Source organism: Myotis nattereri (assembly GCF_964212035.1).
Source record: "Myotis nattereri genome assembly, chromosome: 5".
In the NCBI taxonomy this organism is placed as follows: domain Eukaryota; kingdom Metazoa; phylum Chordata; class Mammalia; order Chiroptera; family Vespertilionidae; genus Myotis; species Myotis nattereri.
Window position 1 is genome coordinate 21414652 of NC_138080.1, and position 72089 is coordinate 21486740.

Sequence of the window (72089 nt, forward strand, 5' to 3'; positions counted from 1 at the left end):
AGAAAACGGTGGTACATCTACACGATGGAATACTATGCTGCTGTAAAAAAAGAAGGAACTCTTACCATTTGCAACAGCATGGATGGAACTGGAGAGCATTAAGCTAAGTGAAATAAGCCAGTCAATGAAGGAAAAATACCACATGATCTCACTCATTCAAGGATATTAAAGACGATTATAAACTTTTGAACATTAATAGATACAGGGGCAGAGCTGCCTCAGACAGATTGTCAAACTGCAGCGGGAAGGCTGCGGAGGATTGGGTGCAGGGGGTAGGGGGGTAAGAGATCAACCGAAGTACTTGTATGCATGCATATACGCATAACCAATGGACATAAGACACTGGGAGGTAGGAAAGGCCAGGGGATTGTCAAGGGCGGGGGGAAAAAAAAGGACACATATGTAATACCCTTTCTAATACTTTAAGCAATAAAAAAAATAAAATTAAATTTAAATATATATATAAATAAATAAATAAAATGTGAATAGCCAAGGTGAGAGAACATACTATGAAATGTATGTCTCATGCACTGTGATTGCAAAGGTGTATTTGCTGCCTATCTGGGTTTGGATATTTCTCATCCATATGGAAACATAGTCTAATATGCCCCATCATACAATTTAAAAAATGCCCTCACATCACAGAGTATTCCTCCACAGTTAATAACCTATTTGTCTATTCCTTTTAATAAAGTCCTTGAACTTATGTTCTACTTCTACTGGAAGGACTTTACACCTTGAATGCCCTTTCTTTTTGTTTCTTTTTTTTTAAACAATGATGGCTGTTTTTTAAAAATATATATCTTTATTGATTTCAGAGGGGAAGGGAGAGGGAGAGGGAAATAGAAACATCAATGATGAGTGAGAATCATTGATTGGCTGCCTCCTGCATGCACCCCACTGGTGATCGAGCCCGTAATCCCAGCATATGCCCATGACCGAAATCAAACATAGGGCCCTTAAGTGCTTAGGCCGCTCTATCCATTGAGGAAAACCAGCTACAGCTCTAATGCCATTTCTTAATTTGCCTTCCGTTAGTAACATTTAAATATCAACATTGGAATTCACATTTCTGAGTGCAGTGTTCACTTTCCTTTGAGCACCATGAATAACACATTAGTGTATTGTAAAGCCAGCCAACAATCACAGTGATCACTGGTACCTGGGCTATGTTCTCATGGGTACTAAGGTAACTTCAGGTACAATTTTTTGGTTTACAATCTCTCTGATCCTCACCTGCCATGTCTGTTGGGCTCTGGGACTCACCTGCATGGGAACTCTGAGAGGAAGGTTTCCCTGTGCAGGTCCAAATTCTTGCCTGGATGGTTGGTGATGCAGACCAGAGCTCTGTCTCAGACAAGACAACAAGGAGTCAAGCCTTGGTCTCCCAGATGGATTTAGGACTTTAAAACCAATGACCACGTTCCTTCCAACCAAAGGTTGCACATGCTGAGTGTCTGCAGTAGAGCTGCGATTTACATGCTCTGTGTCTGCTCATTAGGAACATCTACTTGTTGTTACTCTAACCTCTAAGCACAGGATTCCCCTGGGGGACACTAGTGTGGACAGAATGGAGACTCTTCCTGCTGATTCTCTGTTCCCAGGAGTCTATGTAATAAGCCAGGTGAGTGCAGCTGTGAGTAGTCCTTCATTAAATGCCCTGCTTGCTGACATCTACATCAGTGGGTCCTTCAGCCTGGCCTGAGCCCCCTCGCAATCCACGAGCCCTCGAGGGATGTTGGAGATCCGGTTTTGGGCAGATTCCTGCAGGCCAGGCTGAGGGACCCCACTGATTCTAGTCTATACTAATAAAAGAGTAATATGTTAATTAGACCGGGCATCTTCCGGATGTTCTTCTGGACATCCTTCTGAACAAATTCGCAGTGGCTGCAAGGGCTGCAATGTTCACCACGCACAGAGCACCCAAGAGCACTGAGGGCCAAGGGCAGTTCGCTGCAATGAGAGAGGCTGCGAGGCAGGCTATTGCTGCTGCGGCAGCAAGGGCTGAGGGCAGGCCACCACAGAGGCCAGCAGTGGCAGCAGAAGTGGGGTGATGGGGCTGCACCTTCCCGTGATAGGCCCAGTTGCCTCCCACAGAGGGAGGTCAGAGGCAGCATCAGTGACTGGGTGATGGGGTGGCACCTTCCCCTGATTGGCCCAGTCGACTCTTGCAGAGGGAGGCCAGAGGCAGCAGCAGTTGTGGGGTGATTGGGGCGGCGCATTCCCCTGATCAGTAATGCACCTCCTGTAGAGGGAAATCATCAGTAGGACATCCCCTGAGGGCTCCTGGACTGTGGGAGGGGACAGTCCAGGCTGAGGGACCCCCCACCAGATCCCAGGTGCCTGCGGCCAACCAGAGGGAGGAAAGCCTGGGTCTCAGTTGCCCGCGGCTGGCCAGAGGAGGGAAGCCTGGGTTCGGGTACAGGAGCCAAGGCAGAGGCGGTTAGGGGTGATCAGGCAGGCAGGTGAGCAGTTAGGGGCGATCAGGTAGGCAGGCAGGTGAGCGGTTAGAAGCCAGCAGTCCCAGATTGTTCGAGTGATGTCTGACTGCTGGTTTAGGCCTGATCCCTGTAGGGTCAGGCCTATACTGGAGGTCAGACATTCTCTTAGGGGTCCCGGATTGGAGAGGGTGCAGGTTGAGATGAGGGACCCCCTGCCATGCATGAATTTCATGCACTGGGCCTGTAGTATGCATATAAGAACTTTGGTTAATCTCTTCCTGCACTCCTCATTTCCCCCTTCCTTCTGAGATTCATTAGTCTGTTCCATGTTTCCATGCCTGTGGTTTCCACTCCTGCATTGAGCATCAGCCCCTTGGAGGTCGGTGCGCATCGTAGCTATCAGCCAGTCGGCCAATCACTTAGGATTATATATATATAGATATGAAATATCTATAGAGCACATATTAGTGTATATCATCAATAGATGATAGCGATATAGTTCATTTCCTAACCCTTTATTGGTTAAGACAATATTTACAGTAGGAGGACATGCTTTATCCTAATGTATAAAAATCCAGGGCCCGTCCGTCATGGCTGAAAAAACCAGATGGATGACCGAGCAGCAGGCTGCATGGGGTGACCAGGCCGGTGGGGGGAGGGGGGGAGAGGAGGAAGTTGGGGGAAACCACGCCAGTAGTGGGTGCAATAAGGGGCAACCAGGCAGGCAGGGGGGACAGTTAGGGGTGACCAGGCCAGCAGAGGGGAGCAATAAGGGGTGATAAGTCCTGCAGGCAGAAGCATTAGGGACGATAAGACAGGCAGGCAGCCAGGTGAGCAGTTAGGAGCCAGCGGTGCTGGATTGTGAGAAGGAAGTCCAACTGATCCCTTGGTATCGGGCCTAAAATGGCAGTCAGACATCCCCCAAGGGGTCCTGGATTGGAGAGGGTGCAGGCTGAGCTTGGGGGGGGACTTCTCCTCGACACCCATGCATGAATTTCGTGCATTGGGGCTCTAGTTTAGAATAACAGAGGGAATCCTATATGCAGGCAGCAATGAAAGTTTTCAAGTGGAAGCAGGAAGATAGCTCAGTAGGAAACATCATTACACCAAACAAAGCAACACAGTGATAAATCCTTTTGCACATGGACACCGATCTTACATACAACAATGATTAAACTTATACCATGAAAAAAAATAGTATGCATAGCAATAAATGTGTGCCTTAAAATGTTGCTTCCTTATACTTAAGATCATCTCTGTCTCTAAGGGCATATTATGTCAAAAAATTAGGACCAGAATTGGAGATATGGACTTGATTATCAGTTTAATAATGACTATGATAAGAATGTGGACACCAAGCGAAATAAGATACAGGATCCTAATGAGGGAACACAGCCAGATGACCTCTTATAACACGCACTATATGTTAAAGTCTACATTTTCAGAAAGAGCAGTTATGGTAGTGATACAGGAAGAAATGATGTATAAAGAGGGTTAAACTGTGCTCTTATATTTTTATCTCCTATGAAATGATATAAAGGCTTTGGTTACTAAATGCAGTTTATTTACATAGGAGTAGTCCAACTCATGATTTTTCTTTCAGTACAATGAAAGAAAAATTACTCAGTATGATAGATTTCATTTCAAAAGAAATTGTTCTTTAGAAATCCATGTAGACTCATGAGATAAATGGGAATTTCCAAATATTTCATTCAAGGTTGGGAATCAACTTGGCAGAGGAGGAAAATGACATAGGAAAAGCTGTTAGATATCAGAAAGTTAAAAAATTCATAAAGTGATTCAATTAAATTGTATAGAAATCATAGAAACAGAAACTCCAGGAATAAACAAAGAGAGTAAATTCTACATCCACAACATCTGGCTCTGAGGCTTTGAGTCCAGCTGTCATGTGCATTTCTTCAGCCCTAGAACAATTGGTACTTTTATAGCTACCATCCCAACAAGTCTTTTCAGAGCCCGTTTTATGTCTTTGTTTCTGAGACTGTAGATGAAGGGGTTCAGCAGGGGTGTGAGAACTGTGTACATCACTGAGGCTGTTGCACTTGAGCTGGGGGCAGCAGCAGAGCTGAGGTACTCACTTATGCTTGTTCCATAAAACAAGGAGACAACCAAGAGGTGAGACGCACACGTAGAAAAGGCTTTATACTTCCCCTGAGCTGATGGGATTCCACAGATGGAGGCCACTATCTTAGAGTAAGAGTAAAGGATACCAACAAGGGGACCACCAGCCAAGAGCACAACTACAAAATACATCACCATGTTATTAAGAGAGGTGTCAGAACAGGCGAGTTGCACCATCTGTTTGATTTCACAAAAAAAGTGGGGGATTTCCAAGTCTGTACAGAAGGTTAGTTGCAACACCACTAAGCATTGTAATAGGGAATGCAATACACTCATGATCCAGGACACCAGAACCAGCAGCCCACAGAGCCGGGGGTTCATGATGACCATGTAGTGCAGGGGATGACAGATGGCCACAAACCGGTCATAGGCCATCACAGTCAGGAGGAAGTTGTCCAGTCCTACAAATAGTAGGAAAAAATACATCTGGGTGATGCAGCCTTCATAGGTGATGACTTTGCTCTGTGTCTGGATGTTCACCAGCATCTTTGGGACAGTGGTGGAGGTGAAACAGATGTCTACCAAGGACAGGTTGAAGAGGAAGAAGTACATGGGTGTGTGTAGGTGGGAGTCAGAGCTGACAGCCAGGATGATGAGCAGGTTTCCCAACACAGTGATCAGGTACATGGAGAGGAAAAGCCCAAATATGAGGGGCTGAAGTTCTGGTTCCTCTGATAATCCCAGAAGAAGAAATTCTGAAAATCCTGTGAGGTTCCCTAGTTCCATGTGGTGGAGGTGACTACAAGGATATAGGAAAAATAACATTTCCCAAAACTAGCATTAGTAACGAAGCATGAAGACTACATCTATATTGTAGAATTAAGTAATTAATTTCTGCTTTTGGTGTATAGCCTAGTCTCCTTTAGGACAGCCCTAGTGTCATTTCACCTTAGAATTTCCTTTTCCATGTGAAGGCACATGAAGAATTCTTGGGTCTTATTTGATTCTTGCAGTACAAAAAAGAAAAGTAAAAAAGCAATACATGAGCTGTCAACTCAGCATGTTGACTATAGTTAATAGTGTATTGTGTATTTGAATGTGGCCAGAGTGCAGATTTTAATTGTCCTTATCACAAGAAAAAAATTGTAACTTTGTGTGGTGACAGATGTGAATTGAACATTGTGGAGGACATATTGCAATATGTGCAAATAGAGAATCATTGTGTTGTTCTCCTGAAACTAAAATAATGTTTTATGTCAATTATACTTTAATTAAAACTTTTCTAAAGCAAAAGGAAAGAATCCAGTAGGACTGACTTACAGATTGGACCACATGAAATTTATGAACTTTATTCATTTTCCACAGTCATTATTAAACTGATAATAAAGTCCATATCTCCATTTCTTTGTTAGGAAGAATCCAAGAAAAAATAGAATAAGAAAATATAGTAAACAATATTTTGATAGTCTGAAACATGACAGATGATTACTAGACTTGGTGTAGCAATCACATTTCTATGTATATAAATGTTGAATCACTATAGTGTACACCTGAAACTAATATAATATTACAAACTATACTTAAAATCAGAATAAAAACACTTTGATAACACTATCAAAAACAAAGAACATTCAAATGTATACTATAGCGAGAGTTATATTGGATGTCAACTATATTTTAATTTAAAATAAATTAATTAATAATCAAGTAAAGCCCAAAACTTACACAGACAAATTTTAATAATACTCCAAATGGCTTCTGAACCCACAAATTTCATTACTCATTCTTATAGGTAATGAAATAATTACAAAGTGAATCTCATTACCTTACTCTTTTTCATCTACCAAGTAAATTTCTGAAATGTGAATAGCTAAGGTGAGGGAACATACTGTGAAGTATATATCTCATGCACTGTGATTGCAAAGGTGTATTTGCAGCCTTCCTGGGTCTGGATCTCTCTCTCCCATATGGAAACATAGTCTAATATGCCCCATCATACAAATTTTAAAAGGCTCTCACATCATTGTATATTCCTCCAGAATTCATAACCTATTTGTCTATTCCTGTTAGTTGATAAAGTCCTTGAACTTATGATCTAGCTCTACTGGAAGGACTTTACACCTCCAATGCCCTTTCTTAAGTTGTCTTCTATTAGTAACATTTGGTTGTCAACATTCACCTGCATTTCTGAGTGCAGTGTTCACTTTCCTTTGAGCATCATGAATAAATACATTAATGTATTAGTAAAGCCAGCCTACAACCACAGTGATCACTGGTCCTGGGGCTATGTTCCTAGGTGAGTTTAGGTACAAGTTCTTGGCTTCCAGTGTCTCTGATCCTCTCCTGCCATGTCTGTTGGGTTCTGGGACTCACCTGCATGAGAACTCTGAGAGGAAGGTTTCCCTGTGGAAGTCCAAATTCTTGCGTGGATGGTTGATGATGCAGACCAGAGCTCTGTCTCAGACAAGACAACAAGGAGTCACGCCTTGGTCTCCCAGACAGATTTAGAACTTCAAAAGCAACAACCATGTTCCTTCCAACCAAAGGTTGCACATGCTGATGGTCTGCAGTAGAGCTGTGATTTACATTTTCTGTGTCTGCTCATTAGGCACATTTACTTCTTGTTACTCTAACCTCTAAGCACAGGATTCCCCTGGGGGACACTGGTCTGAACAGAATGGAGACTCTTCCTGCTGATTCTCTGTTCCCAGGAGACTATGTAATAAGCCAGGTGAGTGCAGCTGTGAGTAGTCCTTCATTAAATGCCCTGCTTCCTGACATCTACATCTTCCATTGCCTCAACTCTGAGTCAAACTTTCTGAATAAATGGACCTCGAGGGTATTATGCTCAGTGACAGACAAATACCATGTAATTTCACATATACGTTGAATCCAAAAAGAAAAAAATAAAATTGAAACACACTCATAGACATAGAGAGAGGACTGGTAGTTGCCAGATGAGAATGGGCTTGGGAGACTAGGAGAAGAAGGGATTCAGAAGTAAAATTGGTAGTTACAAAATAGTCATAGTCTGTATAGTACAGCATAGAGAATCCTATTTAATAAAAGAGTAATATGCAAATTGACCATTACTCCAACACACAAGATGGCCACCCTCATGTGGTCAAAGATGGCCGCCCCATGTGGACACAAGATGGCTGCCACAAGATGGCCAGCAGGGGTGGGCAGTTGTGGGCTGTCAGGCCAGCAGAGAAGGGCAGTTGGGAGGGACAAGGCCTGCAGGGGAGGGCAGTTGGGGGGTCCAGCTCTGCAGGGGAGGGCAGTTGGGGGGTCCAGCCCTGCAGGGGAGGGCTGTTGGGGGCAACTGGGCCAGCAAGGGAGGGCAGTTAGGGGTGACCAGGCCGGCAGGGGAGGGCATTTATGGGCAACTGGGCCAGGAGGGGAGGGCAGTTAGGGGTGATCAGGCCGGCAGGGGAGGACAGTTAGGGGCAACTGGGCTGCAGGTGTGTAGTTAGGTGTCAATCTGGCTGGCAGTGAAGTGGTTAGGGGCAATCAGGCAGGTAGGCAGGCAAGCGGTTGGGAGTCAGCAGCCCTGGATTGTGAGAGGGGTACCAGATTGGAGAGGGGTAGGATGGGCTGAGGGACATACCCCCCTCCCCGTGCACAAATTTTGTGCACCGGGACTCTAGTATAGTCAGTAATATTGGAATGACTATGTATATGGCCAGTTGGATATTGAAAATATCAGGGGAACACTGTAAAGTACATGCTAGTCTAAGCACTATGTTGTGCTCCTGCAACTAATAAAAATTATTGAAAGTAAACAGTATTTGAAAAAAGTCTAATACTGAGAAATTTGTCTGACTGGGTTTTGGGTCTTCAGAGCACAGATTTATGGTGGGGACACAACCCCTGATATCTCTAGAAAAACTCAGACATATGCCAAAGCAATTTCTTCACTGATACTGCTCCTAGGGCAATGGAAACTAAAGAGAAAATAAACAAATGGGACTACATCGAAATAAAAAGCTTTTGCACACAGACAACGGGGCATGAGGGCATGAATGTGGGGGTTGGGGGTAATGTGAGGATAAGAAAACAAATGTGATAACTTAATCAATAAAATATAAATTAATTAATTAAATAAATTAAAGAGATTTATCTAGGTAGGACAGGTTCTACGTGGACACATAACTCTAAACTCGAGATTTTCTGAAAACGGCGCTGACACAATGGCCTATGTCAGCTATTACCAGCCATCCAATGCCAAAGATATAGCCTCGAAAAGCCTTGAAAAACCTGAAGGAGGCACTGTGATGGGAGAGAGAACATAGTTTTCACAGTCAGGAGGACCTGAGGTCAAATTCTGTTTACCTGCTTGGGAACCTGAGACAAGTCCTGTACCTTTTCCGAACTGTGGCTTCTTCACATGTAAAATAGAGCTCTTTGCAGGTTGTTGGAGACAGTGAATAGAATGAAAGCCTGAATATTAATACTAACTGCTAACTAAATGTTAACACCTAGTCTCCTTTTCTCTCCTTTCCTTTCTTGTCCTACCATATGAGGAAGTTCCATAACATGGAAGATATCTTTAAAAATAGACCATGATATTGTAGAAGTTCATGAATTGGTGAAGAGGTTGAATTGCTTTGGGATGGCAATTCAGTTTTCGTTCATGTGTCCACGTCAGTTAGCTGATGTGGTTCCCAGAACTGCATTGAGAAGGATTCTGTGGCCATGTTTAGACTCAAGGGGAAAAATACTATGATGAATTACCAATGCCTGACATGGGTATGGAATGGGGGAGTGTTGATATGTATGCCAAATATTTGGCATAGCGAAACTAGATAGCTTTGGCAGTCTTTTCCAGCGCTACATGCTGATATTCAAATGAATGGAATGCTGCTTAACAGGCGTGTGTCCCTGTGTCGGAGGGAGCCAGGGGCAGCCATTGACAATTATAAAAGCCTGTCTGAATCACGTTCAATAAAGTTTGATGCATTTTGATTTAAAAGAAAAAATTTTTTGCACAGCAAAAGAAACCATCAACAAAACAACAAGAAACCCCACTGCATGGGAGAACATATTTGCCAATGCTATCAGCAATAAGGGTTTAATCTCCAACATTTACAGGGAATTCATACAACTTAACAAAAGGAAGATAAACAACCCAATCAAACAATGGGCAACGGACCTTAATAGATACTTTTTGAAGAAGACAGAAGGAAGGCCAAGAGACACATGAAAACATGCTCAAAGTCACTAATCATCTGAGAGATGCAAACCAAAATGACAATGCAGTACCATCTCATACATGTCAGAATGGCTATCATCAACAAATCAACAAACAACAAGTGCTGCCTAGGACATGGAGAAAAAGAAACCCTCGTGCAATGCTGATAGGAATGCAGACTGGTGCAGCCACTGTGGAGAACAGTATGGAGTTTCCTTAAAAAACAAAAAATGGAACTCTAATTTGACCCAGTAATCCCACTTCTAGGAATATATCCCAAGAAACTAGAAACATAACTCGGAAAGGATATTTGCACCTCTATGTTCATAGCAGCACAATTCAGCATAGCTAAGATTTGGAAACACCCTAAGTGTCCATCAGCAGATGAGTGGATTAAAAACTGTGGTACATCATCAGCAGACGATTGGATTAAAAAACTATGGTACATCTACACAGTGGAATACTACGCTGCAGTAAGAAAAGGAGTTCTTACCATTTGCAACAGCATGGCTGGAACTGGAGAGCATTATGCTAAGTGAAATAATCCTGTCAGAGAAAGATAAATGTCACATGATCTCACTCATTTATGGAATATAATGAACAACAAACTGATGAACAAAAACAGATCCAGAGACAGAGAATCATCAATCAGAACCTCAAACCTCAGAGGGAGGGTGGGGGTAAGGGAGAGAGGTCAACCAAAAGACTTGTATGCATGCCTATAAGCCTAACCAATGGACACAGACAAGGGTGGGGGGAGGCCATGAGTGTGGAGGGTAATGTGGGGACAAGGACATTACCTTAATCAATAAAGATTTTAAAATAAAATAAAAAGAAATGGGGGATATTTGTTCCTTTGGTATAAAACCTTGGGCCTATACTTCTTGGACTCATGACAAAACAATTAGGAATTTCATAGATACAGCACAAGTTAAGAACTGCCATTTAGTCCCTCACTATAAAATGTTTATTAAATATAAGAGATGCATTTAGATTTTATGCACCATTAATGAGCTTAGCACATTATTACAATTAGCAAATGCATGTTTTACAAAAATGCATTTTATGAAGTGATGCATCTATAAACTACCTTCTCCAATACAGAAATGAGGCACAGAAGGATTTAATGTTGTGCTCAAAGGTATAAGCCAAGAAAGGGAAGGGATTTTGATTGAAATTAGTCAGGACACTTCCAGATCTGATATTCTGGGGCAGTGGTTCTCCAACAGAGATGACTTTGCCCTTGGGGATATTGTAATGTCTGAAGGGAGCCTGGTAAACACCTACAAAGCACAGGACAGCACCCAGCAGGAATAGTTATGTAGCTCCAAGGGTCAATAGTGAAAAGGTGAGAACACTGATTCAAGACCAGCACCTCTGCATTTCAGAGGCTATCAGACCACGGATGTTTGTAGCTCAAATGCAAATTCTGATGGATCAAGTCTCCTGGGGGTCCAGAGACTGCATTTATGACAAGCTCCCAAGTGATGTTGATGCTGTAGGTCCTCCTGGTCTGTGGACTGCACGTTGGGTAGATGGGCTGTGGCTCTGTGTCACAGTCTGGTGTAGGTAGTTTTAGGTCTTCTCCACCAGGAATTTTCTGAGTATGTAATTTTGAAAGATACATTTCTCTTACTCTAAATAGGAGGATAAATTCTGTGTTTGATTCTTTTATATTAGGGCTCCACAGTGACATCAAATAAGTTATACCTGAAAAGAGCTTTGTAGTTGGCAGAATAAGGGCCTCAAAGGATGTCAACATCCTAATTCTGAGAACCTTGGAATGTTAGCTCACAGAGCAGGGTGACTGAGATAGGTGAAATAAAATTATTAACTAAGGAGCTTAGGTCAGATTACCCAGGTTGAACTAATGTCATCACAAGGGTCCTCTAAATGTGGTAAAAGTAGAAGAAGAATTGCAGTCAGAGAGACATTTGGAGATGCCATGTTGCTGGTATTGAAGATGGAGGAAGGGCCATGGGCCAAGGAATGCATGTGAACTGTAGAATGTGGAATAGGAATTGAGAATAGGAAAGGATTTGGAATGGGATTGGAAAGGGATTTCCAGCGGGGCTGAGGGGACTGGGTGCTGCCATCTTCTGGTTGTGGGCACTGCCATCTTTGAGGCCATGGCAGTCAATTAGCATATTCCCTCCTTAATTGCTGTGGGTGCTGCCATCTTTGAGGGTGTGGTAGTCAATTAACATATTTCCTCCTTATTGGCTGTGGGCACCGCCATCTTTGAGGGTGGGGCAGTGATTATCATATTCCCTCTTTATTAGCTGTGGGCGCTGCCAACTTTGCGACAGCATGAGGGTCAATTAGCATATTCCCTCTTTATTAGATAGAATTCTTCAAATTTCTCTCAAGGTATCTTTCATAATAATCATAGATGGGATTATGAATGAGCATGTGTGCATGTACATATATATGTGTTGGTGTGTACATGAAATATATATACAAGTGAACACACTTACACACAATGTTCATGCTTGAACATTTTCTTTGGACTCAACAAAGCATATTTAACATTTTATTTGTCCCTTGCAGCATCCGTTTGAAGTAAGGTTTATCATTCTACATTATCTTCAGAAAGAAGAAAACTGAAGACATGCGGAGTACATTATGGACAGGAACATAATGCAGTTAACACTTATTGTGCATCATTTCACATATTAATGGACCTACACACTATATACTCTTAATTTATATATGGCTTCTTTTTTAATATATGGCTTCTTTAATTCAGCAAGCTGTATATTTAAAATGTTTGTAGTTTGCTTTATGCAATTATACTTCAATAAATTAGTTAGAAATAAAAATTCCAGTGAATGATAACTCATGTCAGATCAAGAGCAAAAGTAGCTGCATCACACAGGAAAGTGGTGGTGAATATATCGTATAACTAGGAAGGGAGCAAGGTTTCATATATAAATATGGGAACTGTGATATTAAATTAAGGCAATTCACATTTGATAAACTATTTTTACATCAACTGTAAGATCAACACAAACACACACACATATATGTATTAAACATCAAATATTGATTGCAGAAAGAAGTGCAATACAGATGCACAAAACATCATGAAAGAAGTTTAGAAACATAACGAAGTGACTTATGATGAGCCCAGAATAAATCAGAACAATGTCCCACCATACAATGCCATTTGATTATTAAGGCATTATAGTCAAACAAGTCCTTTTAGGATGGCTTGTTATATGGCAATAGCTATCTGATCTATACTAATAAAAGGGTAGTATGCTAATTAGACAGGATATCTTCCAGACATCCTCTGGACAAATACATGGTGGCAGCAGCCGAGGCAAAGGAGTTAGGGATGGTCAGGCCAGCAGGGGAGAGCAGTTAGGGGGCCATCAGGCCAGCAGGCAGAGGCAGTTAGGGGTGATCAGGCAGGCAGGCAGGCAGGCAAGGGGTTAGGAGTCAGCAGTCCCAGATTGCAGGAGGGATGTATGACTGCCAGTTTAGGCCCAAACCCAAGAATTGGGCCTAAACTGGCAGTAAGACATATTGGGCCTAAACCAGTAGTTAGACATTCCCTGAGGTGTCCCGGATGGAGAGGGAGCAGGCTGGGCTGAAGGACACCCTCCCCTGCCCCCATGCATGAATTTTGTGAACCAGACCTCTAGTACAATAATAAAAGCAAACAAAACTGAGATCAAATATAATCATATGCTTTTCCCCATTCTAGGCATTTGTAGAGATATTTTAAGATAACAGTCATTATTACTCTGTGATTGAATTTTATTTCAGATAACTGCATTAAAAAGCATCTCCATTGAGGTTCCCTTGTAGGTAACCAGAAAAGGTTGAAAGAATATGCATAAGAATACTTATGACATAATCACAGAACTGGACAGGAATCCAAGCTCTCTAGTGTGTCATCCTTTGGTCACTCATGTACATGTATAGCATATCTATAGCTCACACTTTAGTATACAAATGAGTGACATGGGTAATTTGCTAACCTTTTAGTGGTTATGACTAGAGTAGGGTGAGATGCTTCATTTAGAACTAAAGAGGAATCATAGTGGAAGCAGAAGATAGTTCAATAGAAAACATCATTATGCCAAGCAAAGCATCAAATTGACAAATCCCTTTACATATGAACACTGATCTTACATACATCAATCAGTAAACATACACCATGAAAAAAAGTTTGGATGGAAATAAATATGTGACTTAAAGTTTTGCTTCCTCATACTTAAAGTCATCTCAGACCCTAAGGGCACATTATGTCAAACAATTTATAGAATTTGTGTTCTAACATTGACTAAAATTGGAGACATGTATTTGTTTGTCAGTTTGTCAGTGACTATGGTAAGAATATTGTCATCAAGCTAAATAAATACAGGGTCCTAATGAGGGAAGAGAAGCCAATGACCTTTTATAACACACACTGTATGTTAAAGTCTGCATTTTCAGGAAGAGCAGTTATGGTAGTGATATATGAAGAAATGAAGTATGAACAGGGTTAACCTGAGCTCTTATATTTTCCTCTCCTATGAAATGATATAAATGGCTTTGGTTACCAAGTGCACTTGATTTCAATAGAAGTGGTACAACTCCTGTTTGTTATTTAATAAAGTGAAAGAAAAATTACTCAGTATGATAAATTTCATTTAAAAAAATTGCTCTTAAGAAATCTATGTAGTCTCATGAGATAAATACGTATTACCAAATATTTCATCCAAGGTTGACAATCCTTTGGGAGAAGAGAAAAACAGCAATGGAAAAGCTGTCAGATCTCACAACATCAAGAAATTAATAAAGCGATACAATTAAATAATATAGAAATCATAGACAAAGAAAATCATAAAATGAGCAGAGAGAGAACATACTACTTCCACAACCTGATCTAAAAATCATGTCATCTGGCTCTGAGGCTTTGAGTCCAGTTGTCATGTGCATTTCTTCAGCCCTAGGACAAGTGGTCCTTTCATAACTGCCATCCCAAAAAATCTTTTCAGGACCCTCTTTAGGTCTTTGTTCCTGAGACTGTAGATGAAGGGGTTCAGCATGGGTGTGACCACGGTGTACATCACTGAGGCTGCTGCACTTGAGTGTGAGCTTTGGGTAACAGCTGAGCTGAGGTACACTACTAGGCTTGTTCCATAAAAAAGGGAGACAACCAAGAGGTGAGACGCACAGGCAGAAAATGCCTTATACTTCCCCTGAGCTGATGGGATTCCCCAGATGGAGGACACTATCTTAGAGTAAGAGTAAAGGATACAAGCAAAGGAACCACCACCCAGGAGCACAGCTCCAAAATACATCACCATGTTATTAAGAAAGGTGTTGGAATAGGCGAGTTGGACCATCTGATTGAGTTCACAGAAAAAGTGTGGGATTTCCAAGTCTGGACAGAAAGACAGTCTCAACACCATTAAGCTTTGTAACAAGGAATGCAGGGCACTCATGATCCAGGACAGCAGAACCAGCAGTCCACAGAGCCGGGGGTTCATGATGACCATATAGTGCAGGGGTTGGCAGATGGCCACATACCTGTCATAGGCCATCACGGTGAGCAGGGAGGTCTCCAGTCCTGCAAATAACGCAAAAAAATGCAACTGGGTGATGCAACCTCCGTAGGTTATGGCTTTGCTCTGTGTCTGGATGTTCCATAGCATCTTTGGGATGCTGGTGGTGGTGAAACAGATGTCTACCAAAGACAGGTTGGAGATGAAGAAGTACATGGGTGTGTGGAGGTGGGAGTCTGAGCTGATGGCCAGGGTGATGAGAAGGTTTCCAAAAAGTGTGATCAGGTACATGGAGAGGAACAGTCCAAATATGAGGGGTTGCAATTCTGGTTCCTCTGATAATCCCAGAAGAAGAAATTCTGAAAATCCTGTGAGGTTCCCTAGTTCCATGTGGTGGAGGTGACTACCAGGATATAGGAAAAGTGACATGAATAATAGTCCCACAAGCAAGCGTTAGTAACCTAGCATAAATGCGACCTTCTATTAGATATACTTAAAAATCAATGAACTAATTTCCATATTTGATGTATGTCTGGTCTCATTTAGAATATCTCTAGTCCGATTTCTCATTATAATTTTTTTCCATGTGAAGACACATAAACAATTCTGTGTCTTACTCAATTCTCTCATTAAGAAAAATAAAAAAAGAATCATTGGGGTCTAAAGCACAGTACGGTGACTCTACCTAATAATACTGTTTTGTGTAATTGGAACTCCCTGGAGTGTATATTTTAATTGTTCTTATGACAAGAAAAAAATGTAACTATTGTTGTGACAGATGTCAACTAGACATACTGTGGAGGTCATAATGCAATATAAGCAAATATAGAATCATTATGTGGTAGTCCTGAAACTAATATAATGTGTTATGTCAATTTTTCTTCAATTTAAAAAATTATTAAAGCAATGGAGGGAACACTGTAGGACTGACAGTTTGGACCACACAAAACTAATGAACATTATTCATTCTTCACAAACCTTTTATAATACATATAAGAACTAAATGAAAAACAGTCAGTTTGTATAAAAATCTCTAATTCTTTTTTTGAAAGAGTCCAATAAAAAAATTATTAAGAGAATATAGCCAACAATCTTGTGATAAGTCTGCACAGTCACTGATGATTTCTAGACTTGGTGCGGCAATCACATTGTAATGTATATAAATGTTGAATCAATATGTTTTATACCTGAAACTAGCTTAATATTGTATACAAATTATACTTACATAAAAATAAATGAAAACACCTTGATTACACTATTCAAAAGCAACAAACTTTCAGGGTACAACACAGTGAACGTTATATTGGTTGCCATCTATACCTTAATTTAAAATAAATTAATAAACAAGTAAATAAAATAACTTGCACAAACAAATTTTAACACAGACTTTAAATGCCTTACAAACCAACTAATTTCATTGCTCATTCTTATAGGTATTGAAATATTTACAATGTGAATCTCATTATCTTACTCATTTTCACCTACCTAATAAATTTTTTTAATGTGAATAGCCAAGGTGAGAGAACATACTGTGAAATGTATGTCTCAGGCACTGTGATAGCAAAAGTGTATTTGCAGCCTTCCTGGGTCTGGATCTTTCTAATCCATATGGAAACATTGTCTAATATGCCTCATGATAAAATTTAAGAAATGCTCTCACAACAGTATATATTACTCCATAGCTAATAACCTATTTGTCTATTCCTATTAATTGATAAAATCCTTGAACTTGTGGTCTACTTTTACTGGAAGGTCTTTACACTACCAATGCCCTTTCTTAGTTTGTCTGCTATTAATACCATTTAATTGTCTACATTGGCACTTGCATTTCTGAGTGCAGAATGCACTTTCCTTTGAGCATCATGAATAAATACATGAATATATTATTAAAGCCAGCTGACAAGCACAGTGATCACTGGTACCTGGGGTATGTGTCAATGGTTCTGTTGTGACTTTATGTACAAGATCTTGGCTTTCAGTATCTCTGATCCTCTCCTGCCATGTCTGTTGGGTTCTCGCACTCACCTATATGGAAATTCTTAGAGGAAGGTTTCCCTGTGGCAGTCTGAATAATTCCTGGATGGTTGATGATGAAGACCAGAGCTCTGTCCCAGACAAGACAACAAGGAGACATGCATTGGTCTCCCAGACAGATTTAGGACTTCAAAAAAAAAAAGACCAAGTTCCTTCCAACCAAAGGTTGCTTGGGTGATGGTCTTTGGTAGAGCTGCTATTTACATTCTCTGTGTCTGCTCATTAGGCACATTTACTAGTTGTCACTCTAACCTCTGCACAGAGGATTCCCCTGAGGGACACTGGTCTGGACAGATGGAGATCTCTTCCTGCTGTTTCTCTGTTCCCAGGAGACTATGTAATAAGCCAGGTGAGTTCAGTTGTGATTAGTGCTTCATTAAATGACCTGCTTCCTGACATCTACATGTTCCCGCGCCTCATCTCAACTCTGAGTTAAGTTTCTGAATGGATGGAACTAGAGGGAATTATGCTCACTGAAATAAATCAGTCAGAGAAAGACAAATGCCATATGATTTCACGTATTTATCAAATCTAAAGAGCAAAACAAAGAAAAAACTACAAAATTCCAACTAATAGACACAGTAGAGTCTGATGGTTGCCAAAGGGGAGAGCAGATTGGGGAACTGGGAGTAAATGGTGAAGGGATTAGGAAGTGCAAATTGGTAGTTACTAAATAGTCACAGGGCCCTGGTTGGTTTGGCTCACTGGATAGATCTTCAGATCAAAGATTGAAAGTCTCGAGTTTGATTCCTGGTCAATAGCACGTGACTTATTTGCAGGTTTGATCCCAGGCTCTGGCCAGCATGGGTGCAGGAGGCAAACTATAGATGTGTCTCTCTCACATGGATGTTTCTTTTTCTCCATCTCTCCCCCTCCCTTTCACTCACTCTAAAAATCAATGGGAAAATAGCCTCAGGATTATCAACAAAATGGTCTCAGGGATGTAAAGTACAACATAGGGAATACAGTCAATAATATTTCAATAACTATGGATGAGGTCAGTTTGGTATTGAAAATACCAGAGGGGGACACAGTATGCAAAGTATATGACATTCTAACCTCTATGTTGTACACCCAAACCCAATACAACATAATATTGAAAGTAAACTGTATTTGAAAAAGAAATCTAACACTGACAAATTTGTCTGGCCGGTCTTTGGATCTTCAAAGCATTGATTTATGGTGGGGACACAACCACTGATATATCTAGAAAATTATTTTTTCCCTCTTTAAGAAAGCGAAGGTATTTGTTTCTCTAGTATAAAATGTTGGACTCTATACTACTTGGCTTCATGATGATTTAGCCAAAATAATTAGAAATTTCATAGTTAAAGCAAAAGTTAAGAGCTGCCATTTAGTCCCCCCTATAAATGTATATTAAATATAAGAGATACATTTAGATTTTATGCACCATATTCCAGGTTAGCACATTATAACAATTGCCAAATGTATGTTTTGCAAAAATACGTTTTGTGGGGTAGTACATTTATAAACTACCTTCTCCAATAAGAAATGGGGCACAGAGAGATTTATATATATATATTCTACAAGCCTGGTGCACGAATCCATGCATGGTTGGGGTCCCTCTGGGTTGCCTGCAGGGATCAGGCCAAAACCCACATTTCAATGCCTCCTGCAGCTCCTACCTGCCACTGCTGCTCATCCCAGCCCCACTGTGCCTGTTGAGGGCTCGTGCCCAATCAGTCCTGATGATGAGAGGCTTGTGCTGCTGCATCAGTGCTCGCCAGCCATGAGCCCTGTGTCTGGTGCCTTCCCAAGGGGAGTGGTCTGCGGGATTGGGCTGAAACAAGCTCTCGGACATCGCCCGAAGGGTCCTGGATTGGAGAGGGTGAAGGCCAGACTGACGAACCCCACTGATGCACGATCGGGCCAAGTGGGTCCATGGTAGGGTTCCAGAACGTTTCCGGACCATCTCACTCATTCCTGGACCCCAGCAGCAAGCTAACCTACCATTTGGAGCATCTGCCCCCTGGTGGTCAGTGCACATCATAGTGAGCGATTGAACAGCCTTAGCATATCATTAGCATGTTACTCTTTGATTGGTTGTTCAGTTGTTCTGCCATTCAGTCTTTTTGCATATTACCCTTTTATTATATAGGATCTATGTAAATGTATGTATGTATTCATTTATATATATTTATATTTATTATTATTATTTATTCCAGAGAGACGAAGGGAGAGGAAGAGAGAGATAGAAATAGCAATGATGATGCTCTACGTGCATCTTCTACATGCCTCCTCCAGGGATTCTCCTTTTCACCCACGACCAGGGATTGAGACTGCACACTAGGCATGTGCCTTCGGTGAAAATTGAACCGTGACCTCCTGGGTCAACATAGGCAGGCAACAGAGGGATTTAATGTTGTGCTCAAAGGTATAAGCCAAAAAAGTGATGGAGTTTTGGAAGGCAGCTATGCTCACCACTATACCACCAACGCCAAAAAAGTGATGGAGTTTTGATGTGGCTGAACAGAGACCCTGAGCAATGGATGAATGTTTACTCTAACATACTACTGCTGTGAAAGAGAAGGTTAAGGGACTGCCTGGCTATAGAAACCAGAAAGCCTCACTCTCCTGCCTCTTCAGGCTTTTATTGTAACAGCAGTTTGGGATAAAGTTTAATTTTTAGATACAATCAGTAAGGTAAGTATTCTTGGGAGGACATGTGTCCGCAGTGTCCTTTAAGCAAGGACACCTAAAGATTAAGAATAAATATTCCAGTAAACAAAACAATCCCATCAAAAAATGGGCAAAGATCCTAAATAGACACTTTTTGAAAGAGGACATACAGAAGGCCAAGAGACATCTGAAAACATGCTCAAAGTCACTAATGATCTGAGATATAGAAATCAAAACAACAATGAGGTACCATCTCACACCTATCAGAATGGCTATCATCAACAAATCAACAAACCACAAGTGCTGGCTAGGATGTGGAGAAAACAAACCCTCGTGCACTGCTGGTGGGAATGCAGACTGGTGCAGCCTCTGTGGAAAACAGTATGGAGTTTCCTCAGAAAGTTAAAAATGGAACTCCCATTTGACCCAATAATCCCACTTGTATGAATATATCCCAAGAAACTAGAAATATGACTCAGAAAGGATATATGCACCCCTATGTTCATAGCAGCATAATTTACAAGAGCTAAGATTTGGAAACAGCCTAAGTGCCCATCAGTAGATGAGTGCATTAGAAAACTGGTACATCTACACAATGGAATACTACACTGCAGTAAAAAAGAAGGAACTCTTACCAGTTGCAACAGCATGGATGGACCTGGAAAGCATTATGCTAAGTGAAATAAGCCAGTCAGCGAAAGATAAATATCACATGATCTCACTCATATGTGGAATATAAAGAACAACATAAACTGTTCAACAAAAATAGATCAAGAGACAAAGACACACTGAACAAACCATCCAACCTCAAAGGGAAGTCAGGGGAATAGATGGGGAGGGTAAGAGAGGGAGCAGTAAGAGATCAACCAAAGGACTTGTATGCATGCATATTAGCATAACCAATGGACACAGACACTGGGGCAGTGGGGGCTAGTCCTGGGGGGTAGGAGTGGCTGGGGGAAGGGGTCGATAGGGGAGAAAGAAGACATATGTAATACTTTAAATAATAAAAAAGATTCCAGTAAACACCCAAGGGTCTGCATATACACAGACTTGTTTGGAAAAGTCAAGGAACAGTTATGGACTGTCACCTTCAGCCAACTTCCCTAGGTCAGAATTTCCTCCTTAGAAACTTTCAGCCAAGTCTTCCACCCTCCCCCACAGAATTTTTTTGGAATCAGTAAGGACACTTCAAGTTCTGAGATCAGGGGTAGTGGTTCTCAAACATGGATGACTTTGCCCCAGGGGATATTGAAATGTCTGAAAGAGTCCTAGCCAGTCTGGCTCTGTGGATAGAGCGCTGGCCTGAGGACTAAAGGGTTCTGGGTTTGCTTCTGGTCAAGGGCACATGCGTGGGTTGTGGGCTGGATCCCTAGTCCGGTGCGTGCAGCAGGCAGCCAATCAATGATTCTCTAATCATTGATGTTTCCACCTCTCTCTCCCTCTCCCTTCCTCTCTGAAATTAATAAAAATATATTTAAAAATAAATAAAATGTCTGAAAAGAGGCTGCTAAACACCTATAATGCACAGGACAGCTCCCAGCTCAAACAGTTGTTATCCACCTCCCAGTGTCAACTGAGAAAAGGAGGGAACACCATCTGTAGAACAACACGTCTCCATTTCATAGGCGTACAAATCACTGAAATGCAAATTATGATTCATCAGGTCTCCAATGGGCCCAGGGACTGCATTTCTGACAAAGCCCAAGGTGATGTAGATGCTGCAGGTCCTCCTGGTCTGTGGACCACACTCTGAGTAGGTGGGTCATGGCTCTGGGTCAGAGTCTGGTGTAGGTACTTTTAGGTCTTTTCCACTAGAAATCTTCTGTGTATGTAATTTTGAAAGACAAGTTTTCTCTCACTCTAAAGGGAGGATAAATTCTTTGTTTGATTCTTTTATATTAGGGATCCTGGTGACATCAAATAATTTATACCTGAGAAGGGCTTTGTCATAGGCAGAATAAGCACCTCAAAAGATGTCAACGTCCTGATTATGAGAACTTTGGAATATGTTAGCTCACAGAGCAGGGTTACTGAGATAGATGAAATAAAATTATTAGCTAAGGAGCTTAGCTCGGATTACCCAGGTTGGACTAATGTCATCACAAGGGTCCTCTGAATGTGGAAGAGAGTAGAAGAAGGATTGGAGTCAGAGAGACATTTGGAGATGCTATGTGGCTGGTTTTGATGATGGAGGAAGGGCCATGGGCCAAGGAATGCAGGTGGACTGTAGAATGTGGAATAGGAATTGAGAATAGGAAAGGATTTGGAATGAGTTTGGAAAGGGATTTTATTCTACTCTGGATCACCCAGAAAATCCAAACCCAACAGTCATTTTGTTCTAAGCCCTTTATTAGCCATTTCAGGCATCTGCTCTCTAGAACTTAAGATAGAAAATGTTTTGTTTTAAGCTACTAGTGTGGTAATTTTCTACAATAGCAATGGGAAACTGATATAAACATTTATCCAGTAAGCTATTGTTAGAGGGAACTGAGGTTAAGCCTTGCAAATCATTCAGCTAGCTTCCCTTGGGCAAAGATATTTTGGGTTGAAATCTCACATTATATAGAAAAAATTAGAGCTAGTTTAAAGCTATTGGCCCCATACATGGTATAAAAATTTCCCATCACGTAAAGGTAAATGTGGTTCTGATCTCGTGGCCTTTCAGGCATTAAGATAGAAAAAATAATTTATTAAAATTGAGGTCACACATTTCACTTTAAATCTGTGTCAAATTTTTTATATTTCTCTATTTCATGTAAATTCAGACATTTCTTTTTTATTTATATATTCTTCAAATTTCTCTCAAGGTGTCTTTCATAATAATAGATGGGATTATAAATGAGCATAAGTGCATGCACATATACATGTGTATATGTGTACATGAATTATATATACAAGTGAATACACTTACACACACTGCTCATGCTTGAACATTTTCTTTGGACTCAACAAAGTATGTTTAACATTTTATGTATCCTTTGCACTATCAGTTTGAAGTAAGGTTTATTATTCCACATTATCTTCAGAAAGAAGAAAACTGAAGTGGAGTACATTTTTGACAGGAACATAATGCAGTTAAAACTTATTGTGCATCATCTCAACTTACATATAAATGGACCTACCCACTATATAATCTTAATTTATATATGGCTTCTTTTTAAATATATGGCTTCTTTAATTCAGCAAGTTGTATATTTAAAATGTTTGCAGTTTGTTTTATGCAATTATACTTCAATAAATTAGTTAGAATTAAAAATTCTAGTAATTGATAACTAATGTTAGATCAAGAGCACAGGTAACAGCATCACACAGGACAGTGGTGGTGAATATATCGTATAACTAGGAAGAAGGCAAAGTTTCATATATAAATATGGGAACTGTGATGTTAAATTAAGGCAATTCACATTTGATAAACTATTTTTACATCAACTGTAAGATCAACACAAACACACATATATATGCATTAAACATCACATATTGATTGAAGAAAGAAGTGCAACAAAGATGCACAAAACATCATGGAAGAGGTTTAGAAACATAATGAAGCGACTCATGATGAGCCCAGAATAGATCAGAAAAATGTCCCACCATACAATCCCATTTGATTACGAAGGCATTTTAGTCAAACAAGTCCTTTTAGGATGGCTTGTTAAATAGCAATAGCTATCTGATAGAATAATAAAAGCAAACACAACAGATGAATTATAATCATATGCTTTTCCCTATTCTAGGCATTTGTACAGATATTTGAAGGTAACATTAATGATTACTCTGTCATTGAAGTTTATTTCAGATAAGTGCATTAAAAAGTATCCCCATTGAGGTTCCCTTGTAGGTAACCAGAAAAGGTTGAAAGAATATGCATGTTTGTGCAAAACTTATTACATAATCACAGACCTGGACAGAAATCCAAACTAGCTAGTGTGTCATCCTTTGGCCCTACATATATGACATATCTATAGATCACATATTAGTATACATAATGAATGATATGGTTAATTCCCTAATCCTTTTTGGTAATGACAATAGTTAGTGTAGGGTGAGATGCTTCATTTAGAACAATAGAGGGTATCATAGTGGAAGCAGGAAGATAGTTCAATGGAAACATGATTATGCCAAGCAAAGCATAAAATGGTAAGTCCCTTTACATATGAACACTACTCTTACATACATGAATAAGTAAACATACACCACGAAAAAAACAGTTTGCATAGTAGTAAATGTGGAACTTAAAGTTTTGCTTACTCACACTTAAAGTCATCTCTGACTTTAAGGGACTATTATGTCAAACAATTTATAGAAATTTGCGTTCCAACATCGACAAGAATTGGAGACATGTATTTGATTGTCAGTTGGTCAGTGACTGTGGTAAGAATATGGACACCAAGCTAAATAAGATACAGGGTCCTAAGGAGGGGAGAGAACCCAATGACCTCTTATAACACACACTGTATGTTAAAGTCTACATTTTCAGAAAGAGCAGTTATGGTAGTGATATATGAAGAAATGAAGTACGGACAGGGTTAAACTGAGCTCTTATATTTTCCTCTCCTATGAAATGATATAAATGGCTTTGGTTACCAACTGCAGTTTATTTCAACAGAAGTAGTACAACTCGTGATTGTTCTTTAGTAAAATGAAAGAAAAATTATGCAGAATGATAAATTTCATTTCAAAATAATTGTTCTTAAGAAATACATGTAGACTCATGAGAAAAATGGGAATTTAAAAATATTTCATCCAAGGTTGGGAAAACTTTGGGAGAAGAGAAAACAACAAAGGAAAAGCTGTCAGATCTCACAACATCAAAAAATTAATAAAGTGATACAATTAAATTATATATAAAACATAGAAAAAGAAAATTCATAAAATGAGCAGAGACAGTACATTCTTCTTCCACAATCTAATCTAAAAATCACGACATCTAGCTCTGAGGCTTTGAGTCCCCCTGTCATGTGCATTTCTTCAGCCCTAGCACAAGTGGTCCTTTCATAACTGCCATCTCAAGCAATCTTTTTAGGGCCCTCTTTAGGTCTTTGTTCCTGAGACTGTAGATGAAGGGGTTCAGCATGGGTGTGACCACGGTGTACATCACTGAGGCTGCTGCACTTGAGTGTGAGCTGTGGGTCACAGCAGAGCTGAGGTACACTCCTAGGCTGGTTCCATAAAAAAGGGAGACAACCAAGAGGTGAGACGCACAGGCAGAAAATGCCTTATACTTCCCCTGAGCTGATGGGATTCCCCAGATGGAGGCCACTATCTTAGAGTAAGAGTAAAGGATACAAGCAAAGGGACCACCACCCAGGAAAACAGCTCCAAAATACATCACCATGTTATTAAGAAAGGTGTTGGAATAGGCAAGTTGGACTATCTGATTGAGTTCACAGAAAAAGTGTGGAATTTCTAAATCTGAATAGAAAGACAGTCGCAACACCAGTAAGCATTGTAACAATGAATACAGGACACTTGTGATCCAGGAAAGCAGAACCAGCAGTCCACAGAGCCGGGGGTTCATGATGACCATGTAGTGCAGGGGGTGGCAGATGGCCACAAACCGGTCATAGGCCATCACAGTCAGAAGGAAGTTGTCCAGTGCCCCAAACAATACGAAAAAATACATTTGGGTGATACATCCTTTATACGTTATGACTTTGCTCTGTGTCTGAATGTTCGACAGCATCTTTGGGACGGTGGTGGAGGTGAAACAGATGTCTACCAAGGACAGGTTGGAGAGGAAGAAGTACATGGGCGTGTGGAGGTGGGAGTCTGAGCTGACAGCCAAGATCATGAGCAGGTTTCCAAACACAGTGACCAGGTACATGGAGAGGAAAAGCCCAAATATGAGGGGCTGCAGTTCTGGTTCCTCTGATAATCCCAGAAGAAGAAATTCTGAAAATCCTGTGAGGTTCCCTAGTTCCATGTGGTGGAGGTGACTACCAGGATATAGGAAAAGTATCATGACTAATTTTCCCACAAGAAACCATTTGTAACCTAGCATAAATGCTACCTTCTATATTTTAGAATCAAGATACTAATTTCTGTATTTCATGTATGTCTGGTCTCCTTTAGAATATCTGTAGTCCCAATTCTCATCAAATTTTTCTTTTCCATGTGAAGACACATAAAAAATTCTGTGTCTTACTCAATTCTTTCATTAATAAAAATAAAAACAAAAAAGGGAATGGTTGGGGTATAAAGCACAGTACGGTGACTATAGATAATAATACTGTTTTGTGTTCTTGGAAGTAGCTAGAGTGTATATTTTAATTGTTCCTATGACAAGAAAAAAATGTAACTATTATTGTGACAGATGTTAACCAGACATACTGTGGAGGTCATAATGCAATATATACAAATAAAGAGTCATTATGTGGTAGTCCTGAAATTAATATAATGTGTTATGTCAATTATTCTTCAATTTGAAAAATTATTAAAGCAATGGAGGGAACACTGTAGAACTGACAGTTTGGACCACACAAAACTAATGAACATTATTCATTCTCCACAAACCTTTTATAATACATGTAAGAATAAATGGAAAACAGTCATTTTGTAAAAAAAATCTCTAATTCTTTTTAGAAAGGGTCCAATAAAAAAAATTGAATAAGAGAATATAGCCAACAATATTGTCGTAAGTCTGCATGGTGACAGTTGATTACTACACTTGGTGTGGCAATCACATTGTAATGTATGTAAAATTTGAATTAATATGTTTTATATCTGAAACTAGCTTAATATTGTATACAAACTATACTTACATAAAAAGAAATGAAAACACTTTGATTACACTATTAAAAAGCCACAAACTTTCAGGTGCAACACAGTGAACGTTATATTGGTTGCCATCTACACTTTAATTTAAAATAAATTAATAAACAAGTAAGGAAAATAACTTGCACAAACAAATTTTAACACAGACTTAAAATGCCTTACAAACCAACAAATTTCATTTCTCACTCTTAGAGGTAATGAAATATTTACAACATGAATCTCATTATCTTACTCATTTTCAACTACCTAATAATTTTTTTTTAATGTGAATAGCCAGGGTGAGAGAACATACTGTGAAATGTATGTGCCATGCACTGTGATAGCAAAAGTGTATTTGCAGCCTTCCTGGGTGTGGATCTTTCCCATACATATGGAAACATAGTCTAATATGCCTCATCATAAAATTTATAATATGCTCTCATATCAATATATATTACTCCATAGCTAGTAACCTATTTGTCTATTCCTATTAATTGATAAATTCCTTGAACTTATGGTCTACTTCTACTGGAAGGACTTTACACCTCCAATGCCCTTTCTTAATTTGTCTGCTATTAATACCATTTAATTGTCAACATTGGCACTTGCATTTATTTCAGAGTGCAGTGTTCACTTTCCTTTGAGCATCATGAATAAATACATTAATGTATTAGTAAAGCCAGCTGACAACCACAGTGATCACTGGTACCTGGGGTATGTTTGGATGGTTCTGTAGTGACTTTATGTACAAGTTCTTGGCTTTCAGTCTCTCTGATCCTCTCCTGCCATGTCTGTTGGGCTGTCTGACTCACCTGGATGGAAATTCTTAGAGGAAGGTTTCCCTGTGCAGGTCCAAATCCTTGCCTGGATGGTTGATGATGCAGACCAGAGCTCTGTCCCAGACAAGACAACAAGGAGACATGCATTGGTCTCCCAGACGGATTTAGGACTTCAAAAGTAACAACTACGTTCTTCCAACCAAAGGTTGCACATGCTGAGGGTCTGCAGTAGAGCTGCTATTTACGTGCTCTGTGTCTGCTCATTAGCACATTTACTTCTTGTTACTCTAACCTCTAAGCAGAGGATTCCCCTGGGGGACACAACTCTGGACAGCATGGAAATTTTTCCTGCTCATCCTTGATTCCTAGGAGACTATGTAATAAGCCAGGTGAGTGCATTTGTGATTATTCTTTCATTAAATGTCCTGCTTCCTGAAGTCTATGCCTTCCAGCAGCTCGTCTTAACTCTGAGTTAAAGTTTCCGAATGGATGGAACTAGAGGGAATTATGCTCAGTGAAATAAATCAGCCAGAGAAAGACAAATGCCATATGATTTCGCATATTTATCAAACCTAAAGGGCAAAAAATAAAATTCCAAGAGACTCATAGACAAAGAGAACAGTCTGGTAGTTGCCAGAGGAGAGCAGGTTGGGGAACTGGGATTGAATGGTAAATGGATTAAGAAGAGAAAATTGGTAGTTACTAAATATCACGGGGGCCCTGGCCGGCTTGACTCAGTGGACAGATCCTAGGTCCAAGGATTTAAAGGACCTGAGTTCGATGTCTGGTCAACAGCATGTGACCTGTTTGCAGGCTTGATCCCAGGCCCTGGCCAGCATGCGTGTTGGAGGCTACCAATCGATACGTCTTTCTCACATGGATGTTTCTCTTTCTCTGTCTCTCCCCCTACCTTTCACTCACTCTAAAAATCGATGGGAAAATCACCTGAGGATTAACAACAACAACAAAATAGTCTCAGGGATATAAAGTACAACATAGGGAATAAAGTCAGTAATATTGCAATAACTATGGATGAGGTCAGTTTGGTACTGACAATATCAGAGGGGGACACACTAGGTAAAGTATATGACATTCCAAACACTATGTTGTACACCTGAACTCAAAACAAAATAATACTGAAAGTAAACTGTATTTGAAAAAAGTCTAATACTGACAAATCTGTCTGACTGGTCTTTGGATCTTCACAGCATTGATTTATGGTGGGGACAAAACTGCTGATATAGCTAGAAAATTACTCTTTCCCTCTATAAGAAAAGGGAGATATTTGTTTCTTTAGTATAAAACCTTGGGCTCTATACTACTTGGCTTCATGATAGTTAGGCCAAAACCATTAGAAATTTCATAGTTAAAGCACAAACTGCCATTTAGTTCCCCACTATAAAATGTATATTAAATATAAGAGAGACATTTAAATTTTATGTGTCATAACCTAGGTTAGCACATTATAATAATTGCCAAATGAATGTTTTGTAAAAATGCATTTTGTGGGGTAGTATATTTATAAACTACCTTCTCCAATACAGAAATGGGGCACAGCGAGATTTCCTTGTATATATATATACTAGAGTCCCGGTGCATGGATTTGGGCAATGGTGGGGTCCCTTGGTCTGGCCTGCGCCCTCTTGCAATCAAGGACCCGCAGGAGGATGTTGGAGGCCTGGTGCACGGATTTGGCCATATCCAAAAAGGCCAGGCTGATGGACCCTACCAGTGCATGAACCCATGCACCAGGCCTCTAGTATGCATATAAGATCTTTGGTTAATCTCTTCCTGCCCTCCACATCCCCTCTTCCCTGTGAGATTCATCAGTCTGTTCCATGTTTCCATGCCTGTGCACTGAGTGTCTGTCCCCTGGTTGTCAGTGCACTTCATAGCTACTGGTTCAACAGTCAAACGGTCACTTAGGCTTTTAGATATATAGATTTTTTATTTATTTCTGAGAAGAAAGGAGGGAAGAGAGAGATAAAAATATCAATAATGATTCTCTACAGGGATCTTCTACACACCTGGTCTGGGGGTTCTCCTATACTTCCACTACCAGGGATTGAGACTACAAAGTGGGCATGTGCCTTTACTGGAAATTGAACCATGACATCCTGGGTCAACATAGGCAGGCAGCAGAGGGATTTAATGTGCTCAAAGGTATAAGCCAAAAAAGAGATGGAGTTTTGCAGTGGCTGAACAGCAGACCCTGAGCAATGGATGAATGGTTACTCTGACACACAATTGCCGTGAGAGAGAAGGCTAAGGGACTGCCTGGCTATAGGAACCAGATGGCCTCGCTCACCTGCCTCTAAAGCAGTGATTCTCAACCTCCCTAATACCGCTCCCCTTTAATACAGTTCCTCCTGTTTTGGTGACCCCCAACCATAAAATTATTTTCGTTGCTACTTCATAATTGTAATTTTACTACTGTTATGAATCTATTGTAAATATCTGATATGCAGGACATATTTTTATTGTTACAAATTGAACATAATTAAAGCATAGTGATTAGTCACAAAAACAACATGTAATTATATATGTGTTTTACGAATGTCTTAGGCTACCCTTGTGAAAGGGTCATTCGACCCTCAAAGGGGTTGCAACCCACAGGTTGAGAACCGCTGCTCTACAGACTTTTATTGTAATAGCAGTTTCGGATAAAGTTTAACTTTTAGATACAACCAGTAAGGTAAGTATTCTTGGGAGGACATGTGTCTGCAGTGTCCTTTAAGCAAGGACACCTAAAGATTTAGAATAAATATTCCTGTAAACAAAACAATCCAATAAAAAAATGGGCAAAGGACCTAAATAGACACTTATTGAAAGAGGGCATACAGAAGGCCAAGAGACATATGAAAACATGCTCAAAGTCACTAATCATCTGAGAGGTGCAAATCAAAACAACAATGGGGGTACAACCTCACACCTGTCAGAATGGCTATCATCAACAAATCAACAAATGACAAGTGCTGGAGAAAAGGGAACCCTCATGAACTGCTGGTAGGAATGCAGAGTGGTTCAACCACTGTAGAAAACAGTATGGAGTTTCCTCTAAAAGTTAAAAATGGAACTCCCATTTGACCCAGTGATCCCACTTCTAAGAGTATATCTAAAGAAATCAGAAACACCAATCAGAAGGGATATATGCACCCCTATGTTCATAGCAGCACAATTTACAATAGCTAAGATTTGGAAACAGCCAAAGTGCCCATGAGCAGATGAGTGGATTAGAAAACTGTGGTACATCCACCCAGTGGAATACTATGCTGCTATAAAAAAGAAGGAATTCTTACCATTTGCAACAGCGTGGATTGACCTGGAGAGCATTTTGCTAAGGGAAATAAGCCAGTCAGAGAAAGATAAATATCACATGATCTCACTCACATCTATATATATAAAAGGTTAATATGTAAAGTGTTCCTTTGAGAGTTTGACTGGGAGACAGGAATTCAATTGGCCGCTGTGAGATATGCTGACCACCAGTGGGTGGTGAAGAATGAAGGAAGGCCCCAGTCGGCAGCTGGGGATGGAAGGCCCTGGCCAGCAGATGGAAAGCCCTGATTAGCCTTGACCGCCTGCCAGGTCTAAGGACCCTACCCATGTACAAATTTCGTACACCGGGCCTCTAGTGTGGGATACAATGAACAACATAAACTGATGAACAAAAATAGATCCAGAGTCAAAGAAACACTAAACAAACTGTCCAACCTCAGCGGAAAGGCAGGGAGCAGGGGTAAGAGATCAACCAAAGGACTTGTATGCATAACCAATGGACACAGACACTGGGGAAGTGGGGGCTTGTCCTGGGGGGTAAGAGTGGCCAGTGGAGGGGCCGATAGGAGAAAAAGAAGACAAATATAATACTTTAAACAATTAAAAATATTCCAGTAAACACCCAAAGGTCTGAACTTACACAGACTTGTTTGGAAAGGTCAAGGAACAATTAGGGGCAGTCACCTTCAGCCAACTTCCCTAGGTTGGAATTTCCTCCTTACAAACTTTCAACCAAGTCTTCCGCACTCCCCCACAGAGTTTTGATTGAAATCAGTCAGGACAATTCCAGTTCTGATATCTAGGGCGGTGGTTCTCAAACATGAATGACTTTGCCCCAGGGGATATTGAAATGTCTGAAAGAGCCCTAGCATGTTTGGCTCTGTGGATAGAGCGCTGGCCTGAGGACTGAAGGGTTCTGGGTTTGATTCTGGTCAAGGACACATGCCTGGATTTTGGGCTGGATCCCCAGTGTGGGGCGTGCAGGAGGCAGCCAATCAATGATTCTCTCTAATTATTGATGTTTCTATCTCTCTCTCCCTCTCCCTTTCTCTCTGAAATCAATAAAAATATATTTTAAAAATAAATAAAATGGCTGAAAAGAAGCTGTGAAACACCTATGATGCACAGGACAGCTCCGAGCACATACAGTTGATATACAGCTCCCAGTGTCAACTATGAAAAGGAGGGAACACCTATTCTAGAACAATACCTCTCCATTTCATAGGCATACAAATCACCAAAGTTTGTAGCTGAAATGCAAATTCTGATTGATCAGGTCTCCAGTGGGCCCAGGGACTGCATTTCTACAAAACCCCAGGTGATGTTGATGCTGCAGGTCCTCCTGGTCTGTGGACCACACTTTGAGTAGGTGGGTCATGGTTCTGGGTCAGCGCCTGGTGTAGGTAATTTTAGGTTTTCACCACCAGGATTCTTTTGTGTATGTAATTTTGAAAGACAAATTTTCTCTCACTCTGAAGGGGAGGATAATTATGTGTTTGATTCTTTTATTTTAGGTCTCCACAGTGACATCAAAATAATTTATACCTGAAAAGGGACTTTGTCATAGGCAGAATAAGGGCCTCAAAAGATGTCAACGTCCTGATTGTGAGAATTTTGGAATATGTTAGCTCACAGAGCAGGGTAACTAAGATAGATGAAATAAAATTATTAGCTAAGGAGCTTAGCTCAGATTACCCAGGTTGGACTAATGTCATCACAAGGGTCCTCTAAATGTGGAAAAGAGTGGAGAAGTGTTGGAGTCAGAGAGACATTTGGAGATGCCATGCTGCTGGTTTTGAAGATGGAGGAAGGGCCATGGGCCAAGGAATGGAGGTGGACTGTAGAATCTGGAATAGGAATTGGGAATAGGAAAAGATTTAGATTGGGATTGGAAAGGGATTCCATTCTACCCTGGATCACCCTGAAAATCCAAGCCTAGCAGTCGTTTTTTTAAATTTAATTTAATTTTTTTTATTGTTTTATTGCTTAAAGTATTACAAAGGGTATTACATATGTGTCCTTTTTTCCCCCCACCTTTGACAATCCCCTAAGCCCTTTATTACCCATTTCAGGCATCTACTCTCTAGAACTTTAAGATAGAAAATGTTGTGTTAAGCTACTAGTGCGGTAATTTGCTACAACAGCAATGGGAAACTGATATAAACATTTATCCAGTAAGATATTGTTAGAGGGAACTGAGGTTAAGCCTTGCAAATCATTCAGCTAGCTTCCCTTAGGCAAAGGTATTTTGGGTTGAAATCCCTCATTACATAGGAAAAATTAGAGCTAATTTAAAGCTATTTGGCCTCATACATGGTATAAAAAATTTCCCATCATAAAAATGTAAATGTGGTTCTGATCTTGTGGCCTTTCAGGCATTAAGATAGAAAAAATGATTCATTAAAATTAAGGTCACACATTTCACTTTAAATCTGTGTCAAATTTTCTATATTTCTCTATTTCATGTTAGTTCAGACATTTCTTTTTTATCTCTATATATTCTTCAAATTTCTCTCAAGGTGTCTTTCATAATAATAGATGGGATTATGAATGAGCATAAGTGCATGTACATATATAAGTGTTAGTGTGTACATGAAAAATATATAGAAGTGAATACACTTACACACACTGCTCATGCTTGAACAGTTTAGTTGGACTCAACAAAGTATACTTAACATTTATTTTATTTGTCCCTTGCAGCATCCGTTTGAAGTAAGGTTTATCATTCTACATTATCTTCAGAAAGAAGAAAACTGAAGACATGCGGAGTACATTATGGACAGGAACATAATGCAGTTAACACTTATTGTGCATCATCTCAACTTACATATAAATGGACCTACCCACTATATACTCTTAATTTATATATGGCTTCTTTTTTAATATATGGCTTCTTTAATTCAACAAGTTGTATATTTAAAATGTTTGCAGTTTGTTTTATGCAATTATACTTCAATAAATTAGTTAGAATTAAAAGTTCTAGTGATTGATAACTCATGTCAGATCAGGAGCACAAGTAGCTGCATCACACAGGACAGTGGTGGTGAATATATCTTATATCTGGGAAGAAAGCAAGGTTTCATAATAAAAATGGGAACTGTGATGTTAAATTAAGGCAATTCACATTTGATAAACTATTTTTACATCAACAGTAAGATCAACACAAACACACACATATATATGCATTAAACATCACATATTGATTGAAGAAAGAAGTGCAATACAGATGCACAAAACATCATGAAAGAGGTTTAGAAACATAACGAAGCGACTCATGATGAGCCCAGAATAGATCAGAACAATGTTCCACCATACAATCCCATTTGATTGTGAAGGCATTATAGTCAAACAAGTGCTTTTAGGATGGCTTGTTATATAGCAATAGTATTCTGATACAATCATAAAAGCAAATATACCTGGGATAAATTATAATCATATGCTTTTCCCCATTCTAGGCATTTGTACAGACATTTGAATGTAACAGTCATGATTAATCTGTCCTTGAAGTTTATTTTCAGATAACTGCATTAAAAAGTATCTACATTGAGTTTCCCTTGTAGGTAACCAGAAAAGGTTGAAAGAATATGCATGTTTGTGCAAAACTTATGACATAATCACAGAACTGGACAGGAATCCAAACTCCCTAGTGTGTTATTCTTTCGTCACTCATGTACATATATGCCATATCTATAGATCACATATTAGTATACATAATGAATGATATGGTTAATTCTCTAACAATTCAGTGGTTATGACAATAGTTAGAGTAGGGTGAGATGCTTCATTTAGAACAATAGAAGGAATCATAGTGGAAGCAGAAGATAGTTCAATAGAAAATATCATTATACCAAGCAAAGCATCAAAATAATAAATCCCTTTAATATGAACACTGATATTACATACATCAATCAGTAAACATACACCATGAAAAAAATAGTTTGCATGGTAATAAATATGTGACTTAAAGTTTTGCTTCCTCATACTTAAAGTCATCTCAGACCCTAAGGGCATATTATGTCAAACAATTTATAGAAATTTGTGTTCTAACATCGACTAGAATTGGAGACATGTATTTGTCTGTCAGTGACTATGGTAAGAATATGGACATCAAGCTAAATAAATACAGGGTCCTAATGAGGGAAGAGAAGCCAATGACCTCTTATAACACACACTGTATGTTAAAGTCTGCATTTTCAGAAAGAGCAGTTATGGTAGTGATACATGAAGAAATGAAGTACGAACAGGGTTAAACTGAGCTCTTATATTTTCCTCTACTATGAAATGATATAAATGGCTTTGGTTACCAACTGCACTTGATTTCAATAGAAGTGGTACAACTCCTGATTGTTATTTAGTAAAATGAAAGAAAAATTACTCAGTATGATAAATTTCATTTAAAAAAATTGTCCTTAAGAAATCTATGTAGTCTCATGAGATAAATAGGTATTTCCAAATATTTCATCCAAGGTTGACAATCATTTGGGAGAAGAGAAAAACAGCAATGGAAAAGCTGTCAGATCTCACAATATCAAAAATTAATAAAGTGATAAAATTAAATTATATAGAAATCATAGAAAAAGAAAATCCATAAAATGAGCAGAGAGAGTACATTCTACTTCCACAACCTGATCTAAAAATCATGACATCTGGCTCTGAGGCTTTGAGTACCGCTGTCATGTGCATTTCTTCAGCCCTAGAACAATCCGTCCTTTCATAACTGCCATCCCAAGCAATCTCTTCAGGGCCCTCTTTAGGTCTTTGTTCCTGAGACTGTAGATGAAGGGGTTCAGCATGGGTGTGACCACGGTGTACATCACTGAGGCTGCTGCACTTGAGTGTGAGCTTTGGGTAACAGCAGAGCTGAGATACACTCCTAGACTTGTTCCATAAAAAAGGGAGACAACCAAGAGGTGAGACGCACAGGTAGAAAATGCCTTATACTTCCCCTGAGCTGATGGGATTCCCCAGATGGAGAACACTATCTTAGAGTAAGAGTAAAGAATACAAACAAAGGGACCACCACCCAGGAAAACAGCTCCAAAATACATCACCATATTATTAAGAAAGGTGTCAGAACAGGCAAGCTGGACCATCTGATTGAGTTCACAGAAAAAGTGGTGGATTTCAACGTCTGAATAGAAATACAGTCGCAACACCATTAAGCTTTCTAACAAGGAATGCAGGGCATTCATGATCCAGGACACTAGAACCAGCAGTCCACAGAGCCGGGGGTTCATGATGACCATGTAGTGCAGGGGGTGGCAGATGGCTACAAACCGGTCATAGGCCATCACGGTCAGGAGGAAGTCATCCAGTCCTGCAAATAATACGAAAAAATACATCTGGGTGATGCAGCCTGCATAGATTATGACTTTGCTCTGAGTCTGGATGTTCCACAGCATCTTTGGGATGGTGGTGGAGGTGAAACAGATGTCCACCAAGGACAGGTTGGAGAGGAAGAAGTACATGGGCGTGTGGAGGTGGGAGTCTGAGCTTACAGCCAAGATGATAAGCAAGTTTCCGAACACAGTGATCAGGTACATGGAGAGGAAAAGCCCAAATATGAGGGGCTGCAGTTCTGGTTCCTCTGATAATCCCAGAAGAAGAAATTCTGAAGATCCTGTGAGGTTCCCTAGTTCCATGTGGTAGAGGTGACTACCAGGATATAGGAAACATATCATGACTCATTTTCCCACAAGAAAGCATTAGTAACTTAGCATAAATGCTACCTTCTGTTAGATATACTTCAAAATCAAAGAACTAATTTCCGTATTTGGTCTCATTTAGAATATCTCTAGTCCCATTTCTCCCTACAGTTTTCTTTTCCATGTGAAGACACATAAAAAATTATTGTGTCTTACTCAATTCTTTCATTAAAAAAAATAAAACCAAAAAAAGGAATAGTTGGGGTGTAAAGCACAGTTCAGTGACTATAATTAATAATACTGTTTTCTGTACTTGGAAGTAGCTAGACTAGAGTGTATATTTTAATTGTTCTTATGACAAAAAAATGTAACTTTCTTGTGATATATATTAATTAGACATTCTTTGGAGGTCATTATGAATACATAGAGACCATTATAAACTTTTGAACAATAATAGATACAGAGGCAGAGCTGCCTCAAACAGATTGTCAAACTGCAGCGGGAAGGCTGGGGAGGGTTGGGGGACAGGAGGTAGGGGGGTAAGAGATCAACCAAAGGACTTATATGCATGCATATAAGCATAACCAATGGACATAAGACACTGGGGGATAGGGGAGGCTAGGGGACTGTCTAGGGCGAGGAGGAAAAAAATGGACACATATGTAATACCCTTTGTATTACTTTAAGCAATAAAAAAAATGAATACATACACATACAGAATCATTATGTGGTACTTCTGAAACTAAAATAATGTGTTATATCATTTTTCTTCAATTTGAAAAATTATTAAAGCAATGGAGGAACGCTGTAGGACTGAAAGTTTGGACCACACAACACTAATGTACATTATTCATTTCCCACATACCTTTTATAACACATGTAATAACTGAATGGAAAAAAAGTCAGTTCGTATAAACATATCTAATTCTTTTTTTGAAAGAGTCCAATAAAAAAATTGAATAAGAGAATATAGCCAACAATATTGTGGTAAGTCTGCATGGTGACAGATGATTACTAGACTTGATTTGGCAATCACATTGTAATGTATATAAATGTTGAATCAATATGTTTTATACCTGAGACTGGTTTAATATTGTATACAAACTATACTTACTTAAAATAAATGAAAACACTTTGATTACACTATTCAAAACAACAAACTTTCAGGGTACAACAGTGAACGTTATATTGGTTGCCATCTACACTTTAATTTAAAATAAATTAATAAACAAGTAAAGAAAATACCTTGCACAAACAAATTTTAACACAGACTTAAAATGTCTTACAAACCAACAAATTTCATTGCTCATTCTTATAGGTATTGAAATATTTACAACGTGAATCTCATTATCTTACTCATTTTCACCTACCTAATAAATTTTTTTAATGTGAATAGCCAAGGTGAGAGAACATACTGTGAAATGTATGTGCCATGCACTGTGATAGCAAAAGTTTATTTGCAGCCTTCCTGGGTCTGGATCTTTCTCATCCATATGGAAACATAGTCTAATATGCCCCATCATAAAATTTAAAAAATGCTCTCACGTCAATATATATTACTCCATAGCTAATAACCTATTTGTCTATTCCTATTAATTGATAAAGTCCTTGAACTTATGGTCTATTTCTTCTGTAATGACTTTACACCTCCAATGCCCTTTCTTTTTATTTATTTATTTATTTATTTATTTATTTATTTATTTATATTTTATTGATTTTTTACAGAGAGGAAGGGAGAGAGATAGAGAGTTAGAAACATCGATGAGAGAGAAACATCGATCAGCTGCCCCCTGCACACCTCCCACTGGGGATGTGCCCGCAACCCAGATACATGCCCTTGACCGGAATCAAACCCGGGACCCTTCAGTCCACAGGCCGACGCTCTATCCACCGAGCCAAACCGGTTTTGGCTCCAATGCCCTTTCTTACTTAGTCTGCTATTAATACCATTGAATTGTCAACATTGGCACTTGCATTTCTGAGTGCAGTGTTCACTTTCCTTTGAGCATCATGAATAAATACATTAATGTATTAGTAAAGCCAGCTGACAACCACAGTGATCACTGGTATCTGGGGTATGTTTGAATCATTCTGTGGTGACTTTATGTACAAGATCTTGGCTTTCAGTCTCTCTAATCCTGTCTTGCCATGTCTGTTGGGCTCTCGAACTCACCTGGATGGAAATTCTGAGAGGAAGGTTTCCCTGTGGCAGTCTGAATCTTTACCTGGATGGTTGGTGATGAAGACCAGAGCTCTGTCCCAGATAAAACAAGGAGTCAAGCCTTGGTCTCACAGACAGATTTAGGACTTCAAAAAGAAAAAAAAAAGAAGACAAAGTTCCTTCCAATCAAAGGTTGCACGGATTATGGTCTGCGGTAGAGCTGCTATTTACCTGCTCTGTGTCTGCTCATTAAGCACATTTACTTCTTGTTACTCTAACCTCTAAGCAGATGATTCCCCTGGGGGACACTGGTCTGGACAGAATGGAAATTCTTCCTGCTGATTCTCTTTTCCTAGGTGACTATGTAATAAGCCAGGTGAGTTCAGCTGTGATTAGTCCTTCATTAAATGCCCTGCTTCCTGAAGTCTACATCTCCCAGCACCTCATGTCAACTCTAAGTTAAAGTTTCTGAATGGATGGAACTAGAGCAGTGGTTCTCAACCTTGGCTGCACATTAGAAGCACCTGGGAATCTTTTTAAAATTCTGATTTCTGGGCCTCACCCTCCGGAAATTCTGTTTCTTTGTTACTAATGTTGTGGCTTCAAGCCATAACAAAGAAATAGAATTTCCGGAGGATGAGGCCCAGAAATCAGGATTTAAAAAAAGATTCCCAGTTGCTTCTAATCTACAGCCAAGGTTGAGAACCACGGAACTAGAGGGTATTATGCTCAATGAATTAAATCAGTCAGAGAAATACAAATGCCATATGATTTCACATATTTATCAAATATAAAGAAAAACACACAAAATTCCAACAGACTAATAGACACAGTAGAGTCTGATGGTTGCCAGAGGGGCGAGCAGATTGGGGAACTGAGATTAAATGGTGAAGGGATTAGAAAGTCAAATTGGTAGTTACTAAATAGTCACGGGGCCCTGGTTGGCTTGGTCACTGGATAGATCTTCGGATCAAAGATTGAAAGTCTCGAGTTTGATTCCTGGTCAATAGCACCTGACTTGTTTGCAGGTTTCATCCCAGGCCCTTGCTGGAGTGCATGTTCGAGGCAACCAATAGATGTGTCTCTCACATGGATATTTCTGTTTCTCCATCTCTCCCCCTCCCTTTCACTCACTCTAAAAATCAATGGGAAAATAGCCTCAGAATTAACAACAAAATAGTCTCAGTGATGTAAAGTACAACATAGGGAATATAGTCAATAATATTGCAATAACTATGTATGAGGTCAGTTTGGTACTGAAAATACCAGAGGCAGACACACTATGCAAAGTATATGACATTCTAACCCCTATGTTGTACACCCGAACCCAATACAACATAATATTGAAAGTAAACTGTATTTGAAAAAGAAATCTAACACTGACAAATTTGTCTGGTTGGTCTTTGGATTTTCAAAGCATTAATTTATGGTGGGGACACAACCACTGATATATCTAAAAATTTCTATTTCCCTCTTTAAGAAAGTGAAGATATTTGTTTCTCTAGTATAAAACACTGGGCTCTATACTCCTTGGCTTCATGATGGTTTAGCCAAAATAATTAGAAATTTCACAGTTAAAGCACAAGTTAAGAGCTGCCATTTAGTTCCCCATTATAAATGTATATTAAATATGAGATACATTTAGATTTTATGCACCATATTCCAGGTTATCACATTATAACAATTGCCAAACATATGTTTTACAAAAATGGACTTTGTGAGGTAGTACATTTATAAACTACCTTCTCCAATAAGAAATGGGGCACAGAGAGCTTTATACTTATATTTTATTTATATTTATATTTATATTTATATTTATATTGGTATTTATATCTATATTCATAGTCATAGTCATATTTATATTTATATTTATTTATATTTATATTTATATTCATATTTATATTCATATTCATATTTATATCTATATTCATATCTATATACATATTCATATTTATATTCATATTTATGTTTATATTTATATTTATTATTTATTTCAGAGAGAGGAAGGGAGAGGAAGAGAGAGATAGAAATATCAATGATGATGCTCTATGGGAATCTTATATACGTCTCCTCTGGGGATTCTACTGTACACCCACTACTGGGGATTGAGACTACAAACTGGGTATGTGCCTTCACTGGAAATTGAACCATGACCTCCTGGGTCAACATAAGTGGGCAATAGAGGGATTTAATGTTGTGCTCAAAGGTATAAGCAAAAAAAGAGATGGAGTTTTGCTGTGGCTGAGCAGTAGACCCTCAGCAATGGATGGATGTTTACTCTAACATAGGATGGCTGTGAAGAGAGGGCTAAGGGACTGCCTGGCTATAGGGACCAGAAAGCCTCATTCTCCTGCCTCTTTAGGTTTTTATTGTAACAGCAGTAGGGTAAGTATTCTTGGGAGGAAATGTGTCTGCAATGTCATTTAAGCAAGGACACCTAATGATTAAGCATAAAGATTCCAGTAAACAAAACAATCCAATCAAAAAATGGGCAAAGAACCTAAATAGACACTTTTTGAAAGAGGACATACAGAAGGCCAAGAGACATATGAATACTTGCTCAAAGTTAATAATCATCTGAGAGATGCAAATCAAAACAACAATGAGGTACCATCTCACACCTATCAGAATGGCTATCATCAACAAATCAACAAACAACAAGTGTTGGAGAGGATGTGAACAAAACGAACCCTTGTGCACTGCTGGTAGAAATGCAGGCTGGTGCAGCCTCTGTGGAAAATAGTATGGAGTTTCCTCAGAAAGTTAAAAATGGAACTCCCATTTGACCCAATAATCCCACTTGTAGAAATAATATTCCAAGAAATCAAAAACACTAATCAGAAAGGATATATGCACTCCTATGTTCATATTGGCATAATTTACAATAGCTAAGATTTGGAAAAACCTAAGTGCCCATCAGCAGGTGAGTGGATTAGAAAACTGTGGTACATCTACAGAATGGAATACTACGCTGCTATAAAAAAGAAGGAACTTTTGCCCTGACTGGTTTGGCTCAGTGGATAGTGCGTCGGCCTGCGGACTGAAGAGTCCCAGGTTCGATTCTAGTCAAGGGCATGTACCTTGGTTGCTGGCAAATCCCCAATAGGGGGTGTGCAAGAAGAAGCTGATCGATGTTTCTCTCTCATCTATGTTTCTAACTCTCTATCCCTCTCCCTTCCTTTCTGTAAAAAATCAATAAAATATTTTTAAAAAAGAAGGAACTTTTACCATTTGCAACAGCATGGATGGACCTAGAGAGCATTATGCTAAGTGAAATAAGCCAGTTGGAGAAAGATAAATATCACATGATCTCACTCATGTGTGGGATATAATGAACAACATAAACTGATGAACAAAAAGAGATCAAGAGACAACGAGACTTCTGAACAAACTGTCCAACGTCAAAGGGAAGCCAGGGGAAACGGGTGGATGGGTGGGGGGGAAGGGGAGAAGGGATCAAGGAAGAGGAGGGATAACCGATCAACCAAAGGACTTGTATGCATGCATATTAGCATAACCAATGGACACAGACACTGGGGTGATGGGGGCTTGTCCTGGTGTGGTTAGTGGTAGTGGCTGGGGGAGGGGGTCAATAGGGGAAAAAGGAGACCTATGTAATACTGTAAATACTAAAAAATAAAGATTCCAGTAAACACCTGAGGGTCTGCACATACACAGACTTGTTTGGAAAGGTCAAGGAACAATTAGGGGCAGTCAGGTTCACCAAACTCCCCTAGGTCAGAATTTCCTGCTTACAAACTTCCCAACCAAGACTTCCGCCCTCCCCCACAGAGTTTTGATTGGAATCAGACAGGACACTTCCAGTTCTGAGATCCTGGGGTAGTGGTTCTCAGACAGAGATGACTTTCCCCCAGGGGATATTAAAATGTCTAGAAAGAACCCTAGCCAGTTTGTCTCTGAGGATAGAGAGCTGGCCTGAGGACTGAAGGTTCGTGGGTCTGATTCTAGTCAAGGGCATATGCCTGGGTTGTGGACTGGATCCCCAGTGTGGGGCGTGCAGGAGGTAGCCAATCAATGATTCTCTCTAATCATTGATGTTTCTATTTCTCCCTCTCCCTTCTTCTCTGAAATCAATAAAAATATATTTTAAAAATAAATAAAATGGCTGAAAAGAGGCTGCTAAACATCTATAATGTGCAGGACAGCTCCCAGCACGTACAGTTGTTATCCAACTCCCAGTGTTAACTGTGAAAAGGAGGGAACACCTACTCTAGAACAACACCTCTCCATTTCATAGGCATACAAATCACTGAAATGCAAATTCTGATTGATCAGGTCTCCAGTGGGCCTGTAGACTGCATTTCTGACAAAGCCCCAAGTGATGTTGATGCTGCTGGTCTGTGGACCGCACTTTGAGTAGGTGGGTCATGGCTCTGGGTCAGAGTCTGGTGTAGGTAATTTTAGGTCTTCTCCACCAGGATTCTTCTGTGTATGTAATTTTGAAAGACAAGTTTTCTCTCACACTAAAGGGGAGGATAATTCTGTGTTTGATTCTTTTATTTTAGGGCTCCAAAGTGACATCAAATAATTTATACCTGAAAAGGGCTTTGTCATAGGCAGAATAAGGGCCTCAAAAGATGTCAAAGTCCTGATTAGGAGAACTTTGGAATGTTAGCTCACAGAGCAGGGTAACTGAGATAGATGAAATAAAATCATTAGCTAAGGAGTTTAGCTCAGATTACCCAGGTTGGACTAATGTCATCTCAATGGTCCTCTAAATGTGGAAGAGAGGAGGAGAAGAATTGGAGTCAGAGAGACATTTGGAGATGCCATGCTGCCGGTTCTGAAGATGGAAGAAGGACTATGGGCCAAGGAATGCAGGTGGACTGTAGAATCTGGAATAGGAATTGAGAATAGGAAAGGATTTGGAATGGGATTGGAAAGGAATTTCAATCTACCCTGGATCACCCAGAAAATCCAAGCCCAGCAGTCATTTTGTTCTAAGCCTTTATTACCCATTTCAGGCATTTGCTCTCTAGAACTTTAAGATAGAAAATGTTTTGTTTTAAGCCACTAGGTTACTAATTTGCTACAATAGCCATGGGAAACTGATATGAACATTTATCCAGTAAGATATTGTTAGAGGGAACTGAGGTTAAGCCTTGCAAATCATTCAGCTAGCTTCCCTTGGGCAAAGGTATTTTGGGTTGAAATCCCACATTATATAGAAAAACTTAGAGCTAATTTAAAGCTATTTGGCCCATACATATTATAAAAAATTGCCCATCTTATAAATGTAAATGTGGTTCTGATCTCGTGGCCTTTCAGGCATTAAGATAGGAAAAATAATTCATTAAAATTAAATCATTAAAATTCATTTCACTTTAAATCTGTGTCAAAATTTCTTTATTTCTCTATTTCATGTTAATTCAGACATTTCTTTTTTATTTATATATTCTTCAAATTTCTCTTAAGTTGTCTTTCATAATAATAGATGGGATTATGAATGAGCATAAGTGCATGTACATATATATGTGTTTGTATGTACATGAAAGATATATATATGCAAGTGAATACACTTACACACACTGCTCATGCTTGAACAGTTTAGTTGGACTCAACAAAGCATATTTAACATTTATTTTATTTGTCCCTTGCAGCATCCGTTTGAAGTAAGGTTTATCATTCTACATTATCTTCAGAAAGAAGAAAGCTGAAGACATGCGGAGTACATTATGGACAGGAACATAATGCAGTTAACACTTATTGTGCATCATCTCAACTTACATATAAATGGACCTACCCACTATATACTCTTAATTTATATATGGCTTTTAAAAAATATACGGCTTCTTTAATTCAACAAGTTGTATATTTAAAATGTTTGCAGTTTGTTTTATGCAATTATACTTCAATAAATTAGTTAGAATTAAAAGTTCTAGTGATTGATAACTAATGTTAGATCAAGAGCACAGGTAGCTGCATCACACAGGGCAGTGGTGGTGAATATATCTTATATCTGGGAAGAAAGCAAGGTTTAATAATAAAAATGGGAACTGTGATGTTAAATTAAGGCAATTCACATTTGATAAACTATTTTTACATCAACAGTAAGATCAACACAAACACACACATATATATGCATTAAACATCACATATTGATTGAAAAAGAAGTGCAATACAGATGCACAAAACATCATGAAAGAGGTTTAGAAACATAACGAAGCGACTCATGATGAGCCCAGAATAGATCAGAACAATGTCCCACCATACAATCCCATTTAATTATGAAGGCATTATAGTCAAACAACTCCTTTTAGGATGGCTTGTTATATAGCAACAGCTGTCTGATACAATGATAAAAGCAAATAAAACTGAGATGAATTATAATCATATGCTATTACCCATTCTAGGCATTTGTACAGACATTTGAAGGTAACAGTCATGATTACTCTGTCATTGAAGTTTATTTCAGATAACTGCATTAAAAAGTATCTCCATTGAGGTTCCCTTTTAGGTAACCAGAAAAGGTTGAAAGAATATGCATGTTTGTGCAAAACCTTTGACATAATCAAAGAACTGGACAGGAATCCAAGCTCCCTAGTGTGTCATCCTTTGGTCACTCATGTACTAGTACATATATGGCATATCTATAGATCACATATTAGTATATGTAATGAATGATATTGTTAATTCCCTAAAATTTTAGTGGTTCTGTCAATAGTTAGTGTAGGGTGAGATGCTTCATTTAGAACAATAGAGGGAATCATAGTGGAAGCAGAAGATAGTTCAATAGAAAACATCATTACGCCAAGCAAAGCATCAAATTGATAAATCCCTTTACATATGAACACTGATCTTACATACATCAATCAGTAAACATATACCATGAAGAAAATAGCTTGCATAATCATAAATGTCTGACTTAAGGTTTTGCTTCCTCACACTTAAAATCATCTCTGACTCGAAGGGAATATTATGCCAAACAATTTATAGAAATTTGTGTATCAACATCGACTAGAATTGGAGACATGTATGTGTTTGTCGTTTGTCAGTGACTATGGTAAGAATATGGACACCAAGCTAAATAAGATACAGGGTCCTAAAGAGGGAAGAGAAGCCAGTGACCTCTTATAATACACACTGTATGTTAAAGTCTACATTTTCAGAAAGAGCAGTTATTGTAGTGATATATGAAGAAATGAAGTACGAACAGGGTTAAACTGAGCTCTTAAATTTTCCTCTACTGTGAAATGATATAAATGGCTTTGATTACCAAGTGCACTTTATTTCAACAGAAGTAGTACAACTCATGATTGTTCTTTAGTAAAATGAAAGAAAAATTATGCAGAATGATAAATTTCCTTAAAAAAATTGTTTTTAAGAAATCCATGTAGACTTATGAGATAAATGGGTATTTCCAAATATTTCATTCAAGGCTGGGAATCGTTTGGGAAAAGAGAAAAACAAAAAGGAAAAGCTGTCAGATCTCACAAAATCAAAAAATTAATAAAGTGATACAATTAAATTATATAGAAATCATAGAAAAAGAAAATCCATAAAATGAGCAGAGAGAGTACATTCTACTTCCACAACCTGATCTAAAAATCATGACATCTGGCTCTGAGGCTTTGAGTCCAGCTGTCATGTGCATTTCTTCAGCCCTAGAACAATCCGTCCTTTCATAGCTGCCATCCCAAGCAATCTTTTCAGAGCCCTCTTTAGGTCTTTGTTCCTGAGACTGTAGATGAAGGGGTTCAGCATGGGTGTGACCACGGTGTACATCACTGAGGCTGCTGCACTTGAGTGTGAGCTCTGGGTAACAGCAGAGCTGAAATACACTCCTAGGATTGTCCCATAAAAAAGGGAGACAACCAAGAGGTGAGACGCACAGGCAGAAAATGCTTTATACTTCCCCTGAGCTGATGGGATTCCACAGATGGAGGCCACTATCTTAGAGTAAGAGTAAAGGATACAAGCAAAGGGACCACCACCCAGGAAAACAGCTCCAAAATACATCACCATGTTATTAAGAAAGGTGTTGGAATAGGCAAGTTGGACCATCTGATTGAGTTCACAGAAAAAGTGTGGAATTTCTAAATCTGAATAGAAAGACAGTCTCAACACCATTAAGCTTTCTAACAAGGAATGCAGGGCACTCGTGATCCAGGACACCAGAAGCAGCAGTCCACAGAGCCGGGGGTTCATGATGACCATGTAGTGCAGGGGGTGGCAGATGGCCACAAACCGGTCATAGGCCATCACAGTCAGGAGGAAGTTGTCCAGTCCCCCAAACAAAACGAAAAAATACATCTGGGTGATACAGCCTTTATAGGTTATGACTTTGCTCTGTGCCTGGATGTTCCACAGCATCTTTGGGATGGTGTTGGAGGTGAAACAGATGTCTACCAAGGACAAGTTGGAGAGGAAGAAGTACATGGGCGTGTGGAGGTGGGAGTCTGAGCTGACGGCCAAGATCATGAGCAGGTTTCCAAACACAGTGATCAGGTACATGGAGAGGAAAAGCCCAAATATGAGGGGTTGCAATTCTGGTTCCTCTGATAATCCCAGAAGAAGAAATTCTGAAAATCCTGTGAGGTTCCCTAGTTCCATGTGGTGGAGGTGACTACCAGGATATAGGAAAAGTGTCATGACTAATTTTCGCACAAGAAGGCATTTGTAACCTAGCATAAATGCTACCTTCTATATTTTGGAATCAAGGAACTAATTTCTGTATTTCGTGTATGTCTGATCTCCTTTAGAATATCTCTAGTCCCATTTCTCATTACAGTTTTCTTTTCCATGTGAAGACACATAAAAAATTCTGTGTCTTACTCAATTCTTTCATTGAGAAAAATAATAATAAAAAAAAGGGAATGGTTGGGGTATAAAGCACAGTACGGTGACTATAGTTAATAATACTGTTTTGTGTTCTTGGAAGTAACTAGAGTGTATATTTTAATTGTTCCTATGACAAGAAAAAAATGTAACTGTTGTTGTGACAGATGTTAACCAGACATACTGTGGAGGTCATACTGCAATATATACAAATACAGAGTCATTATGTGGTACTCCTGAAATTAATATAATGTGTTATGTCAATTAATCTTCAATTTGAAAAATTATTAAAGCAATGGAGGAAACACTGTAGGACTGACAGTTTGGACCACACAAAACTAATGAACATTATTCATTCTCCACAAACCTTTTATAATACATGTAAGAATAAATGGAAAACAATCAGTTTGTATAAAAATCTCCAATTCTTATTTTGAAAGGGTCCAATCAAAAAATTGAATAAGAGAATATAGCCAACAGTATTGTCGTAAGTCTGCATGGTGACAGATGGTTACTAGACTTGGTGTGGCAATCACATTGTAATGTATACAAATGTTGAATCAATATCTTTTGTACCTGAAACTAGCTTAATATTGTATACAACTATACTTACATAAAAACAAATGAAAACACTTTGATTACACTATTCAAAAGCAAAAAAGTTTCAGGTACAACACAGTGAATGTTATATTGGTTGCCATCTATACTTTAATTTAAAATAAATTAATAAACAAGGAAAATAACTTGCACAAACAAATTTTAACACAGACTTAAAATGCCTTACAAACCAACAAATTTCATTGCTCATTCTTATAGGTAATGAAATATTTACAATGTGAATCTCATTACCTTACTCATTGTCACCTACCTAATAAATTCTTTTTAATGTGAATAGCCAAGGTGAGAGAACATACTGTGAAATGTATGTGCCATGCACTGTGATAGCAAAAGTGTATTTGAAGCCTTCCTGGGGCTGGATTTTTCTCATCCACATGGAAACATTGTCTAATATTCCTCATCATAAAATTTAAAAAATGCTCTCATATCAATATATATTACTCCATAGCTAATAACCTTTTTGTCTATTCCTATTAATTGATAAAGTCCTTGAACTTATGTTCTACTTCTACTGGAAGGACATTACACCTCCAATGCCCTTTCTTAATTTGTCTGCTATTAATACCATTGAATTGTCAACATTGGCACTTGCATTTCTGAGTGCAGTGTTCACTTTCCTTTGAGCATCATGAGTAAATTAAAGCCTGCTGACAACCACAGTAATCACTGGTAACTGGGCCATGTTTCAATGGTTCTGTGGTGACTTTATGTACAAGTTCTTGGCTTTCAGTCTCTCTGATCCTGTCTTGCCATTGTCTGTTGGGCTGTCTGACTCACCTGGATGGAAATTCTTAGAGGAAGGTTTCTCTGTGGAGGTCCAAATCCTTTCCTGGATGGCTGATGATGCAGACCAGAGCTCTGTCCCAGACAAGACAACAAGGAAACATGCATTGGTCTCCCAGACAGATTTAGGACTTCAAAAAAAAAAACACAAGTTCCTTCCAACCAAAGGTTGCACATGGTGAGGGTTGGCAGTAGAGGTGCTATTTACGTGCTCTGTGTCTGCTCATTAGGCACATTTACTTCTTGTTACTCTAACCTCTACCCAGAGGATTCCCCTGGGGGACACTACTCTGGACACAATGGAAATTTTTCCTGCTCATCCTGGGTTCCTAGGAGACTATGTAATAAGCCAGGTGAGTGCAGTTGTGATTATTCTTTCATTAAATGTCCTGCTTCCTGAAGTCTATGCCTCCCTGAAGCTCATCTCAACTCTGAGTTAAATTTCTGAATGGATGGAACTAGAAAGTATTATGCTCAGTGAAGTAAATCAGTCAGAGAAAGACAAATGCCATATGATTTCACACATTTATCAAATCTAAAGAGCAAAAAAAAAAAAAAAAAAAAATTTCAAGGGACTCATAGACAATGAGAAGAGTCTGGTGGTTGCCAGAGGGGAGAGCAGTTTGGGGAACTGGGATTAAATGACAAAGGGATTAAGAAGAGAAAATTGGTAGTTACTAAATAGTCTTCAGCTGCTGGCCTGCTTGGCTCAGTGGACAGATTCTTGTTCCAAGGAAATAGTCTTCGGCTGCTGGCCTGCCTGGCTCAGTGGACAGATTCTTGTTCCAAGGAATAGTCTTCGGCTGCTGGCCTGCCTGGCTCAGTGGACAGATTCTTGTTCCAAGGACTTAAAGGACCCGAGTTCGATTTCTGGTCAACAGCATGTGACCTGCTTGCAGGCTTGATTGATCCCAGGCCCTGGCCAGCATGCACCTTGGAGGCAACCTATAGATGCGTCTCTACCACATGGATGTTTCTCTTTCTCCGTCTCTCCCCCTCCTTTTCACTCACTCTAAATATCAATGGGAAAATCTCCTGAGGATTAACAACACCAACAAAATATTCTCAGAGTTATAAAGTACAACATAGGGCAGGGGTGGGCAACCCCTGGCACACATGCCAAACATGGCACGCCAGTAACTTTTGCTGGCACGTGAATCCCTCTCTTATAATCTTCCATTATCAATTTTTGTCTTAATATTGACTTTTTTATTTTTCAGATAAATTCAGTATAGGTGCATCTTAGATAAATAAATAATTTTACATAACAAGTTATCTTAAAGACCATAGACATGGATTGATGAGAGAGGGGAAGAGCAATTTCTATGCCTCTGCCTTAACTCTCCCTGCCTTCCTAGGTCCGACCAGTGTTTTGGTTTCATCCACATACGCTTGTGAATCTTTGTTCTCAGTGATGAATTTTGTTAAGTCTCGTAATAGGAGTAGCCTGACGTATGAAAGGAGTAGCTATTGCATATCTCTGAAAGTTACGAAATATAAGCCTGATGTAAAATCTGTCATCAGTGATGCAGCAGCAAAAGTCCCACTGATAATATTAAACGGAGTCATAAAGTTTTCTTTCAGACTATCAGTGTACATGTATACATTAAAAAATGTATTTTTCATCATCATATACTGTGTTTGTGCCGCTTGAATGAATTTTTTTTAAAATATATTTTATTGATTTTTCACAGAGAGGAAGGGAGAGAGATAGAGAGTTAGAAACATCGATGAGAGAGAAACATCGATCAGCTGCCTCCTGCACATCTCCCACTGGGGACGTGCCCGCAACCCAGGTACATGCCCTTGACCGGAATCGAACCTGGGACCCCTCAGTCCGCAGGCCGATGCTCTATCCACTGAGCCAAACCGGTTTCGGCTTGAATGAATTTTATTATTTCTTAAAGGTTCTTCACTATCGTACACCTTAAGAGATACCAAGTAGGTGTAACATGTTCTTAAAAAATTAGGGTTGGCACACAGAAGAATTTTGAGTCAAGAGATTTTGCTGGTTTTGGCACACACTCACAAAAAGGTTGCCCACCCCTGACATAGGGAATATAGTCAATAATACTGCAATAACTATGTATGAGGTCAGTTTGGTACTGAAAATATCAGAGGGGGGCACATTAGGTAAAGTATATGACATTCTAAACACTATGTTGTACACCTGAACTCAAAAGAAAATAATACTGAAAGTAAACTGTATTTGAAAAAAGTCTAATACTGACAAATCTGTCTGACTGGTCTTTGGATCTTCACAGCATTGATTTATGGTGGGGACACAACTGCTGATATAGCTAGAAAATTACTCTTTCCCTCTTTAAGAAAAGTGAGATATTTATTTCTTTAGTATAAAACCTTGGGCTCTATACTACTTGGCTTCATGATAGTTTAGCCAAAATAATTAGAAATTTCATAGTTAAAGCACAAACTGCCATTTAGTTGCCCACTATAAAATGTATAATAAATATAAGAGAGACATTTAGATTTTATGTGTCATAACCCAGGTTAGCACATTATAATAATTGCCAAATGAATGTTTTGCAAAAATGCATTTTGTGGGGTAGTACATTTATAAACTACCTTCTCCAATACAGAAATGGGGCACAGCGAGATTTCCTTGTATATATATACGAGAGGACTGGTGCATGGATTTGTGCACCGGTGGTGTCCCTTGGCCTGGCCTGCACCCTCCTGCAATCCAGGACCCGCAGGAGGATGTTGGAGGCCTGGTGCACGGATTTGGCCATATCCAAAAAGGCCAGGCTGAGGGACCCTACCAGTGCATGAACCCATGCACCAGGCCTCTAGTATGCATATAAGATCTTTGGTTAATCTCTTCCTGCCCTCCACCTCCCCTCTTCCCTGTGAGATTCATCAGTCTGTTCCATGTTTCCATGCCTGTGCACTGAGTGTCTGCCCCCTGGTTGTCAGTGCACATCATAGCTACTGGTCCAACAGTAGAACGGTCACTTAGGCTTCTATATATAGAGATTTTTAATTTATTTCTGAGAGGAAAGGAGGGGAAGAGAGAGATAAAAATATCAATGATGATTCTCTACAGGGATCTTCTACATGCCTCCTCTGGGGATTCTCCTATACACCCACTACCGGGGATTGAGACTACAAAGTGGGCATGTGCCTTCACTGGAAATTGAACCATGACATCCTCGGTCAACATAGGCAGGCAGCAGAGGGATTTAATGTTGTGCTCAAAGGTATAAGCCAAAAAAGAGATGGAGTTTTGCAGTGGCTGAACAGCAGACCCTGAGCAATGAATGATTGGTTACTCTGACATACGATTGCCATGAGAGAGAGGCCTAAGGGACTGCCTGGCTATAGGAATCAGATGGCCTCGCTCACCTGCCTCTACAGCAGTGGTTCTCAACCTTCCTAATGATGCAACCCTTTAATACAGTTCCTCCTGTTTTGGTGACCCCCAACCATAAAATTATTTTTGTTGCTACTTCATACTGTAATTTTGCTACTGTTATGAATCGTAATGTAAACATCTGATATGCAGGATATATTTTCATTGTACTAATTGAACATAATTAAAGCATAGTGATTAAGCACAAAACCAATATGTAATTATATATGTGTTTTCCAATGGTGTTAGGCGACCCCTCTAAAAGGGTCATTCAACCCCCAAAGGGGTCACGGCCCACAGGTTGAGAAAAGCTGCTCTATAGGCTTTTAATTGGAGAAAAAAAGTAAAAGACAGGAGTAGAGCCTAAAGGAGCTATGGGATAACATGAAACGAAACAACATACGAATAATAGGGGTGCCAGAACAACAGAAAGAGGAACAAGGGTTAGAAAACCTATTCGAAGAAATAATATCAGAAACCTTCCCTGAAGTGGGGAAGAAAAAAGTCACACAAGCACAGAGAGTCCCAAACAAGGTGAACCCGAAAAGACCCACACCAAGACACATCATAATTACCATGACAAATGTTCAGGAAAAAGAGAGAATCTTAAAGGCTGCAAAAGAGAGACGGAAAGTTACATAAAAGGGATCTCCATTAGATTATCATATGATTTCTCAGCAGAAAAACATCAGGCCAGAAAAGAATGGACAGAAATTTACAAAGTGATGCAAAGCAAGGGAATGAGTCCAAGAATACTCTATCCAGCTATTGGAAGGCCCTGATTAGACTGATTGCCTGCCAGGTCTAAGGACCCTACCCATGTACAGATTTCATGCACCGGGCCTCCAGTGTGGGATACAATGAACAACATAAACTGATGAACAAAAATAGATCCAGAGTCAAAGAAACACTGAACAAACTGTCCAACTTCAGCGGAAAGGCAGGGGGCAGGGGTAAGAGATCAACTAAAGGACTTGTATGCTAGCTTATTAGCATAACCAATGGACACAGACACTGGGGCAGTGGGGGTTTGTCCTGGGGGGTAGGAGTGGCCAAGGGAAGGGGTCAATAGAGGAAAAAGAAGACATATTTAATACTTTAAACAATTTAAAAAAAATTCCAGTAAACACCTAAAGGTCTGAACGTACACAGACTTGTTTGGAAAGGTCAAGGAACAATTAGGGGCAGTCACCTTCAGCCAACTTCCCTAGGTCACAATTTCCTCCTTACAAACTTTCAACCAAGTCTTCCACCCTCCCCCACAGAGTTTTGGTTGGAATCAGTCAGGACACTTCCAGTTCTGAGATCTAGGGAAGTGGTTCTCAAACATGAATGACTTTGCCCAAGGGGATATTAAAATGTCTGAAAAGAGCCCTAGCCAGTTTGTCTTTGAGGATAGAGCACTGCCTGGAGGACTGAAGGGTTCCGGGTTTGATTCCAGTTAAGGGCACATGCCTGGGTTGTGGGCTGGATCCCCAGTGTAGGGTGAGCAGGAGGCAGCCAATCAATGATTCTCTCTAATCATTGATGTTTCTACCTATCTCTCCCTCTCCCTTCCTCTCTGAAATCAATAAAAATATATTTAAAAATAAATAAAATGTCTGAAAAGAGGCTGCTAAACACCTATAGTGCACAAGACAGCTCCTAGCACATACAGTTATCCAGCTCCCAGTGTCAACTGTGAAAAGGAGGGAACACCTATTCTAGAACAACACCTCTCCATTTCATAGGCATATAAATCACCAAAGTTTGCAGCTCAAATGCAAATTCTGATTCATCAGGTCTCCAGTGGGCCCAGGGACTGCCATTCTGACAAACCCCCTGGTGATGTTGATGCTGCAGGTCCTCTTGGTCTGTGGACCACACTTTGAGTAGGTGGGTCATGGCTCTGGGTCAGAGTCTGGTGTAGGTAATTTTAGGTCTTTTTCACTAGAAATCTGTAAATGTAATTTTGAAAAACAAGTTTTCTCTCACTCTAAAGGGGAGGAAAATTCTATGTTTGATTCTTTTATTTTAGGGCTCCACAGTGACATCAAATAATGTATACCTGAGAAGGGCTGTGTCATAGGCAGAATAAGGGCCTCAAAAGATGTCAATGTCCTGATTAGGAGAGCTTTGGAATGTTAGCTCACAGAGCAGGGTAACTGAGATAGATGAAATAAAATTATTAGCTAAGGAGCTTAGCTCAGATTACCCAGGTTAGACTAATGTCATCTCAGTGGTCCTCTAAATGTGGAAGACAGTAGGAGAATTGGAGTCAGAGATATATTTGAAGATGCCTTGCTATTGGTAATGAAGATGGAGGAAGGACCATGAGCCAAGGAATGCAGGTAGATTCTTGAATCTGGAATAAGAATTGAGAATAGGAAAGGAATTGGAAAGGGATTGCAGTCTCCCTTGGACTGCCCAGAAAAATGCAAGCCCAACAGTCATTTTGATCTAAGCCTTTTGAGATCCATGTTAGGCTTTTAACCTCTAGAACTTTAAGATAGAAAGCTGTTTGTTTTAAGCCACTAGTGTGGCAATTTGATACAACAACAATAGGAAACTGATACATACATTCACCCAGTAAAATATTGTGAGAGGGAACTAAGTTTAAGACTCAAAAACCATTCAGCCGACTTCCCTTGGGCAAAGGTATTTCATGTCGAAATTCCACGGTTCATAGAAAAAATTAGAACTAATTTAGAGCTATTTGTGTCCATCGATGATACAAAGAATTTCTCATCATGTAAATGAAAATGTGGTTCTGATCTTGAGGCCTTTGAGGTATTAAGATACAAAAAATAATTTATTAAGGTTAATTTCGCACCTTTACTTTAAATTTTTGTGTCAAAATTTCGATTTTTTTTGTATTTCATGTTAATTCACACATTTCTTTTTTTAAATTTCTATATTTTCTAAATTTCTGGCAAGGTTCCTTTCATCAGAAGAGATGGGATTCTGAATGAGTCTGTGTGTATGTACATATTTATGAGCGAGTTCGTTTATTGGAAAGATGTATACAAGTGCACAGACATACACACACTCCTCACTCTTGAGCATTTTCTTAAGACTCAACAAGTATTTTTAACATTTTATTTATTCCTTACCTTGTCAGGTTGAAGTTAAAGTTTATTATTCCACATTATCTACAGAAAGAAGAAAACTGAAGCCAGGTGGATTATATTTTTGACAATAACATAATGCACTAAAAACTTATTGTGAATCATCTCGAGTTATATACAAATGGACCCACCCACTATATATTATTAATTTATGTATGGCTTCTTTAGTTCAGCAAATTTTACATTTAAAGTATGTGCAACTTATTGTATGCAATTATACCCCAATAAATTAGTGAGAATTAAAAATTCTAGTGATGTGTAACTCATGTCAGACCATAGAACACAGGCAGCTGAGTCACACCAGACTCCGGTAGTAAATATATCTCATAACTGGAAGAGAGCAAGATCTCATATATAAGTATAGGAACTGTGATATTAAATTAAGGCAATTCTTGATAAACTTTTTTTTGAAAAGTTATGAAAATAAAATTCTTTTTTTTCTTTATTGATTAAGGTATTACATATATATTCTTATTGACCCATTGCTCCCCCACTCCCACTATTATGCCCTCACCTCCCTGTTGTCTGTGTCCATTGGTTAGGCTTATATGCATGCATACAAGTCCTTTGGTTAATCTCTCCCCCTTACCCTCCCCTCCCCTACCTTCCCTCTGAGGCTTGATGGTCTGATTGATGCTTCTCTGTCTCTGGATCTGTTTTTGTTCATCAGTTTTGATAAACTTTTTTTACATTAACTGTAAGATAAACACACACATACACCCCCATAGATCTATATCTATATCATATATGTATATATGTTTTATATATATATGTTATATATATGTATATATGTATATGTTATATATATATGTATGTGTATATATATATATGTTATATATATATGTATGTGTATATATATATATATATATATATATATATATAACATCACATAATGGATAAAGAAAGAAGTGCAATACATTATGAAAGAGATTTAGAAACATAATGTAGTAACTAATGATGAGCCCAGAAGACATCAGAAAAACTCCTACCATAAAATCCTAATTTATTATAAAGCCATTATATTAAAACAAGTGCTGTTAGGATGGCTTGTTATGCAGAAATAGCTAACTGATGCAATAAAAAAGAAAACAAAACTGAGATCAATTATAATAATACTAGAGGCCCGGTGCACAAAAATCTGTGCACTCGGGGGGGCGGGGTCCCTCAGCCCGGCCTGTGCCCTCTCGCAGTCTGGGACCCCTTGGGAGATAATGCCATGCTGGTTTAGGCCTGCTCCCAGGTGGCAGAGGGCAGGCCCAATCCCTAGGTGCAGCCCCTGGTCAGGTTCAGAGCAGGGCCGATCAGGGTGTTGGGGTGCTGCCCCCTGTCACACACAGAGCAGGGCCAATCAGGGGGTTGGGGCGTCACACCCTGTCACACACAGAGCCGCAGGGTGATCAGGGGGTTGGGGAGCTCCCCCCTATCAGGCACAGAGCAGGGCTGATCAGGGGGTTGGGGCGCCTTCCCCTGTCACGAACAGAGCAGGGCGGATAGGGAGGTTGTGGTTTCACCCCCTGTCACACACAGAGCCACAGGGCGATCAGGGGGTTTGGGCACTTCCCCCTGTCACACTGATCCCAGTGTCGGGAGGCCTCGCGACTCCGCTGATCCTGGTGCTGAGAGGCATATATTACCCTTTTACTATATAGGATAGAGGCCTGGTGCACAGGTGGGTGCCGGCTGGTTTGCCCTGAAGGGTGTCCTGGATCAGGGTGGGGGTCCCCACTGGGGTGCCTGGCCAGCCCGGGTGAGGGGATGATGGCTGTTTGCAGCTGATCACACACCCTTCATGGTGGTGGTCCCCACTGGGGTGCCTGGCCAGTCTGGGTGAGGGGCTGAGGGCTGTTTTCAGGCTGGCGGGTGACTGAAGCTCCCAACTGCTCCATTTTTTCTTTTTTTTTTTTTTTTTTATTCTGGGCCAGCTTTAGCTTTGAGGCTTGGCTCCAGCTCTTAGGCCTCTGCTGCTGAAAGCAGGTTTCTGGCTTTTGTTTACCTTCTGTATTTGAAACAATGTCGCAATCCTGCTAGCTGAAGCACGGTGGACTAAAGCAGGTTTCTGGGGTTTTGTTTAGCTTCTATATTTGTAACATAGATGCTTAGAGTTGCACCTCAGAGGCCTGCAGTGGCAGGCGGGGAACGTTGGAGTCCTCCGTCACTGAAGCAAGCAAGCCTCATGTTCACTTTAAGCTGCCTGGTTGCCGGCCGCCATATTGGCTGGCAGTTAATTTGCATATTGCCCTAATTAGCCTATGGGAAGGGTAGTAGTCGTACGCTAATTACCATGTTTCTGTTTGATTAGATAGGATTCTTTTCCCCATTCTAGGCATTTGTACAGATATTTGAAGTTTGCATTTATGTTTATATTGTTAACAAAGTTTATTTCCGATAACTATATTAAAAGTGACTCCATTGAGATTCCCTTGTAGGTAACCAGAAAAGCTTGAAAGAATATGAATGTTTGTGCAAAACCTATTACTCTGAATCACAGAACTGGACAGCAATTCAAGCTCTCTGGCGAGTCATCCTTTGCTCACTTATGTACATATATGACATATCTATAGATCACATAGTTTATAGAATAGATGATAACAATATGGTTCATTCTCTATCCCTTTAGGGTTAAGACAATATTTGGAGTTGGAGGAGATGCTTCATTTAAAATAACAGAGGGAATCCTATTTGTAGGCAGCAATGAAAGTTTTCAAGTAGAAGCAGGAAGATAGTTCAGTAGGAAACATCATTACACCAAACAAAGCACCACCGATCTTACATACATCAATGATTAAACTTACACCATGAAAAAATTAGTTTGCATAGCAATAAATGTGTGCATTAAAATGTTGCTTCCTTATACTTAAGGTCATCTCTGTCTCTAAGGGCATATTATGTCAAACAATTAGGACCAGAATTGGAGATATGGACTTGATTATCAGTTTAATAATGACTATGATAAGAATGTGGACACCAAGCGAAATAAGATACAGGATCCTAATGAGGGAACACAGTCAGATGACCTCTTATAACACGCACTATATGTTAAAGTCTACATTTTCAGAAAGAGCAGTGATACAGGAAGAAATGATGTATAAAGAGGGTTAAACTGTGCTCTTATATTTTTATCTCCTATGAAATGATATAAAGGCTTTGGTTACTAAATGCAGTTTATTTACATAGAAGTAGTACAACTAATGATTTTTCTTTTAGTAAAATGAAAGAAAAATTACTCAGTATGATAGATTTCATTTCAAAAGAAATTGTTCTTAAGAAGTCCATGTAGACTCATGAAATAAATGGGAATTTCCAAATATTTCATCCAAGGTTGAGAATCAATTTGGGAGAGGAGAAAAATAACAAAGGGAAAGCTGTTAGGTTTCACAAAATCAAGAAATTAATAAACTGATTCAATTAAATTACATAGAAATCATAGAAAAAGAAAATCCAGAATATGAACAGAGAGTAAATTCTGCTTCCGCAACTAGATAAAATATCACAACATCTGGCTCTGAGGCTTTGAGTCCAGCTGTCATGTGCATTTCTTTAACCCTAGGACAATTGGTCCTTTTATAGCTGCCATCCCAAAATATCTCTTCAGGGCCATCTTTATGTCTTTGTTCCTTAGACTGTACATGAAGGGGTTCAGCATGGGTGTGACCACAGTGTACATCACTGAGGCTGTTGCACTTGAGTCTGAGCTCTGGGTAACAGCAGAACTGAGGTACACTCCTACGCCTGTACCATAAAAAAAGGAGACGACTGAGAGGTGAGACACACAGGTAGAAAATGCCTTATACTTCCTCTGAGCTGTTGTCATTCTACATATGGAGGACACTATCTTGGAGTAAGAGTAAAGGATACCAACAAAGGGACCACCACCCAGGAGCACAGCTCCAAAATACATCACCATGTTATTAAGAAAGGTGTTGGAATAGGCAAGTTGGACCATCTGATTGAGTTCACAGAAAAAGTGGGGGATTTCCAAGTCTGGACAGAAAGACAGTCTCAACACCATTAAGCTTTCTAACAAGGAATGCAGGGCACTTGTGATCCAGGACACCAGAACCAGCAGTCCACAGAGCCGAGGGTTCATGATGACTGTGTAGTGCAGGGGGTGGCAGATGGCCACAAACCGGTCATAGGCCATCACAGTCAGGAGGAAGTTGTCCAGTCCTGCAAATAGTAGGAAAAATACATCTGTGTGATGCAGCCTTCATAGGTGATGACTTTGCTTTGTGTCTGGATGTTCACCAGCATCTTTGGGATGGTGGTGGAGGTGAAACAGATGTCTACCAAGGACAGGTTGGAGAGGAAGAAGTACATGGGTGTGTGAAGGTGGGAGTCTGAGCTGATGGCCAGGATGATGAGCAGATTTCCCAACACAGTGATCAGGTACATGGAGAGGAAAAGCCCAAATATGAGGGGCTGCAGTTCTGGTTTCTCTGATAATCCCAGAAGAAGAAATTCTGAAACTCTTGTGACATTCCCCAGTTCCATGTGGTGGAGGTGACTACCAGGATATAGGAAAAAGAACATGACTAATATTCCCACAAGCAAGCATTAGTAACCTAGCATAAAAGCTACCATGTATAGTGTGGAATTAATGAATTAATTTCCCAATTGGGTGTATGGTCTTGTCTCCTTAGGATATACCTCATGCCATTTCTCATTACAATTTGCTTTACCACGTGAAGGCACATAAAAAATTCTTGTATCTTAATTCTTTCAGTATGAAAAATAAAAATAAAAACTCAATGGATAGGATGTAAAGCACAGCAGGGTGACTGTAATTAATAAAACTGTATTGTTGAAAGTGGCTAGAGTGTAGATTTTCAAAATCCTTACCACAGGAAAAAATTCTAACTATTGTGGTGACAGAGTTAACTAGACTTAGTACTGAGGTCATATTGCAATATTTACAAACATAGAATCATTATGTTGTACACCTGAAACTAATAAAATATTGTACACCAATTATACTTCAATTAAAAATATATTTAAATATGCCCAATCATAAAATTTAAAAAATGCCCTCACATCACTGTATATTCCTCCACAGCTAATAACCTATTTGTCTATTCCTTGAATATTTGTTCTACTTCTACTGAAAGGACTTTACACCTCCAAGGTCCTTTTTTTAAAGAAAATAATAAGGGCTGTTGTTTTATATATAGAGGAAGGGAGAGGGAGAGAAAGATAGAAACATCAATGATGAGAGAGAAATCATTGATTAGCTGCCTGCTGCTGGAAACCCAGTGGGGATTAAGCCCGAAACCCAGGCATGTGTCCTTGACTAGAATCGAACCCGGGACACTTCAGTCCATAGGCCATTGCTTTATCCACTGAGCCAAACCTGCTAGGGTTCCAATGACCTTTCTTAATTTGCCTTCTATTAGTACCAGTTAATTGTCAACATTGGAACTTACATTTCTGAGTGCAATGTTCACTTTCCTTTCAGCATCATGAATAAACACATCCATGTAATAGTAAAGCCAGCCAACAACCACAGTGATCACTGGTGTCTGGGCTATGTTGGAATGGTTCTAAGGTGAATTCAGGGACAAGTTCTTGGCTTCCAATCTCTCTGATCCTCTCCTGCCATGTCTGTTGGTCTCTGGGACTCACCTGCATGGGAACTCTGAGAGGAAGCTTTCCCTGTGGAGGTCCAAATTCTTGCGTGGTGGTTGATGATACAGATCAGAAGAGAAGAAGGAGTGGTCAAATATTGGTCTCCCAGATGAATATTAGACTTCAAAAGTAGTGACCACGTTCCATCCAACCAAAGGTTGCACATGCTGAGGGTCTGCAGTAGAATTGCTATTTATGTGCTGTGTCTGCTCATTAGGCACATTTACTTCTTGTTACTCTAACAAAGGATTCCCCCCTGGGGACACTGGTCTGGACACAATGGAAACGCTTCCTGCTGATTCTCTGTTCCCAGAAGACTATGTAATAAGCCAGGTGAGTGCAGTTGTGATTAGTCCTTCATTAAATGCCCTGCTTCCTGAAGTCTACACCTCCCAGCACCTCATCTTAACTCAGAGGTAAAGTTTCTCAGTGGATGGACCTCCAGGGTATTATGCTCAGTGAAATAAGGCAGAGAAAGACTAATACCATAGGATTTCACTTATATATGGAATCTAAAGAGCAAAATGAAAAAAAGAACAAAATTGAAACACACTCAGACACAGAGGACTTGGGAGAAGAAGGGATTAAGGGGCTTGGGAGACTGGAAGAAGAAGGGATTAAGAAGTACAAATTTGTAGTGATAAAATAGTCACAGATATTGTTATGCCCAGAATTCAAGATCCCCAAGAAACCACGCCAGGGAGCCAGTCCGATGCAAAAGCAGAAGGTCCTTTATTGAGTTAGCTAACCCGACCCGGGCATCCAGTCGACGCAGCGACCGGAAACCGAGTGCCACTCATGAGAAAATCAGGGCTTTAATAGTGAGGGGAGGGGAGCTGACTGTAGGCCTGCCGATTGGGCAGGTGCCAAGTCGGGTCTTGTTACACAGGATGTGGTCATCTCTATGGCGCGCACATCCCTTGCTTGTCATTGGTTAGTTCAAAGAATTCCCGGGCGTGGCCAGCAGGGGCCTGGGCTGGGGAAGAAGGCACTCTTCTGAGCACATGGCCTCTGCCCCAACATGGAGGATCCAGGGTAAGATAGAGGGCATAGCCCTCTCCCTTTCAGATATGTAAAGGACAGCATAGAGAATATAGTCAACAATATTGTTATAACTATGCATGAGGCCAGTTGGATACTGAAAATATCAGGGGGAAACACTATGTAAAGTGTATGATTGTATAACCACTATGTTGTACACCTGCAACTAATACAAAATAATATTGAAAGTAAACTCTATTTGAAAAAAAGTCCAATACTGAGAAATTTGTCTGACTGGATTTTGGTCTTCAAAGCATTTATTTATGGTGGGGATACACAATCCCTGATATCTCAAGAAAATTACTGTTTCCTTCTTTAAGAAATGGAAGATAATTCTTCCTTTAGTATAAGATTTTGGGCTCTATACTCATTGGCTTAATGATGCTTTAGCCAAAAAATTAGGAATTTCATAGTTATAGCACAAGTTAGGAATTGTCGTTTAGTCCCTCATGATAAGTTAATTAAATATAAGTGACACATTTAGATTTTATACACCATAACCCATCTTAGCACATTACAACAATTGTCATATGTATGTTTTACAAAAATGCATTTTATAAGGTAGTACACCTATAAACTACCTTCTCCAATACAGAAATGAGGCACAGAGGGGTTTAATGTTATGCCCACATATATAAGCCAAGAAAGGGAAGGGATATTAATTGGAATCAGTCAGTACACTTCTAGTTCTCAGATTCTGGGGCAGTGGTTCTCCAATAGAGGTGCCTTTGTCCCTGAGGATATTGTAACATCTGTAGGGCGGCTGCTAAACACCTACAATGCACAGGACAGCACCCAACACAAATAATTATCCAGCTCTGAGTGTCAGCAGTGACAAGGTGAGAACAGCTATTCTAGAGAACATCTCCATTTCATTACACATGCAAATCAACAAAGATTGTCCTTTCAATGCAAATTTTAATGGATCAAGTCTCCAGGGAACCCAGAGACTGCATTTCTGACAAGCTCCCAGGTGATCTTGATGCAGCAGGTCCTGGTGGTCTGTGGACCACACTTTGAGTAGGTGGGCTGTGGCTCTGTGTCAGAGTCTTGTGTAGGTAATTTTCCACATTCTCCACCAGGATTCTTCTGTGTATATAATTTTGAAAGGCAAGTTTTTCTCTCATCTAAAAGGAGGATAAATTCTGTGTTTGATTCTTTTATGTTAGGGACCACAGTGACATCACATAATTTATACCTGGAAAATGCTTTGTAGTAGGCAGAATAATGGATTAAAAAATGTCAATGTTCTAAGTCAGAGAACCTTGGAATATCTTAGCTCACAGAGCAGGGTAACTGAGATAGATGAAATAAAGTTATTAGCTAAGGAGATTAACTCAGATTAGCCAGGTTGGACTAATGTCATCACAATGATTCTCTAAGTGTGGAAGAGAGTGGAAGAATTGGAGTCAGAGAGACATTTGAAGATACCATGTTGCTGGTATTGAAGATGGAGGAAGGACCAACGAATGCAGGTGGCCTCTAGAATCTGGAATAGGAATTGAGAATAGGAAAGGAGCTGGAAAGGGATTGCATTATCCCCTGAATCACCCAGAAATGTCCAAACCCAGCAGTCATTTTGATCTAAGGCCTTTAAGACTCATTTCAGGCATTTGACCTCTAGAACTTTAAGATAGAAAGTTGTTTGTTTTAAGCCACTAGTGTGGTAATTTGCTGCAACAGCAATGGGAAACTGACACAGACATTTATCCAGTAAGATATTGTTCCAGGGAACTGAGTTTAAGCCTCAAAAATCATTCAGCTAGCTTCCCTTGGGCAAAGGTATTTTGTGTTGAAATTTCACATTAAGTAAAAAAAAAAATAGAGCTAATTTTGAGCTATTTGGCCCCATATATGGTACAAAGAATTTCCCATCACATAAATGTAAATGTGGTTCTGACCTGAAGACTTTGTGGCATTAAGATTCAAAAGATAATTCATTAAAATTAAGGGAACACATTTTACTTTAAATCTTTGTCAAATTTTCTACATTTTTGTCTATTTTGTGTAATAAGCCAGTCAGAGAAAGATAAATATCACATGATCTCACTCATATGTGGAATTTAATGAACAACACAGATTTCTTTTATTAAATCTCTATATTCCCCAAATTTCTTCCAAGGTTTCTTTCTTTAAAAAAAACCAAAAAAACTTTATTGTTGAAAGTACTACATATGTTCCCATTTCTCCCCCGCCCCCTCCTCCCCTTTGACATTTTCTAGCCAGTCCTTGCCCCTGCCCCGGGCCTTCACCACACTATTATCTGTGTCCTTGGGTTATGCATATTTGCATACAAGTTCTTTGGTTGACCTCTTCCCACCCACCCACCCTCCCCCACCTTCTCTCTGAGGTTCAACATCTGAAAACAGTAAATAGCAGAATGTGCATAGATAAGCCACACCTCAGTAAAAATCTCTATATCGGTCAATTTAGAGAACGTATGGTTTTTGAAATTGTTGGTGTACAGTCTTTATTGCTTTGTTTACCCATTAAGTCATTTTGATACCCTCCAGCAAAAAGAGCTCATACAGTCTAAGAAATGCTATGGTTTTGGTGTAGTTTTGAGTGAAACAGTGAAAAGTAGAACTTTGACATTTATCAAAATACATGTTTCTTTTTTAAAAACCTGTTGCTGTTCAAAGGAATATAGTCAGCAGAGAATGTTAACCTTTGAGATTTAATTATTACAGGATATATCAGAAATCATATATTTTTATTAAAATGGAGTGATTCCTAAGATCTGCTGTATAACTCAGCTTTCCAACAGGACACTCTGGACGGATGAAAGTTTATTTATTTGTTTTTCTTTATTGATTAAGATATTACATATGTGTCCTTATCCCCCCCACCTTGCCCCCTCACCCCCACACCCATGCCCTCAACCACCTGGTGTCTGTGTCCATTGGTTAGGCTTATATGCATGCACACAAGTCCTTTGGTTGATCTCTGCCCCTTCCCCCACCCTCCCCTACCTTCCCTCTGAGGTTTGACTGTCTGATCGATGCTTCTCTGTCTCTGGATCTGTTTATTTCATCAGTTTATGTTGTTTGTTATATTCCACAAATGAGTGAGATCATGTGATAATTATCTTTCTCTGACTGGCTTATTTTGCTAAGCATAATGCTCTCCAGTTCCATCCATGCTGTTGCAAATGGTAAGAACTCCTTCTTTTTTACAGCAGCGTAGTATTCTTGTATAGGTGTACCACAGTTTTTTAATCCACTCATCTGCTGATGGGCACTTAGGCTGTTTCCAAATCTTAGCTATGGTAAATTGTGCTGCTATGAACATAGGTGTTTCTAGTTTCCTGTGACATATTCCTAGAAGTGGGATCACTGGGTCAAACAGGAGTTCAATTTCTAGTACTCCACAGTGGCTACACCAATCTGCAGTCTGACCAGCAGTTGCAGGAGGGTTCCTTTTCCTCTGCATCCTCACCAGCACTTAGCATTTGTTGATTTGTTGATGATAGCCATTCTGACAGGAGTGAGATGGTACTGCATTGTCGTTTTGATTTGCATCTCTCAGATGATTAGTGACTTTGAGCATGTTTTCATGTCTCTTGGCCTTCCTTTGTCTTCTTTTGAAAAGTATCTATTTATGTCGGCTGTCCATTATTTGATTGGGTTGTTTATCTTCCTTTTGTTAAGTTTTCTGAGTTCCCTGTAAATGTTGGAGATTAAAGCCTTATCGGTGATAACATTAGCAAATATGTTCTCCCATGCAGTGGGCTTTCTTGTTATTTTGTTGATGGTTTCTTTTTCTATACAGAAGATTCTTATTTTGATGCTAGAGGCCCAATGCATTAAATTCATGCATGGGATTGGGGGGAGGGTCACTCAGCCCAGCCTGCACCCTCTCCAATCCGGGACACCTCTGGGGATGTCTGACTGCCAGTTTAGTCCTGATCCCTGCAGTTGGTCATCCACCTTGCAATCTGGGACCACTGGCTCCTAACCACTCACCTTCCTGCCTGCTTGTTCACCCCTAACCACCTCTGTCTGCCCACCTGAGGCCCCTAACTTCCCTTCCCTGGTGGCCTTATCATCCCTAACTGCCCTCCCCTGCCAGCCTGATGGCCCCCTAACTGCTCTTCCCTGTCGGCCTGATCGCCTCTAACTGCCTCTGCCTCAGCCCCTGCCACGGTGACTTTGTCCGGAAGGACATCTGGAAGATGTCTGGTCTAATTAGCATATTACCCTTTTATTAGTATAGATAGTCACATTTGTTTATTTTCCCTTTAGTTTCCATTGCCCTAGGAGCTGTATTGGTGAAGATATTGCTTTGGCATATGTCTGAGATTTTGCTGCCTGTGGATTCCTCTAATATTTTTATGGTTTCCCTTCTTATGTTTAAGTACTTTATCCATTTTGAGTTTATTTTTGTGTATGGTGTAAGTTGGTGGTCTAGTTTCATTTTTTTGCATGTATCTCTCCAATTTTACCAACACTAATTATTAAAGAGACTGTTTTGATTCCATTGTATGTTCTTGCCTCCTTTGTCAAATATTAATTGAGCATAGTGGTTTGGATGGATATCTGGGTTCTCTATTCTCATCCATTGATCTATATGTCTGTTCTTATACCAGTACCAGGCAGTTTTGAGAACAGTGGCTTTTTAATGCAGCTTGATATCTGGTATTGAGATCCTTCTTACTTCGTTCTTCTTTCTCAGGATTTCTGCAGCTATTCAGTGTCTTTTTTTATTCCAGATGAATTTTTGGAGAGTTCGTTTCTAGATCTGTGAAATATGCTGTTGGTATTTTAATGGGGAGTGCATTGAATTTATAGATTGCTTTGGGTAATATGCACATTTTAATGATGTTGATTCTATCAGTTCATGAACACGGTATGTTCTTCCACCTGTTTATATCTTCCTCTATCTCTTTTTTTCAGTGTCCTGTAGTTTTCTGAGTACAGGACTTTTACCTCCTAAGTTAAGTTTATTCCTAGGTATCTTAATTTTTTGGTGCAATGGTAAATGGGATTGTTTTTTAAGTCTCTCTTTTTGTAAGTTCACTATTGGTGTATAAAAATGCCAAGATTTCTTGGCATTAATTTTGTATTCTGCTACATTGCCAAATTCCTTTATTAAATCTAATAATTTTTTGATGGAGTCTTTAGGGTTTTCTATGTACAGTATCAAGTCATCTCTGAATAATGACAGTTTTACTTCTTCTTTTCCAGTTTGGATACCTTTTATTTCTTCTTCTTCACTAATTGCTATGGCTAGCACTTCTAATACTATGTTGAACAGGAGTCATGAAAGTGGGCATCCCTGTCTTGTTCCTGTTCATAGGTGAAATAGTTTTAGTTTCGGCCCATTGAGTATGATGTTGGCTGTAGGTTTTTTTATGTTGAGGTATGATCCCTCTATTCCCATTTTGCTGAGGGCTTTTATCAAGAAAGGGTGTTGGATTTTGTCAAATGCTTTTTCTGTAGCAATTGATATGACTATGTGATTTTTATCTTTCAATTTCTTTATGTGATGTATCACATTTATTGATTTGTGGATATTGTGCCTTCCTTGCATCCCCTGGATAAATCCTACTTGGTCATGGTGTATGATCTTTCTGATATAATGCTGGATCCTATTTGCTAGAATTTTGTTGAGGATTTTGGCATCTATGTTCATGAGGGATATTTGCCTGTAATTCTCTTTCATTGTGTTGTCTTTATCTGGTTTTGGTATTAGAGTAATGTTGGCTTCATAGAATGAGCTTGGAAGTGTTCCTCTTAAATTTTTTGGAATAGTATGAGGAGTATAGGTTTTAGTTCTTTGAATGTTTGGTAAAACTCTCCTGTGAAGCTGTCTGGCCCCAGTCTTTTGTTTGCTGGGAGATTTTTGATCACTGCTTCAATTTCCTCCATAGTTATTGGCCTATTTAAATTTTTAGGATCTTCCTGATTGAGTTTTGAAAGGTTTTATTTTTCTAGGAATATGTCCATTTCCTCCAGGTTGTCTAGTTTGTGGGAATAGAGTTGTCCATAGTATTGTTTAGCAATCATTTGTATTTCTGTGGGGTCTGTTGTTATTTTGCTGCTTTCATTTCTGATTTTGTTTATTTGGGTCCTCTCTCTTTGCTTCTTGGTGAGCCTGGATAGAGGTTCATCAATCTTGTTTATCCTTTCAAAGAACCAGCTCTTGGTTTCATTGATTTTATGTATTGTTTTTTTGGTCTCTATGTCATTTATTTCTGCTCTGATCTTTATTATCTTCTTCCTTCTGCTCACTCTGTGCTTTTCTTGGTGCTCTCTTCTAATTCTTTAAGTTGTACAGTTAGATGATTTGTTACCATTTTTTCTTGTTTTTTTGAGGTAGGCCTGTAAAACTATAAACTTCCCTTAGGACTGGTCTTACTGTATCCCTTAGTTCAGCGGTTCTCAACCTGTGGATTGCAACCCCTTTGGGGGTTGAACTACCCTTTCACAGGGGTTGCCTAAGACCATCGGAAAACACATATATAGTTACATATTGTTTTTGTGATTAATCACTATGCTTTAAGTATGTTCAATTTGTAACAATGAAATTGGGGGTCACCACAACATGAGGAACTGTATTAAAGGGTCGCAGCATTAGGAAGGTTGAGAACCACTGCCTTAGATTTTAGATTGTTGTATTTTCATTGTCATTTGTTTCCAGGATGTTTCTAATTTCTTCCTTGATCTCTTTGGTAACCCAATCATTGTTTGATATCATGCTATTCAGCCTCCATATGTTTAAATTTTTTTATTGTTTTTATTATAGTTTATTTCTAATATTATTCCATTGTAGTCTGAGAAGATGCTTGATATGATTTCAATCTTCTTGAATTTGGAAAGACTTTGCCTGTGACCCAATATGTGGTCTATCTTTGAAAATGTCCCATGTGCACTTGAGAAGAACAAATATTCCGTGGCTTTGGTGTGAAATGTTCTAAAGATGTTAATTAAGTCCATTTGATCTAGTGAGTCATTTAGGATTGCTGTTTTCTTGCTGATTTTTTTTTTTTTTTTTTTTTGTCTAGAGGATTTATCCAGTGATGTCACTGGGGTATTAAAGTCCTCTACTATGATTGTATTGTTGTTGATCTCTCCCTTGATATCTTCCAAGAGTTTTTTTTTAATGTATTTGGGTGCTCCTGCATTAGATGCATATATGTTTACTAGGGTTATATCTTCTTGTTGTATCAATCCCTTTAGTATTATGAAGTGAACTTCTTTATCTCTTGTTATGGCCTTCACTTTGAGGTCTATTTTGTCAGATATAAGTATTGCTACCCCAGCTTTTTTTTCATTTCCATTTTCCTGAAATATATTTTTCCATCCCTTCACTTTCAGTCTGTGTGAGTCCCTTGTTCTGAGGTGGGTCTCTTTTAGACATGTTTGTTTTTTTTGTTTTTTGTTTTTTTTTCTCCATTCGGCCACTTGATGTCTTTTGCTTGGAGCATTTAGTCCATTTACATTTAATGTTATTATTGATAGGTACTTGTTTGTAGCTATTTTTTAATTTTTGTGTCTGTGTTCCTTCTCCCCTTTTTATTTCTTCTTTTCACACCAGTCCCTTTAGCATTTCTTACATGGCTGACTTGGTAGTGGTAAACTCCGTTAGCCTTTTTTGTTCTGTGAAGCTGCTTATTTCTCTTCAATTTTGAATTATAGCCTTGCTAGATAGAGTATCCTTTGATCCAGTCCTTTGCTTTGAATAACTTTGTAAATTTCCTTCCATTTATTTCTGGCCTGATGTATTTCTGTTGAAAAATCATTTGATAATCTAGTGGGAGATCCCTTGTATGTAAATTTCTGTCTCTCTGTTGCAGCCTTTAAGATTATCTCTTTGTCCTGAATGTTTGCCATTGTAATTATGATGTGTCTTGGTGTGGGTCTTTTTGGGTTCATATTGTTTGGGACTTCTGTGCTTGTGTGACTTTTTTCTTCCCCATATCAGGGAAGTTTTCTGATATTATTTCTTCCAATAGGTTTTCTAACCCTTGTTCCGCTTCCTGTTGTTCTGGCACCCCTATTATTCTAATGTTGCCTTGTTTCATGTTGTCCCATAGCTCCCTTAGGCTCTCCTTCTGTCTTTTAATTTTTTTCTCCAATTGCAGTTCAGTTTGGGTGTGTTTTGCTTCCCTGTCTTATAATTCGCTAATTTGGTCCTCCACTTTTCCTAGTCTACTGTTGAAACTTTCCATGGTGTTTTTTATTGTACCTATTTCACTCTTTTTTACTTCTTGATTTTTACATAAGTTGTTGATTTTTTCATCCATCCAGTTTATGCACTGTAGGAACCTTATGCTTAATTCTTTTTCTGACATATTGCATGCTTCCATTTCACTTAGCTGCTTTTCTGATGCTTCCTCCTTTTCTTTACTTTGGGTGTTTCTTTGTTTCCCCATTTTTACCCTCACCAAAGGATCTAGGTGTTGAGTTGTGTGGGGGCTGCTCCTCGGGCCGCAGTGGCTCCTTGGGATGTGTCTGCTCCTCGGGCGATTGCAGCAGCGGGTGTTCCTCAGTTGGCAGTGGCTCCTCTGGTGGGCTCTGCTCGCAGCAGTGATGGCTCCTCTGACTGGTGGGGGAAGGCTGCTTGTGCAGCTGCTGCTCCTCAGACAGGGGTGGGCTGCTCATGAGGCTGCTGCTCCTTGGATGAGGGTGGGTTGTGAGTGGCTGCTGTTCCTCAGATGGGGGCAGGTTCCACATGACTGTTGCTCCTTGGACAGGTGCAGGCTGTGCGCAGCTGCTGCGCCTAGGACGGTTGCGGCCTGCTCACACGGCTGCTGCTCTTCAGATGGGTTTGTGTTTCTCATGCAGCTGCTGCTCCTCAGATGGGGGCAGGTTGCTCACAGGGCTGCTGCTCCTCCAACGGGGGTGGGCTGCTTGTGGAACTGCTGCTCCTTGGATGGGGGTGGTCTGCTCATGCAGTTGCTGCTCCTTGGACGGGGGAAGGCTGTTCACATGGCTGCCACCCCTCCGATGGGTGCGGGCTGCACATGACTACTGTTCCTCGAATGGTGGTGGGCTTTCCATGTCTGAGGTCTTCTGCTTATTGTGCACCATCTCTAGTTATATACAAATGCACCCTCTCACCATGTACTCTTAGTTTATGGCTTCTTTAATTCAACAAATTGTACATTCAAAATATGTGCAGTTTGTTTAATGTAATTATATTCCAATAAATTAGTTAGAATTAAAAATTCTAGTGATGTATACTCTCAGATCAAGGCACAGGTGACTGAGTCACAGTGGACAATGGTGGGAAGTCATTCTTATAAATGGAAGAAAGCAAGGTTTCAGATATAAGTATAGGTAGTGTGGTATTAAATTAAAGCAATTCACATTTCATAAACTATTTTTAACATAAACTATAAGGACAATATACACACATATATGTATTAAACATCACATATTTGTTGATGAAAGAAATGCAATACAGATGCATAAAACATCTTGAAAGAGCTTTAGAAACATAATGTAGTGACTCATGATGAGCCCAGAAGAGATCAGAGCAACTTCCCACCAGACAATCCCATTTGATTATGAAGGCACTATAGTAAAACAAGTGCTTTTAGGATGGCTTGTTTTGCAGAAATAGCTAATGATACAATAACAAAACTGAGAGCAATCATAATAATACTAGAGGCCCGGTGCATGAATTCCCTCGGCTTGGCCAGTGCCCTCTCGCAATCTGGGACCCCTTGGGGGGATGTTGAAGAGCTGGTTTTGGCCCAATCCCTCCAGACTAGACTAAAGGACACCATCAGTGCATGAATCTGTGCAACAGTCTCTAGTATGTGTATAAGATCTTTGGTCAATTTCTTCCTACCCTCCCCCCTCCCCACTTCCCTCTGCGATTCATCAGTCTGTTCCATGTTTCCATGCCTGTGCGTTGAGTGTCTGCCCCCTGGTGGTCAGTGTGTGTCATAGCTACCAGTCGAACGATCAAACAGTTGGCTGGTCTTTTAGGCTTTTATGTATATAGATGCTTTTTCCCATTTTAGGCATTTATATATATATTTGGAGAAAGCATTCATGATTACTCTGTTATTGAAGTCTTTTCAGATAATTGTATTAAAAAGTAACTCCGTTGAGTTTGACTGCCAGGTAATTAGGGAAAGCTGAAAGGACATGCTCTTTTTCACAAAAGTTTTTACCTGAACCACATGAGTGGACAGGAGCTCAAACTCTCTAATTGGTTATCCTTTCATCATATAATGAACTAGAGGCCCGTTTCAGGAAAATTTCTGCAAGAATAGGGCTTC

The 72089-nt window shown here is 39.5% G+C and overlaps 4 protein-coding genes and 1 pseudogene across 5 annotated transcripts; all 5 read right to left on the minus strand.

The window, feature by feature from the left end:
• Window positions 1–4245: 4245 nt before the first annotated feature.
• LOC308519371 (olfactory receptor 7A10-like) lies at window positions 4246–5309 on the minus strand (annotated as a pseudogene). Its single transcript has one exon. The product of its transcript is annotated as an olfactory receptor 7A10-like (transcript).
• A 9330-nt stretch (window positions 5310–14639) lies between these two features.
• On the minus strand, window positions 14640–15608 carry LOC308519372 (olfactory receptor-like protein OLF4; the record flags this gene model as incomplete). Its single annotated transcript, XM_081091334.1, has 1 exon — window positions 14640–15608. One exon carries the CDS (start codon window positions 15606–15608, stop codon window positions 14640–14642), a length of 969 nt encoding a protein of 322 aa, XP_080947460.1.
• Window positions 15609–24846: 9238 nt separating this feature from the next.
• Window positions 24847–25815, minus strand: LOC308519373 (olfactory receptor 7A10-like; the record flags this gene model as incomplete). The annotated part of the gene is made up of 1 exon (XM_081091335.1): window positions 24847–25815. One exon carries the CDS (start codon window positions 25813–25815, stop codon window positions 24847–24849), a length of 969 nt encoding a protein of 322 aa, XP_080947461.1.
• A 9561-nt stretch (window positions 25816–35376) lies between these two features.
• On the minus strand, window positions 35377–36345 carry LOC308519374 (olfactory receptor-like protein OLF4; the record flags this gene model as incomplete). Its single annotated transcript, XM_081091336.1, has 1 exon — window positions 35377–36345. The coding sequence occupies one exon, from the start codon at window positions 36343–36345 to the stop codon at window positions 35377–35379; it is 969 nt and encodes a 322-aa protein (XP_080947462.1).
• A 9769-nt stretch (window positions 36346–46114) lies between these two features.
• Window positions 46115–59680, minus strand: LOC308519375 (uncharacterized protein; the record flags this gene model as incomplete). The annotated part of the gene is given in 3 exon segments (XM_081091337.1): window positions 46115–47124; window positions 58721–59374; window positions 59377–59680. Coding segments are annotated over 3 exon segments (1968 nt in total).
• Between the last annotated feature and the right edge of the window lie 12409 nt (window positions 59681–72089).